The sequence below is a fragment of the Cupressus sempervirens genome, chromosome 5 (genome assembly GCF_028749045.1).
Source record: "Cupressus sempervirens isolate cs-2001-9-10 chromosome 5, ASM2874904v1, whole genome shotgun sequence".
NCBI classification, from domain to species: Eukaryota; Viridiplantae; Streptophyta; class Pinopsida; order Cupressales; family Cupressaceae; genus Cupressus; species Cupressus sempervirens.
Genome location: NC_143122.1, coordinates 509,183,126 through 509,255,214, shown reverse-complemented (window position 1 = coordinate 509,255,214; position 72,089 = coordinate 509,183,126). Strand labels below are relative to the sequence as shown.

Below are 72,089 nucleotides of genomic sequence, written 5' to 3'. Positions count from 1 at the left end.
TATCTTTTCATCATCAATATTTCCATTAGAATCATTTTCATCACTCTCATCATCTTTACCTATGTAACATGTCTTCTTTCTTTTGTCATTGTAGTTCTTGAATTTGTCTTTATTTTCATTCTCATTACTCTTCTTGTCTTTGTTAGGGAATTTGTGAGAAAAGTGACCAATCTGTCTAAAGTTCCAACAAGCAATAGGATTCTTTCCTTTGTATCTCCCTTTTCCTTTAAAAAACCTCTTTTCTATTAAAGACTCAAGTTCTCTCTCTCTCTCTCTCTCTCTCTCTCTCTCTCTCTCTCTCTCTCTCTCTCTCTCTCTCTCTCTCTCTCTCTCTCTCTCTCTCTCTCTCTCTCTCAAATAAACAATCATTATCATCTGAACTATGAGCAAAAAAATTTCCTTTTCTATTTGAACTATGGAAGCTTGAAAAGCAATTTCAATTGCAGGTAAACTATTATCAAAATTACTCAATTCAAATGCAGTCAACTTTACAACTAATGAATCCAATGTAACTTTATCTAAACTAACAGACCTTAACTCTAGAATAGCGTAAACTAACTGTATATCTAGGTGTTAGATTTTTTAGGATTTTACTTACAAGCTCATCATCTTCAAGTTTTCCTCTAGCTTCTCTGATAGTAGGATCGATCTCTTTCAACCTTGTATTGTACTGAGCAATATTTTCACCGTCTTGCATCCTCATCTACTTATATTTACCTTTAAATCAACCTTAACTTTTGATGCATGTTCATCGACTCCATGTACCTTAGCAGTGTGTCCCTTGTGTCCTTAGCATTGTCCATGCCCTTAATATCAACATACTATGTATCTTGTAAAGCACTAGCAATCTCTATCATCACTGAGTTATGAACCAATGCTTCTCTTCATGCATTTGCAAGAGAGGTTCCAATAGGTGGTGTATACTTTTAAGTAAGATACCCAACAACACTACCTAGAAGTCTTGATAAGTGTAACTTCAACCTACTTTCCCATGTGTCAAAGTTGCCCTTGTCCATTATGAATTTGGGTGCATCACTTCTATACATCTTATGATCTTTGCCCTTAGTTGTTTAGCCTCTTGAAGCATAGAACTAAAGCTTTGATGCCAATTGTAAGTATAGGATTGATTACCGAGAGGTTGGAGCGGGGGGGGAGGGGGCGGGGGGGGGGGGGGGGGGGAAGGGGGGGGGGGGGGTAATCATTTTTCACCAAATCAAACTTATCAATCTAATTAACCTTTTAGTCTCTTCTACTCCCTATCAACATAGTAGGTAAAATGAAGTTTTAAGTAAAAAATAACGTATGAAAATGGAACTCATTGGTGATACTAGGCATATAATCAATGACTGAGATTAGGCATATAATCAATGACTAGGACTAAGCATATGATCAATGACTAAGTGTCACAGCTAGTGTGTTAAGGAAAAGTAACAATTAAGAGGGATTTGTTGGCAACGATGATAAGTATGAATCAATTGAAGTGATCATAGTAAGAGACTCAAATTATGATAGCAATTTGTAAAGATGAGAGGTGAACAGTAACCTATGTGTTAGAAGATTATTGGTTAATATGTTCTTAAGTTTCTTGTGACAAAAGGATGATTAGATGATCGATGTGATCGAAGACAAAGGAATGATGGTCTATTTTATTGGTTGGAGTAATAATGATTTGGTAGTTAAAAGATAGAAACAAGAAAGGTGAGAAGATTTGAGATGAAGCTTGTGTAAATCAAACACATTTTCACTATCCTAGGGAATTGTACGAGAAACCCTAGTGTCAATCAAGGTATTGATCAAAAATTTGTTAAGAAATTAGGGATATATGAATTGAATATGGTATGAGTGTGGGAAGCTTGTAATTTGAATGAATTGTAATGATTAAGCGGCAAAAGAATGAGTACCTATATATTATAGTTTGAAAAGAAAGAAGTGTACGAGTGAAAGAAAATTAAAGTGTGTGTAATTAAAAAAGTGTGATCAAGTTGTGAAGTAGAGAGAATCTATTGAGAGAGTAGAGCATAAAGGATTTGATAGGCAAATAGTGCTACAAAAAAATCATTCAACTTGTTGTTTCCCAATAGTTGTAGCAAGAGCAATCTCTTAAATGGGTGGACCTTAACTAATATCTTTGTGTAAATCCTTTAACAGGGTGGACTCTCAAGAGTTCTAAATTATCTAGTGAAGTAGATCCTAATAGATATTCTTGTACTTCTAACAGTGTATAAATTACTCCTAGCATGGTGAACCCCAACAAAGGTTGTTTGTAAGCTCCTATTATGGAAAACCTTTTTATTGCAATAAAAGGCTTGTGGGTACCATCTCCAATGTTCACCCTCTAACAAGAGTTTCCATAATACTCAAATGATTGAGTTATGTGTGTTGCTTTTGTGATTGATCGATGAATTGAATTTGTTTCATTTCAGTAGTATTCAATAAGTGCTTGTAATAGTAAAAGTTTGAGATACCTTGATTGGTAGTTTGAATTAGTTGCATGTTTGTTATATACTTTCACCCCCCGGTATCATTTCATACATACAGTTGTTGTCTTATTACATTTGAAAAAAGGGCATAATGTTGATCATAAATCAACTTGGATAGAGTTTGAGTATGATAATAGCACTTGGTTTGGTACACTTCACATTATGAAGGAGGAAGTAGAGTATAGTGATGTTAGTTTGCCTCTTCATCACAAATAATGGTTTGGGATACTTGTTAGAGGGGGAGTTTTCTGGAAATTTGAAATTTTGTATAGCTCAAAGGGTGGATGGACTTTTTATTTGTGGGACCCAGGGGGATCTATTATGTGGTCATAATTATTTCAAAGAGTTAGCATAATGTTGAGCTCCAACCTTCATTTAACTAGCAGTGCTTTTGATCTTGGTTGGGGGGAGGTTCTCAATTGGATTAAGGATTTTCCCACATATGAGAGTGGCATATGGCATGTTAATTCAATAGATTATACACATTTAGTGATCCATAATCCTAGTATTAGTATGATTGATGCATTTTCATTTTGGGGGATTGATGAACATCGTCACAATTCTAGACATGTTATTTATATCCAAGTAGTGTAGTGGCTTTGTGTAGTAGCTTCCTTGAGATTGATATGGGATCCAGGAATTTCGATTACAACATGTAAATTCTAGTTGCTTGCGGGAAAGCAATCTTTGGAAATGGAGGACTATGATGTCCCCTTTTCTAACCATTAGCCTTTGATATGTCATCAACCTTTTTTCATCATTGCCTTGTGGGCTACCAAGTCTTTGCCAAGAGATAGGGTGAGTTTCAACATAGGCATCTTTGCTTTCAAACATATCAAAGTCAAGATAGAAGGAGTTCCTAATACGTACTCTTTATAGTAAATAAATTGGGATTCACATTTCCAATTTCACAATATTTGACATCAATAAGCTATTATACATGCTTTTGTGATATTTATTTTAATATCTAAAGATTAATTTGTTTTAACAAAGTGACTACAAAATTAAAATGGAGAATTAATAAGTCACTTTATCGTATAAAGTCATATTGTTCTCTTATGTGGGATAAAAGACAATTGAAAGGGAAAAGAGAATCAAAAAGATGAAGACGTGCAAGGGAATACAAAGAGGAGCTCACTTTCAACATGGTTGGATTTGTACTCGGGAGGTCAAATGGCAAGCATTGGAAAGAAAGGAAGGGTGATTTTCAAAATTTAAATTCTAAGAAGGGTGGGATTCCTTTGGACTGTTAGAATCAAATCCCTAGCTTAGAGCACGAGTCACAAAAGGAGGTCGGTTAGGGATCTTTTGATATAGGAGATCAGTTGGAGAAAGATGATGGGGACCCAATGTTATCCCCAATGTGGTGGTCAAGATTCCATCAGTTCAAAAAGTGGGTCTACTTGGCTGTGCTAAATGGTCGTCCCTTTTTTGGGTCAAGCCTACAAGTAAGTCCTCTTTCCCACCTGTTAAGATTCTTCCCGACGTGGAGAAAGGATCTTGTGCCATTGCCATTCTAGACGAGCTTGTGGATCATAGTATTAAATCCATGGCTTCCACCCTGGTCGAAAAATTCATTGGGCCAAGGCCAAATATTGATGTTGTGAGATCTTTTGTAAAGAATAAATGGGCCCTCAAAGGTCAAATTTCTATCACGGCCATGGCTAAGGGCTTTCTGTCTTATGATTTCTCATGTTTGGAAGACCTCTCTAACATTCTTTGTGAGGGGTCGTGGGCTTTTGGTCATTCCACTCTGGTTCTCCAGAAGTGGTCATCAAAAATGAATCTAAACGACTCATTCTTTGTGCAAGCCCAGTTTGGGTAAGGCTATCCAAGCTTCCCCTAGAGTTTTGGAATGAAGATGTCTTTGTGGGACTAGCTAGCTCCTTTAGGGAGCTTCTATCCATAGACCCAATTACTGCCTCTAAAAGACACCTCACTTATGCTTGTATTTGCATAGGAGTAAGGGAAGGTGTTGACATGCTAGAAACTACGGTTTTTCATTCCAAACTGGGTGTGCATGTTCAAAAACTTATTTATAAAACTATGTCATTTGCATGTTTCCTTTGTCTCAAATCAGGGCACAAGGAAAATCAATGTCCTAGCACAGAAAAGAGAAAAAGTAAGTCCATAGATACTTCTGTCAAGGGGAAGAAAATCATTTGGAAATAGAAAACTTCCAAGCTATCCAAGAACCAAGATGGTATTGTGGAAAAGAAAAAAACCTTTCGATAGGAAGGTGATCAAGGTATTGAAGGTGGTAATGGACCAATTGTCTCAGTTATGGATAAGAAGAACAACCTTGACTAGGAAGGAGACTAGAGAAAGGAAAGTGATAGAGGACCAAAAGTGTCTGAAATTGAGGGCCAAGCCACTGAAGCTACTACTATGACAGGAAATAATTTGTTGATCAAGAAAGAGTAGGATGTTGGTAGACCAGGGATTCCTCGGATAAAGAATTCACTGAAAATAGCTTCAAGAACCCTTAATAGCGGTGTTGGTGGTCTCCCCAGGGAGGAAACCCTCAACTTAAGTGATGGAATCATTGATGATGGGATTAATTAGGTTAGAAATGAACCAGATCTGTCTATTGTTCACCTGGCAATTCCATCTACATCCAAAGATCTGGGGATAAAGATTTTAGATCTTATTAACAATTCTTCTCTAGAACAGCTATCAAAATGGGAGGAATAGATTAACAGTTGCTCTCAAGACAATAAAGGTAATTGGAGTATGGTTAAAAAGAAGAAGAATCAAAATTGCGACCATCCTCCAATGTCCCCAATGATGACCAGAAGTAGAGTCAAGGCTGATGTTAGGGTAAAGTTTAAGTCTCCAAGTAGGAGAAGCCTGAATTAGACATTGCAGGACAAGACCAGAAAGAACTTGGCAGATGGGAGCCAGAGAACCATCAAAGATTACTCTGGAAAAAAGAGATAAAGATTATATCTTGGAACATAAGGGGCCTCAATGGTGCCCACAAGCAAGAGATAGTTAGGAATATGCTCAGAGACCAAATACCTGATCTTTTACTAATCCAAGAAACTAAAATGAGGAAAGATGTGGTAGGTAAGTTGTCCTTCAACAGAAATATGAGTAGTGAGGCTACAAACTCAAAGGGAGCTGCAAGGGGGGTGTTGATGATCTACAACAAAAAGGCTTTTCAAATTTCTACAGTTCATAATGAAGGTAATGCTCTCCTCTGTAAGGTTTTCCATGTACACAGTGGTGACTCTTGGTTTATTTTAAACTTGTATGCTCCCAACATTAAAAGGGAGAGAAGGGTCTTTTGGGCTAAGATCCTTGATGTTATTTGTAGATGTAACATAGATAAAGGAGTTATTATAGGGAATTTTAATTTCCCCCTTACTGATGATGAAAAAGCTGGTGGGCTAGCCCCGGATCAGGATAGTAAATTAGACCTCTCAAATTTTGTTAACAATCTGGCTTTCATGGATGTTGATCTCTCGAGGGGTAGTTTCACTTGGTCTAATAGGAGAATTGGTGCAGACTACATCCAGGTCCATCTTGACAGAACCCTTATTTCCCCTAATTAGATGCAAACCCACTCTTGCAGACTTTCCCTTCTCCCTAGAGTTGGTTCGGATCACTCTCCCATCTTGCTCTCTTTTAGTCCTCTGATGATCAAACGGAACTTCCCTTTTCATTTTGAGAAGATGTGGACTTCCCATCCGAACCTAGAAGCGAAGATTTCTTCTTGGTGGAATATTGACGTGGAAGGTACTGCAATGTTCAGGATAGCACAAAAATTGAAGAATGTAAAAAGAAACATTAAAGTTTGGAATAATTTGGACTTTGGGCATCTATTTCAGGAGGAGGATGAGAAGTTAGATCAGCTTTGTATTGTCTAGGAGAAGATTCAGCAGGAAGGTTATAACGACCTCAATAGGATTGAAGAAAGGTCAATTCTTTCTAATCTCCATAATATCATAAGTAAGGAAGAAGATTTTTGGAAGCAAAGATCAAGAGTTAATCAGCTCAAAGAGAGGGACCACAATACCAAGTTTTTCTATTTATCCACCTTAAAGCATTGGGCAAATAATAGGATTTCAAGCATTAGAAGGGGGCATACCTTGTTTACTAAGGATAATGAGATTGCAGATGAAGCTGTGCAGTTCTTCTCTTCTCTTCTTTCTAAGGATCCTTCTCTCTCCTTGACAGATCAAGAGGATTTTTTTAATACTATTCCTTCTCTGTTGCGGGATCACCACAATGCTATGCTAAAGGCTATTCCATCTCCACAAGAAATTTATCAAGCCCTTTTTTCTCTTCCTAGTGATAAAGCTCCTGGCCTGGATGAATTTCCAACTTTCTATTTCTAGATATATTGGGAGGTGGTCAAAAGGGATGTTGTGAAGGTTGTTCAAGAATTCTTTGGAACCAAGAACCTTTTGAAAGAACTCAATTCTACTTTTCTGGTGCTTATTCTGAAAATCCCGGGGGTTGACTCAATGGATAAGTTCAGATCCATTAGTCTTTGCAACTCTTTCTATAAAATCATCTCGAAAGTTTTGACCACTAGGCTTCTTAGTGTCCCTCACCTAATTATTTCCCCACATCAAATTGGTTTTGTCCCAGGGAGACAGATTTTAGACTCTATTATTACGGTTCATAAGGTGATTCATTCCTTGGAGGCTGGGAAGAGGGAAGGATTTCTGCTTAAGCTAGATCTGTCTAAAGCTTATGACAGGGTGGACTAGAATTTATTGATGGCTGTCCTCAAGGCCTTTCGTTTTGATGCCTAGGTTTGTAGACTCATCCTTCAACTTGTCTCAACCCCCTCCTTGTCCATTTTGGTCAATGGTTCTCCCTCGAATTCCTTCTTCCCCTCGAGAGGGTTGAGACAGGGCAACCCCTTATCCCTTTTTCTTTTCATTATTATGGTTTAGTGTTTGGGGAGTTTAAAACTGAGGAAAAGATAGGATCAGAGCCTGCATCGTCTCAAGCCTTCATCTGGGCAAACTTCTTTCACCCATCAGCAATTTGTGGATGATACTATCCTAGGTGGAGATGCATCGGTCTAGGAGGCCAAAGTGCTTAAAAGTATGTTGAATACATATACGAGTGGTTCTGGCCAGGCTATAAACTGGGATAAAAGTTTGATCTACTTTATTAACACACCTTTAAAGAGAAGAGGAAAATTGCTCGTATCTTAGGATGTGGTGTTGGGTCTTTTCCTGCAAGCTATCTTGGAATGCCATTAGGGTCTAAACCTCTGGATTCCTTCTAGAATAGTATCATAGATAGATTCAACAAGAAAATGGTTGGTTGAAAAGGTGCCACCCTCAGTTAGGCAGGCAAATGTACTTTGGTGAAATCTACCCTTCAAAATCTCCCTACTTATGCCCTCAGCCTCTTTGGGACCTCGGTTAAGCATGCTAACAGAATGGAGAAGATTCAGAGAGATTTCTTATGGACAGGTGTTGAAGATAATAAGAGATATCATCTTGTTGCATGGGATCATTTATGTCTCCCAAAATGCTATGGTGGTCTTGGTATTAGAAAAATTAGACATCTCAACAATTCCCTGTTAGCCAAGCAGATATGGCACATTGTTCAAAATTTAGAAGAATGGAGGGACATCATCGTGGAGAAATATCTAAGAAAGCAGTCTCTCAATTTTTTGTTTAGTGAGACTAAGATACCTCAAAGATCTTACATATGGAACGGCATTCTAAAGGCAAAATTTGTGGCCAAGTCTAAGGCAAAGTGGAAAGTAGGCAATGGTGAAAATATATTATTCTAGCAAGATAATTAGCTTTTCCAGGGACCTCTTATTGACCACCCTAATTTTGGGAGATGGGCAGAATTATGTATTAGAAGATTTGGTCTGAAAGTTAGTGACTACAGAGCTGGTCAAGGATGGCAAGATCTATCCCTAGTTTCTCAAGACCTCAAACCTTTGATGATTATCCTGAATGCTATGATCCTCAATAACAAGAAGGATGAAGTCATTTGCGGAGACAACTCAAATGGGCAATACTCTATTGCATCAAGTTACTTCTCACTGTGGGATAGATTAGAGAAACCCATCTAGGCAAAAGCCTAGATTCTTGGTCTTACCCCAAAAATTAACATATTCTTTTGGCTTCTCCTCCAAGAAAAAGTCCTTACCCTAAATAACTTGGTAAAGAAAGGTCAGATCATCCCTAACAGGTGCAGCCTTTGCAAGCAGAATTTGGAGATGGTTAACCACCTTTTTTTTCATTGTCCCTACTCCTCTGACATTTGGAATCTTTGACCAGGGACTATGGGGTTAGTTGGTGTATTCTGGCTAACATTCAAGTGTTCTTCGGACAATGGAATAGTGTGCACTTAGGAATGAAGACTCAGATGTTATTTTCTTGGTCTCTTCCGCACTTATGTTGGGGAATATGGAAAGAGCAAAATAACCATATCTTCAGAGACAAGGAATCCCCTATTTTTGTTATTGCTAAGAAAATTGAAGTTTCAATGAAGGAGGATTTTGCCATCAGAAAGGGAGGAGACATAGCTGAAGGAGGAAACAGCATAGAAAAGAAAAAGAACATGGATAGGAAAAGACAAGAGGCTAGGTGGCCTTTTCCCCCTGAAGAATGGCATAAAGCCAGCTTTGATGGGGCAGCCAAAGGGAATCCTAGTCCTACTGGCTATGGAGGAATTATTAGAAACAGTCAATGGGGTGGCATTGTGGCTTTTTTAACCCTCTTGGGTATCAGTCGAACCACTTTGCTGAGGCCAGTGCAGCTTGTCATATTGTTAAATTGGCCCTGGCTTCTGGGATAGAGAACCTTTGGTTGGAGGGGGGTTCTTTAAATATTATTAATATTTTAAACAGCCAATCCTTACTCTCTTAGACCATTGTGAATGTGGTGGAGATTAAATCTGACCTGGGCAAATTTAATAAGGTCCACATCAGCCATGTGTACAGGGAGGCCAACTTAGCCACGGACTGGTTTGCAAATGAAGCGGTAGTCAAAAACACAACGATGATGTGGCATAACAACAGCTTTCTGGGGGTTGTGAAAGATTTAATATTACTGGATCGTATCCAGGGAAGTACGAAGACAATCCAATATTAATTATGGAAAGATTTGTTAGTATGCACGTCAGACAAGGCATAAATGAAAATCATGTGAAGCCTTTAACTATCCATCATATCGAGTACATGTGGCACGCTTTATAGGTCGTTTTGCCTTCTACCATTACAATTTCCATATGTAAAAAAAATCAAGTTTCGAAATTTGAAGGAAGCTGAAGTTTGTGAGAGAACAGTGAGCAGGTGCAGGATTTTCGAACCAAAGGACATAATGGTAAGGGAGAGAAGTAGGAAGGAGCCGATGGAGGAGGCGGATAACTAGAGGAAAAACTCGAAGGTCTAGCATAAGCTAGAGAAGGGTGGTATTATGAGATTCATAGAAAAACTCCATGGATTCGATAAGGAGATCACTAAGATTATGGTGAAATCATGGAAGAATGGGCGTGTAAAAATCGATGGGATTACTCATCAGGTCACTATGGAACTGATTTCCTAGGTCACGAAGATCCTCTTGAAAAGGATATACTTCTTCAGAGACAAGAAAATGTCGACCAACGCAATCAAAGACTTTGTGAAGGATGAGGATGAAAGGAAGAAACTCATGAAGATTGAGACATGCTACGAAACAGAGTCGATTAAAAAGCTCTAAAGGTATGTCTTAAGGGTTATTATCGAATATATATCACTGGATACTAGGTTCAATAGAGTTAGAACTCATCACTTCGTTCTGCTAAACCATTTTAGGCATGGTTTAAAGATTTCCTTTCCTTTTTATCTTTTCACTTCAATGAGCAAGGGCATTGAGGGTTTTAAAAAGAAACCTACTGCAAACCCAGCCCTCCATGAGGGTTTGCTCCTAGTTTATGAGTATCTTAAGACTCAAACCAGGGGAAATCCCTTGAAGAAATTGGGGATGTATCTGAGGAAACTAAGAGCTCGAATTCTGAGGAAGTCTAAAGCATAAATTCAGAAGATGAAGACAACACCCCCTCAATAGACAAGAAGTCAAAGGAAGGGGAGAAAATCTCTTCCTCTACCAGCATCGCTCCTAGTAGAAAGAGCCCTCAGGGCTTAACCCCCAATCCCCCCAAGTTTGAGGAACACGTGGAGGAGCATAACGTTAAAGATGAGGATACGAAGTCGAAGAAAGAGATGAAGGGGGAGGACAGTGAAAAGGTTGAGGATATGACAATTATGTCGGGGAACCCCAAGAAAAGGAAGGTTGGCGAGGCTTCACTGCTGGAAGAACCAAATGACCAGTCGCCTGTGATTTCGGGCCCTGTCCCTCCTATTCCTTCACCATAGGGGAAAATTGAATCATAGGTGGAAGACAGTGGGGAGATGGTTTTGAAAGTCAAGAGGGAGTCATGGAGAAATTTCAACACAAAAACAGCAAAAATGGGGATTGTCAGGGAGATGATGAACCCCTAAGTGATGGAGGATAAAGATAGAAAAGTTCATTTCGATGAACTACTCGACCCAGCTTTGGTTGCAATTTTTGACAATGCGAGAGAATATGGGCTTAATTTGCTCAATAATGGTAAAAACAGCATGATAGATAACTTTTGATCTATCAAGTGGTTGTTTCATGAGATAGAAAAGCTCAAGGAGAAAAGGAGCCAGGAGGACAGCCATATGAGACAGGGACACCATGCTGACCAGGAGGATCGAATCACAAAGGTTGAAAATAGAGTTCTAAGGATGGAAGTTGCTAATCAGAACCTGGCTAATCAGGTGATTGCAACTTTGAACAACCTGAATGAGAATATCAATAGTCTAGGTGAATCTCTGAAGGACACCGGATTTGGCGAGGAAAAAGAAAATAAGACCAGTATGGACTTTAGGCAAGCCGAGGGAGAAAAGAAAGAGACCAAGGGATCGGTGGCTGATCTAAACCAAAATTAGGTGGGTACGGATAACCGGAGGGCCAATGAAGCTACAGAGACTCTACAGGTTCTAGATAGGGAGAACTAATAGTTACAGTTTTCATTTTTTGTTTTGTCCATATCTAGTGTTACAGGCTTTAGTTTCCTGGCCACGGGCCTGTATTTTCTAGCTTTCACTTATTGAAACTTAAAGATGAAAACTTTCAAGATTTACTGTAGATTGGACAGAAACCTTGTTCATCTTTAGAGTGGATTTGTGACAGAGTTCACCTTACATCTTATCCAATCTGGGTGTCACCTTCTGTATCTAAGATTAGAATACTTATATAGTTATTATATTGTTAGTTTATAATCCAAGAACTATTTCTAAGTGATTTGTATGAGCATTTGCTAGTGTATTTGTTGGTTTTATTTGCATGAGATCTCTGATAGATTTTTGAAATTTATTTGTAGTGAAATTTGGGGAAAGTGTCTATTCGGATAATTATAGTTTTGAACATTTAATTTGTTCCCATCTAGTTTTAGTCATTTCCTCGTCTTTGATAATACTCTTTCTAAACTTAAGTTGCTTATATTTCTAGATTGGATACTCTCTTAACTAAGAACTTTATTCTAAAATATGACATAATATTCTTTTTAATTTTCCTATGTTTTGGTCAATTGTCACTCTTGGAAAAGATGCTCTTATTAGAAATTTTGAAATATCCTCCATTTTTTCTTATGCTAGGGGTAATTTCAAAAGAGAACTTAGAATGAAGATTTCATAAGGAATTTTTCTTGAATTTCTCTTCAAGATAAGCTAGAATCTTCACAATTTTTACTAACTTGGTGCCCAATGGCTTTTTCCCCAATGTAACAATTATATTTCTTGATAGCAAAGGAGTATTTCTTATATAATTCTTTTCAATTTTCTAAAAACAATTTTAACAAAAACAAGATCATAATTTTATTCATTAAATTCATTATCTTTTTCTTCAAGAGAAATAAGTTTTTTCATGAACACTGTGATTATGAATCATTTCTTTACTGTCATATTGAATTTTGTTCTTTCCATCCTTGAATATTTGTCATTCATTCCTCTAAATGACATTTAATATACCTTTGCTAAAGAAAATTGTTTTTTTTTCTAATTTCAAGGATCGTGTTTCTTAATCACACTATCAAGAACTCATTTTCTCATATTTAATTGACCAATAGACTTATTGAGTACTCTGGCCAAATTTTTAGTTCCTGCCAAGGCAGGAATACTTATGCATTCATGTCAGTGCAAATATGACATTAACACTAACAAATCAAATCAAAGAATTTAAAAGATTATATGAGATTTCAAATGTTTGTATCTTTTTCTAATTTTTCATTATTTTATAAATCACATTTTTCATCCATTCTATTAATAGGTCCATACTATTTTTGGTGGGGGAGAAAATTAATTTTCTTTAACAAAAAATACAAATATTTTCTAACAACTTCCTCTTGCATTAATGAATGTATTAATTACAACTTTATCTTTTCCACATCTGTGAAAGTTGATAAGATTTTATTTTTCCAATCATTTTATCTTCCACCTCACACATGTCTAATCAATATTAATTATCACAATGTATTAAATATTTTTATTTTTTATTTTAAATATATTTATTATTAATTTTACATTGATGTTTATTTTTTACTATTTAATATAATTCGTTTTAGTAATTTCTTATTTTAAATATATTTATTATTAATTTTACATTGATGTTTATTTTTTACTATTTAATATAACTTGTTTAGGTTCCGTGTGTGTGTGTGTGTGTGATTTTTCAATATGTTATATCTTTGTAATTTTTATTACTATTATTTTACTTTTATAAAAATAAATTAAACAATATTGTTTTTTAATAAATTATATTTTACAATAGTGTTTGTAATATTTATATTTGATAAGTGTTACAATTTATAAATTATATCATTTGTTATTATTACTATTTTTTATTTAAACAATTTATCATTTAGTTTAAATACATTTAAAACTTAAATACATATTTTAATATTAAATTAATAATTATATGTTATATCAAAAAAACATACTAAAAAAAAAACCACAAAAAAGAAATAATTCAATTCTAAAATATATATAAATTATTATTAAGTTTTTATAAACTATGTATTAAAATTAAGTAGTTATATTTTATTTCTAATTTATTACATCATATTCATTCATCAACATCAAATTTATATTTATATGTATTAAATCTATTTATTATTTGCAAATGTATATATTAAATTATATAGATATTATTTCATAATTAAAAATTACTTAATTTTATGAAAATTTTGAAAATACAAAACATTAAATAGTAAACCTTCTCTAATTGTGTAAAACTAAATAATTAGTTTTACTTATAAAATACTTTTATATTTCAATACATCTCATTTTTCTTTATAGAAATGTGAGTTTTAATATAAAAATTAAATTCTTAATTTCATTAATTAAAATATAAAATATTTTAATTTTTTATTATAACCATGATTTTATTTTGACTATTTTTTTATTAAGAAAAATTATTATATTTAATTATCTTTCTCTCTCACACACACAACTTATGTTGATATTATTCGATCTTACTATTTTATCTCTCTTCCTCTTCCTCCTCTATATTATCTATCTTTTTTTTAACTCTGCATATATGTTTATGTTGTTATTGTTATATACTATTATTTATCTCTATCTATATCTCTATCCTAGTTTTTGTTCAACGCTAATGATTAAAAATATGAGTCATCCTATCAAATCACAAGCACATTTCTAAGACGAGAACTTACCAACAAAATATGAGCCATCCTATCAAATCACAAGTGCATTTCTAAGATTAGAATTTAACAACAAAATATGAGCAATCTTATCAGATCACAAGTGCATTTCTAAAAAAAAATTAATGCATTCACAATGTTAATTTAGATTCTCACTCATCTACATCTCTACAACCATTATGCATTATTAGGCAAGACCTATGACGCATTGCGTCTCTTGTCATTAATTGGTTCTGAATTCTTTCTAAAAGAAGTTTCTTCAATCTTTTCTTTTATCGTGTTGAATTTTTCCATGGGAAATCACTCTCTCATCGTTCTCTTGATTATTATTTTGCTCCTGATATTCTGCTGTTCTTTTCCTTCATCAATGTATTTTGAAAGATGGTAAACTTATTTAGCGTCATACTCGTTATCTAAAGTATTTCTTCTTTCTAGCATTATGTAAGTAGTTCTCCGAACATACTTTAAAAAATTCACTTATCCTTTCCATGATGAAGAGATTTGTGTTCACCCTTAAGCTTAGAAGATGAACTCTCACCGCAAGAGATTGTCTGCCATGTTTGCTTTACATATTAGAATTTTCCTCGACTTCAAAATGAACTATCATAATGTGCAATTCAGGAAGCACTAAAAAGCAACTATAGACGGAGAGTTATCACAGGAGTGAATACTAAGATAAACCTCAAATAATTCTATCGCTTTTCTCAAATGCAGTAGTAGGAAGTCATTAAAAAAGCCATAATTTTGCACAGATTAACAGTGAGTTCTCTTTCTAGGAATGAAAGTGGCTCATAATAGAGATTTCATCAGATAATAGAATACTTTTATTAAAGGCATTTCATTTTTTGCGATTATGAAATACATATAGGCTAGCCAAGATTAGTGTTTATTTATGTAAATTCTGTAAGTTCTGGGAGGTCTGCCCATAAAAGGGAAACCAGGAGACAAAAATAAATATTGATGCGTACAGATAATGATTTTAATCCATTTAATCCAACTTGCCCTCTCTTCATAGCATTTTCATGAAAAGCCAATTTTGTGTTTTCTAACAAGACCAAAAAACGAATCATTTCAAATGTTTAAGACTGTTCAGCACTTTTAGCATTACTTACAAATAAGCCTTTACTGAACATGAAAGCACAATAAAATTCTTTCAAGATTCCCATTGTACGAGTGCAAATGTCAAATTTTAAAATACAACATATCTCTGCTAGCCATTTGATCCCCTATCCCCAGACTATACTTTTGCGAATAAACTGCAATCTGTTTCCATATATATTAATGCCACAACAACATCAGTATCCCATGAGGAGTGAGAATAAGAAGGGAAAGTATCAGCAACCAACAGATCAAGAAATCAGGCCATCAAGATTCTTTCTGTAGTCTCCAATGAAACATGGAATTCGAAAGTCATCAACCCTATTTTGGAAGATGACAAAACCCTCGAAAATAGAAAGGTAGCAAGAATAAGCATCTTCCACATTATACCCACCTGAATTGTCCCTTAATTCTGACAGACTACCAGTAGCTGATTGAAATACAACATAATTAAATTGCCTTGAGCTTTTATCAGAATGCTAAAGATTGGAGACTTTGAACATCTGCAACTCACAATTTGCATATATCTTGCTATCACTGCAAAGCAGTCAACTAAAAAATCCACTGTAACCCCCATACCATCAATGTGCCTCATAAGGTAGAAATAGGGGTCTCAGTTTTTCAATGGAAAGAGAAAATGCCACTTGATGCACATGCACGAGGGTTTTGTCACCATTGTAGCAGTTTGAGTCCTTGTTAATTTCTTAGAACAACCACTGATTTTCTGAATACTTTAGCCATCAATTTGAGCTGAAAGGTGGCTCTTACACTTATACATAGTTCCCCAGGGAACTGACTACAATTTATTAAATCCTTGAACTGTTCAGGAATTTAACCCTCTCCTGCCCTCTATATTCAGAATGAATTCTCAACATAGTTTTTGCTATGTTTTGAAATGAGCCGTAAAAACTACAAATCCAAACACATAGAACTTAGTGTCATGGAATGAAAATTAAAATATAACCATACAAAATGTTAAAAGCCAGTGAAATTTCATTTCATGCACAAGAACTAATAGTTCACAAAAAAACTAATTCAAAAGTAATATGGTAATCAATCAAAATTCAGATTTCAGTGCTGTACATATTACCAGGTAAACATACTACAAAGCTTTCCCAAAAACTTGGGATAAAAGCTGATGTAACATGTCAGAAAATAATTTAATGGGCTATGACATCCTCTTGAGTTCAGAATAAATTCTCAGTATGGTTTCTACTATGCTTCAAAGTAAGCAATTAAAACTACAAATCCAACATACCAAAAGTTTAGTGACGGTGGAGTTAAAATTCATTAAAAGAATCTATTAGTGTATCTAAAGGTTGCTTAAATTCTTTACATGTGAAACTCAAAATAGCCTTTTACAACTTAGTCAGAGGCGCATAAATGCAAGCACCCAAAGAGCCAAATACAATAACTTTGAAAGAAATAAATCACTGTAAAGGGTACAAGAGTTTTAAAACAGGACTAACTCACATCACTTAAGGATATATTAGCCTTCATTCTTTTACAAAATTAAACACCCAACCTTCATGCTTAATTGTTTTCAATCTTAAATTTATCTTTCAATGTTCATTGTCTGCAGGGAAAGAGAGCAGGAATCCAAGGACATTAAGACTCAAGCAGCTTGTCAAAAATCTGTTCTCTTGCTACTAAAGAAATGTAACTGAAATTAAATTCAGAAGTACTGTCACAAAGCCTACCAATGAAACCCGGGAATCTTTTAGCAAGCTTCAAACAAATGTGTTTCAAGGTTACATTAGAAGATTTTCCCTCAAAGACCTATATATGATTGTATTCTTGTTGCATTACTACTGAATTTGTAGCATTATTCGAGTAAATATTCCTTCTGGGATTTAGATGTTTATAGCTCTTGAAACAAATTCATATTCTGTCATAATTGCACTTTATAATTCTCTTTTGTAATTAAACACAATTTTTTCCCAAAAACATATCAAACTAATGAACTATAATATTTCAAGGCGAAATTACAAGTTTTATATTTTTTAAAGTGTATCATTATAGTTACTATCACTGCAGCATTACTACTGAAATTTGGCATTATATTGACAAGCATTCCTTCTGGGATTCTATGTTTATAGCTCTTAAAGTAAATCCATACTGTCACTAATTGCACTTTCTTTGGCATTAACGATTTACAGCATGAAAATGTATAACACTTCAGATTGCTCATATAATAGTAGCATTACTTTCCAAAATTTTGTAAATAATCAACCACATTTGTCATGTTATTTCTCAATTTCTTCCAAAGGAAGTGGTTCTGAATCTTTATATTTGCCAGAATTGCATACCTGAACCTTGTTCAAACATATCCATATTCATACCTGTATTTAGGCCATATCTGACATATGAGATACAATACCAAATAGTCCAGTGCCATATTCAATTTGAGGATAAGTAAAAACATGCAGAAACTGCCCACATATCTATAGTGCTGTATCAAATGCAAAGAGCTCCGATATGCAATGGATAACATGTCCCAACACATCCAGACAATGGCCTGTATTTGGGCCATTTTGACCTAGAAGCATCCAGGTCAGCACACAATCCTGCCTCATGAAAAAAGAATGAGCATTCAATTTTGGTTTGTTTTGAATAGTGTGTACTTGTGGTTGCTTATACTATTTTGTTTGCAGCTGACTGATTTGAAAGACCTTGTTGGGCCCAAACAAGGCCTATATGGTTGATATATTTCTATATTAAACTATTTCCTCTGGCCACTCCTCCCTTAAATTTGACAAAATCCAGAATCAATTTGCCACAGGATACCACGATTTGCCAAAAAAAAATTGCATATTTAGCACTACGACTCAAAACAGACTGCAAGAAGCCATAGTTTTTGACAGAACATTGGTTTCTTTAGGCAAAAAAGGGTAGAATCACTCTGACAACTGAAATCACCTGAGTATGCACAGGCACAATCCCAAACAAAGCCTGCTGAATTCCCTTATTCAAATCCACAAGTCAATTGGTTTCAATTGTGTTTCTGAAACATATTTTGTAACTGAAAATCCAGTAAACATTTAAAAACCCATTTCAATTAAAACCACCGTTCAAATAGGTTGTGTACAGCCATACAGTTTTTAAGTGTGTTCAATGGCCATTTAGTCAGAATAATTTTAAGAGAACATATGTTAGTCATTGCCAACACAGCACTGCAGGGAAGTTTTGACCCTTCCATAGCTGATGCAGTCCTTTCAAGACTGACTTCAGTTCTACCAGCCTGTTTTTTTTTTTTTTTTTTTAAATTTACTTATTAGTTTCAAACTTTTAGTTTTACCTTTTAGGTTTTGAAATAATTTATGAACAATTATTAGCATTTAATGAATTTAACTTTAGATTTTATTTCCTTTAATTTATTCAGCTTCTAACATTTTTTGATCAATTAAAATTCATTTAATTTTAGCATTTTACAAATTATTTAAACTGTTTTTCTAAATTATCAAGTTTTTCAATATTTGTGAATTTTAAATTTCATATAAACATTTATAGATAAATAGGAGTGCAGATTCATGATTCATATTATCCAATTCTAGTCACGAGTTTTTCCTGAATCCATTGATTGTCACATATAATCCTCAAGTTTTTCTTCACCAAATTTTAATATGAAACAGTGTTACAAGACTCGCCTGAACGTGACCGTGCACGAATTACACATATATCTGTAAGTGTATATAGACATATATGTATACAAAGACATGCAATATCCACTCACATACACACTGAAAACACAAATATATTATATCAGAATTGATTTTTTTAAATGTCATTTCACTGCCTTAAGATGTATAAACAATTTGAGAGTGGCCCCCCAACACGACAGTAGTCACAAATCCTGATAGTGAACTCTGCTAATAGGGTGATCTCGAGTTTGAATCCTGCCAGTATACCCTGCCTTAGACATTGACTGCCCCTGTATCAGTATCCGCTACCGTTGATGGGAGGCTTGTGCGTACTAAGTGTTGTTCAATGATCAAATAGGTCATTGCTGTTGCATAACACACTACCACCATGTAGATTATCATTTCCTCGCATGCACGCTTTGAACAATGTGTCTTGGTCAAGTAAGGAGAGGATTGCTTGTGTTGGAATGATAAGGATGTTTGGTGCACTAGGGCGATAGGGTGATTTGGAGGGATAAGATGGTGCCCATAATCATCGAGAGATAAGTAGATTAGTTAGGGAGTTATAAACAGAATAGGTAGGGAGTTAATACCTTGGCTGTGGCAAAAACATCACTACAAGAATGGGGGGTGCCCCAATGTGACCTAATTGATTCAAAGCTCTAGTCAAAAGCAATTATCAATCCACAAAAAAGGATGAATAAACAATTGAATTTATGTATCATTTCATGAATGTAATATCTCAATATTTGTATTTATTGACTATGATCATTCATGTTTATTTATATCCAAGGTTGCATGGGTACTCGTACCCACACCCCTAGTACTCATACCCAAGTACCAAGTACTTAGTTGAAATATCCCAAACAATGATATTTACTCGATTTCCTTTTTAACATTATATTCAGGACTGAAACATTTCAGATGGATTACGAACACAATCAAAACCAGTACAAATCCCCACAGATATTTGACTAGCTTCTTGAATATAACATTCAAACTCAAATAAAGGCAATTGTAATACGTTACAACAATAAAATCAGAAGATTCTCTACAAGATAATAACCCGTTTTTCCAAAATAACATTCAAGATTCGAGCATATAACAATGTGTTACAAACCAATAAGATAAAAATCAGTAAACTCTTATAACTCCTTAAAATATGTTATTGCATTGTACAACAGCAATACAATAACCAGCACTAACAAATCCAATCTTAAATACATATTAACAGTCAGATTGGAATACTAGAATAAGAACCTATAAGCACATATGAAACACCTGAATTGATGTCTCCCTAAACAATGGGTTTGCATCCACTATCTACTTGCACGAGGGGCTACGCCCTCATACTAGCTGAAAGTTGAAGCTTTCCAAATACTCTCAAAAGAGAGAACTGAAATCTGAAATAATAAAACAAGCATATCAAATAGAACTGAACTGAGTGAGTCTCTTCTCCTTTTACCCCCGTAGCTGTAACTCTTCGACTTCCTTCCTGGCTTTTCGTCTTATCTCCACATGCCCCTTTTAGCCCACTTTATAACATTAAATTGACCTTTTATATTTTGAGTCCACGCTCTCCAAGTCATTTTTAATATCATATATAATATGCCCTTAACCTTTCTAATGTCCCAGAAAAGGGAACATTACAAATCTCCACAACTTGAAATTGCTTGTCCTCAAACAATCGGTACCAAGATCCCATACGAATCTGCAAGCAGCCCTAAAGCCCAACTGAAAACAATTCCGACCACACTGCAAAGCAAGTTGTCACTCTGCAATCCATCCGTCAACCGAATCCCTGGATCCCAATAACTCTATGAAATAATGCTACACCTATAAACTGTACAACTCTGATCATCACTATATCCATCCTCAAACTGAATAGAACTACAACAAGCTCCTCAACAAGCCATAGATACATCTGATCAACACCAGGATCCCAAACCTTGTTGTCATAACCAGCCGATATGATAACATAGAAATGTATCAATGAACTATGCATAACCCAATAGATGGTGACAACCCAACCTAAATAGATGATGTAATAAACAAGCCACTCAAAAACTGAATGTAAAAACCCTAGGCGCAACAAATACCATACATAGGTACTATATGATTAAGAATGAAGCTAAAAGAGCATTCCCTATGATCAACACATAACTCTCCTCAATACTACACCAAAAACTATCCAAAGGCTGATGTATATAATCCAACCAACTCCTGTATGGTGCAAAATCAAGAACCATATTTGGACTAATCTAATGATGCACAACCGTAGTCAAATCACCACTTCCATCCTGTGACCAAGTTTTGTTATTAAGAATTGTAGCTAGATTTGAATCTCTGAAGTCAAGATCATCCTCTTCCTGGAATTCAAGAGGAATTCTCTTTACCTTAAAAAGTAGGTTATCGGAAATTCAAACAGCATCTACCTCAAACAAAGGGTTGTCTATAAGTTGTATGTGATCTAAAGTTTTGGAACTTGATCGCTTGGGGCAACTATCCAAAGCATGCGTCTGCTGAATTCTATCAAGTTCATCAATTACCTCTAGGAAAAATTCCTGCCTCTCTTTATCCTTTTGTTCCTGAGAGTGATTCGTGATCCTAATCTGATTTTCTACTTCCTGAAGGGAAATCCAAGCATCATTTAATGTTTTCTGAGTTTCCTTAAGCTCTCTATTGAGCTCCTTAATCTCATTCATTTCTTTATTCAGCTGATCAACATGTGTTTCAGCAACCTTAAGAATGTTATCCCTGTCGGAAAACAAATACAACTATTATGATTTCATAGTTTCAAGAGCTGTTTTGATCACTTGCAAATCAAAAACAAGCCATTCTTCCTCGACCCCCTTTTGAACCTTCCTGTAGAGATCCTCAACCATCTTGTGAGAGTTGTCATAACAAAGATGCCACAATCATGTCTTCACTAACCTTCAGCTGGTTCTTTAATGTATGCACTTTATTATCGGCATATTGGAACAATTCATCATCTTGCAACGTCTTCTTAGATTGTTCCACCAAATTCATGTCATGGACATCAAAAATGTATGGTCGTCACACCCCTCAAAATTATAGACCTTCTTTCTCGTGTTCTCTTGATTTGTATGCAAAAACCCGAATGTTAGCATGTTATCATTTGTAAATGAAGGCTCGTCAAACCAAGGCCCCAATCTACTCATACTTCATGTGTAATTGTTCTCTTCAACCTACTTATCAAAGCTAACCTCCAAATTCCCAACGTAGAAACTTGTACCCTGTGTAACTATTCCTATGTGATCACGAGAAGGCTGTAAATCACTGGTAGTTGGCTGCTCTTCTAATTTAAACCCTTTTAAAAGCTGATTTTGATCTGTTGGAAACTCTTCATACAAATTTTTGCATTAGTCTTTTCCAAGGAGATCCTGTACTAATTCAAATTACTTTCCTTTTGTCTTATCCATCTTATTTTGCTGCTCTAGATGAAGCTCCAACTAATCAGTGAATAGTAAATCATTTTGAATTTGGGTAGGAAGTTCTTTATACTCTCCATAAATGTCAAGTAGTTCTTCTCTTATATCGGATTCGGAATTCTGGGCTAACTGCTCTTATGGCTGCATAGTACTCTTCATGATTTCATCCAAGTCTTCTCCTAATGCTGAATGTTGTTATCCTGTTACTATAAGTCTAACGCAGCTAAATTCTGCCCCAGAATTGCTTTTTCAAATAGTCAAACTATCTTGATTGCCATATTTGTATTGAAATCTCTTTCGATATTATGGTCACTTTGTTAGTGTCCAGATGTTTAAAAATACTGATTATTTAGTCAACCACGATCCTCTAATCTTCATTATGCTCAATATACCTCTAGACTTTATTTGGCTTTCGTTTGTAAGGGTTTCTATTCACAACCCTCCAACATTGGGTGTTATTGGCTGATTTAATTTTTTTGGATGCTAAATACCCTACTTTTGGTCTTCTTTGTCTAACCCTTAAACTATTGTCTACTTGGTATTGGGTTACTTTCGTTTTGGATATGAACAAAAAAGTTAGTTTTGGTGTAGTGACGGTCCCTTCTTACTCAATTATGAAGTATATAATCTCACTGCTTGCGTTCACGCACAACCTTGGTATGTGATGACCTGTTGTGAGTGGCCCGATTTTCCAAATACGTCCAAACTGTATTCTTTTGAACACACGTTATCTCTCCTTACTTGGCAATGGAAAGTTCGCCTATCTTGCCTGTCATTAACCTCTTGCGATTCCAACTTGTCTGCCTTAGAAGCTAATGTGGACAACTAACTGTCCCTATTTACATGCGTTATTAAAATCACTATTTTTAATCCTTTCGTGCTGGAGGGAGAATTTTTTTTTTGGTTATATACCATCAACACCAATCACTACTATCAGTTACATCCCCGCTCAGACAAGTTACAAAACTTATGCCAAAGAGGTTCACATACTTATTACCACCTCTTGTTGCAACAAATCATCAAGCGCTTCCACTGGTGACAATTACCACTTTAAATTTTGTTGATTATAAAGAGATGAGACGTGCGATACCAAAAACGAGACCCGACTTCACCTTCCACTTATAGTTTGGGTTCTTCTTGTCTTGACACCCAGCTAACTGCCATCAGACCAACACTCAATTCAAAAATCTAAATGTGGTTGTAGGAACTGATAAGACGCCCATAATCTTCATTACCCAGTACAAGTTACAACAGCCAAGCAATGCTTCCCACTAGGATCTACACAAGCTCTATGTACAATTTAATCCATCGTTTGGTCAACAAAGAGATTACTGAAGTATTCCCAAAATGATTGATCCCTTTCGGCTATGATTATGGCGCTCTTAAAAAAATTTGTGGCAGGGTAATACTTCTCTTTCCATACAAGAAATTAGCCCATTCGCCACCAAAAATAATTGGAATAATTTGTTTAGGGATTTGATGTTTCATGCTTCCCAACTTTGGTTAATGCATATAGAACCCATTCATAGACTTGAATCTCGACAAGCATTAATTGATGTTACTTTCACAATATTATTCCTTGTTGTAACTGTCAAACAATACTCCTGACAAAATATATCGAAATGAATGCATAAAGCCCTTCATGCGCTCAATAATTTGACTTCAACGATGCTCAAGATAAATAATTGTGTGCTAATTGCAACGGCAATGACCCGCGGATTTCCAAAGTATAGCAATATGAGTGGTCCTCAACTGTACCCAATACAACACTGCAATTTTTATTCACAAAACACAAATTTGTCTATAGTCGCAAGCTCTGGTTGCAATAATTTGTAACACTTCAATAAACAACCCATATAATATAATTTTCCACGACAAAATTTGAGAGTTCAAATAAATTATTAAAGCTCCGAATGTAGTCCAACATTGAAATGTTTAGTTCTTATTTCCCACAAACCATAGAGATATGCAGAGTGCGACATAAAATATTAATAGTCTTTAAAATATCGGCCCAATGCATCTTTGTGGCAAATAGTATCAAACATTTGACTACAAGAAATTGAACAAGCCCACAATATCTTCAATCATCTGAATAAATTGAAATGTACCTCCCGACAAATGGAATTCTTGTTTTGTAATGAATCAGCATGCAACTACAATCTTGATGATTAAATTAATTTCCTTCCAAATAATGTCCCCCAACTATAATCTTGGCTCTTAAAATTCATTGTCCAGATTGAATATTTCATTAATTCCAAGTCACCGCGGCAACAATAGTACTCAAGCAAATTAAATAAAATCTCTACACCTGTTATTGATTCTTCCCTCCGCACAACAAATACGAATTAACTTCCCAACCTTTAAAAAAAACCCTTTTTTTACTAATTATAAACTCCCAAGACAACTCCAACAAAATCTTCCTTGACCATGGCTTCTACTCACAAATTGTGCCCCAAAATGTACTCAAGGCTTAAACATTGCTCCATTTTGCTAGAATATTAAGAGTTTCTAACAGACTTTCAGACTATACAAAATTTCTCCAATCGGAATAATGCTTGCAAGGGCAAAGACTTCAAAGCTGAAAAACAAGTTTTGCTCATGAAAACCAAATAAGGCTAAGAGAACTATAAAACCTTTGTGTTGTTACTTTGAAACTCACTGGCAACCAAACTTGTTCTGATAAGCCTTTCTGAAAATCTAACTCTGTTAAAACTTTGGTATGCAAATCTGACCCTTTAGGATGGCAGCATACACGGCTCTGTTATAGTTTCATATGCTGGCAAGAAGACCAACTCTGATACCATTGAAATATCCCAAACTGTGATATTTACTCGATTTCTTTTTTAACAGTATATTCAATAGTGAACATTTCAGATGGATTACGAACACGATCGAAACCAGTAGAAATCCCCACATATTTTTTACTAGCTTCTTCTTGAATATAACATTTGAACTCAAATATAGGCAATTGTAATACGAATACAACAATAAAACCAGAAAATTCTCTACAAGATAATAACCCGTTATTTCCAAAATAACATTCAAGATTCGAGCATATAACGATGTGTTACAAACCAGTAAGATATAAACCAACAAACTCTTATAACTCCTTAAAATATGTTATTGCATTATACGACAGCACTAACAAATTCAATTTTAAATACAAATTAACAATCAAATTGGAATACTAGAATAAGAACCTGTAAGCACATATGAAACACCTGAACTGATGTCTCCCCGACCATGGGTTTGCGTCCACTATCTGCCGACACGAGGGGCTACGTCCTCATACTAGCTGAAAGCTGAAGCTTTCCAAATACTCTTGCAAGAGAACCAAAATTTGAAATAATAAAACGAGCATATCAAATGAAAGAATCTCTTCTTTTTTTATCCCCACAGTTGTGACTCTTTGACTTCCTTCCTGGCTTTTCGTCTCGTCTCCACATGCCCCTTTTAGCCCACTTTATAACATTAAATTGACCTTTCATATTTTGAGTCCACACTCTCCAATTCAATTTTAATATCATATATAATACGCCCTTAAACATTTCTAATGTCCTAGATAAGGGGACATTACATCAGTGGGGAGCATCATAGCTAAGGACCTTGATTAAGATTTCTGAAAAAGAAAATCGTTACTTTTGTTTGCATATCAGCTTGTTGTTTATCAAGCTTAATTCAATACCTAATCAATTTGAAATTTTGATACAATATTTCTTAACGATAAACTTTATCACTATTCTTGTTTTGAAAAAACATCGTCATGACTCATAATTTCAGATTTTTTATAAATATAAAAGTATAATTAAAATAAAGTTTGACATAACCAAGTACCCCCGTCCCCTGTTATGAAAAATAGTTGTACCCATATCTGTACCGATGCCCTAAGCACCCCAAGCGCCCCCATCCCCATGTAACCTTGTTTATAGCTGATATCTTATACATTTCCAAGCAACATTGATATATACATATCATTTTTACACTAGAAAAAAGAAGTGTAACACAAGGACGCGTCCCGGCACCTACAATCTCGCATTACTGAGATGTGGACGTCCCTAGGAAGCGAACGAGGACCAAGCATCCCCACACCACCACCATAGCAATACAGGGATGCCCAAATATCCTATCCATTTCCAAGCAACATTATATACATATCATTTTTACACTAGAAAAAAGAAATGTAGGACAAGGAAGCATCCCGACCCCTGAACCACTGGATTCTCAAGACAGGGATGTCCTCAAGACAAGAGGATAACAAGGTGTCACCGAACCACCACCTTTTTGTGGCAAAAATGACTGATGGCAAGACATTTTGCGAAATGATGTGGGGACACCCAAGCATCCCTCAATTAGTATGGAGCCATTTGTGTGGATTTGCAACAGAAAAATTAAAATGTTGCATTTCAAGGGAGTTCACACACGTTAATTTCAAGCGAAAAATGCTTCATAAATGAAGAATCCAAAGGCCGCGCAAGAAGAAATATGTGTTTGGTGGCATGGGCTCCCCCTGACATTAATAAAATGAAGAATCCAAAGGCCACACAAGAGGAAATATGTACTTGGTAGCATGGGGTCCTACCCCCAAAGAAGCCCCACTCTCAAATTTAATAACAATGGAAGAAATTGATGGGGAAATCGCATCAAATCAAGTTGATACTGAGTTCTGGTGATGAGGAGTTTGTCTTGAGGAATGATTAATGGCATTCCTTAACGCTATATTTTGACATTTTAAACTTGTTTTGATATCATTTTACCATTGTAATCATCATTAAGATATTTCTAATATAATAGAAATTGTCATTTGATAATTTCACGTGTTGAATTGAGAATTTATTTATTATTCTAATATTCTATTGATTATCAATGTTTGTTGTTCAATTTTCAAGTATTTAGTAGTTGCAAGTTTGTTATTTTACTTCTTATTTATGCATAGACAGCACCTCCCAGCGTTTACTATTTAGTATGTAGCTTGCTTTCATGTCTTTTGCTGCACCAGTCCAAACGGTGCAAGAGCAAGTGCAAGTTATTGGAAGGAAACCGGGGATTAGCCATGATCCCACTTCGAAAAATGGCATATTAGGACTGGTATTAGGGACTGCTCTTTCAACATATGTTACACAGGGACACATCACCTATTTATGGCCCTCTAAGAAATGTCCTAGGAATGTGTTCCCTGATATCCCTTCATCCCTATCCCCGAAAAGTTGTGGAGGATATTAAGAACCAACACAAGTCAATGTTTTTCTTAAGATAGAAAAGTTACAAATCTAAGTTGAATCTAGGTTTCATGCATGCATCGAAATGTTGGGGTTGCACGCTTGTTTTTGTCAAAGATTGTAGCTGCTATAGAAATCTTTATCTCTGAGCGTTAATATGAGCATTAGTACTGTTATAGTCACCTTCAGCTGAAAAGGACATTTATGATAAATTGTAATATTAAATACTAAGACATGTGTCATACAACATGCATTGGGGCATGGAAATATGAAGAGCTGAATTTAAAATAAAGAGACATTTTGGGAAATGGAAGGGACCTTTGGTTGTAATGTGAAGAGTCCTATTTGTTATATATATTGCATCGAGCGATAAGCATTGTACACTTACATTTTATGATCAATAGAGTGATATTTATTGATTGTGGTTGGGTGTTTTCTCTTCATCTTGAAAGGTTTTCTTAGAATAATTTTAAGTGTCTCTTGCATCTATTTTGCTCTCCCTTATTGCTGTTTATCTTTATTTTCTGGGCTCAAAATCTAACATGGTATCAAAGCCTATAGTTGATAACAGCACATGAAAGTATGTTGAGTTTTCAGCTTTACAAGAATTTATATTTGTGATTATGATTTGGGTGAATTTTCTTCTTTGGATTTGATTGGGAGTTGTTTCTTCTATTTAGCGTATTTAATCTCTGGTTTGATTTGACGAGAGTTAATTGATCTCTTCTAGACAGTCTTCTCTTTCGGTATATTGCACATGAGCTTTAGTCATTTGTAATTAATTGATCTCTTTAAGATTCTCTAAAACTGTGCTTAGATACTGTGCTTAGATATCGATCTATTCTCATCCTAGTTACCGGGTTCGTCCAAACAGCCTCGGATCCAAATTCGGGTCCGATTCGGATCCGAATCCGCATATGGATCCATGAGGATCCGAGTAGGATCCATAATCCTACATGTGGATCCGTCAAGATCCGCGACGATTCGAATCTGTGAAGATCCGTAATCCTACCTGTGGAACCGTCAAGATCTGCGACCCGCAGATCCTAACAAATCCACAAGCAAGATTACAGATCCTACCAGGATCCTCGAGAATCCACGCGCGAATCCGAAACAAAAATTAAAAAATGAAGTTGGGCCCACTTTTTTGCTTCTTTATTTGAGCCCTGCCACGGATTCGCGCGGATGGATCCTGCGTGAATCCGCGGCAAGGCCAAAATAAAGAACCAAAAAAAACAAATACACCAACACCATCATCCGATCAAACAAACACAAGAACACATCATTTTTTGCCTATGCCAACTACAAATGATGAAGATGAAGACCCATATCCACTCACCCACAAAAGAGGCCCACTAGATAGAGCATTCCAAAATGAAAAGAGAGATTGCTGATCACAAAATTGGACGTCGTTTAATTGCAAATGGTGTTTCATTTAATTTTGTGAGATCACCTTATTTTAGGGAGATGGTGGAAGCAATAAATTATGCACCCCATGGTTACAAACCGCCTAGTTATGAGAAGTTGTGCACTACCATATTACATGATGAGAGGAAATATGTAGAGGCTCAACTTCAACCAATAAGAGATTTTTGGGTTCAATCGGGTGTGTCTATTATTTCGGATGGGTGAAAAGATTGTAGAAACCATCCACTGATCAATGTTATTGCTTTATGCCCTAACGGGGCAATGTTCTTGAAGGCAATTGATTGTGAAGGGCAAGTGAAAGATGCAGAATTTATTTCACACATTCTCATTGATGCCATAGAATCAGTGGGTCCTGATAATGTTGTCCAAGTGGTCACAGACAATGCAAAAGTTTGCAGGGCTGCAAGGATAATTGTAGTCTAGATATGATCATATCTTTTGGACACCATGCACCGTCCACTCTCTCAATTTAGTGATGAAAGCAATTGGCAGCGAAATAGATTGGGTGAAAAGGATATATGAGGAAGTTGAAGAGATTCAAATGTTTGTGACAAATCACCACATGTCACATGCAATTTTTAGGAGTTTCTCGGACTTGAGAGTTATTGAAGGTAAATTTGTATATTTAATATATCATTGAATATTATTGGATTCCATAATTACTAATTTTTGTTGTTATTTACATTAACATGTTTTAATTTTTAAATGTACTACTAATTTGAGTTTAACATGTTCTTAGGTTGCTGAAACCCGCTTTGCCTCTGACACAATCGTCTTGAGACGACTTGTGAAGGTAAAAGAAGCATTGAAACATATGATCATTAGCCCCCAATGGGGCATTTGGAAGAATTCCAATACAACAAGGGCCATAAATATGAGAAGAATGATACTAGATGAGGATTGGTGGGGTCTTGTGAGTTATGTGTTGGAAATCACCGATCCAATTATGGCAATGCTTCGCTTCGCAGACAGTGATGAGCCATGCCTTCGGGATATTTATGATTCCATGGATAGTATGCTGGAAAAAATTAAAATGGTAAGTTTTACGCCCGTTACAACAATTTTTTATTTGAGAGATATCTAGATTCTAAAGTTTAAATTGAAATATTCACTAATTATAATTATTATTCATATTTCATATCCTAAGTCATACAGAGGAGGGAGAATGATCCTAAGGACACCCTTTACAAGAAGGTAGAAAAAATTGTTCATCATCGATGGAACAAGATGACCACACCTTTGCACCTCCTTGCATATGCTCTATCCCCGAGCTACTGTAGTTCTTATCAAATGCTTGTGCTTATTTTATCCAATGTTTGTGCTATTGATATTTGATAGTGTTCAATTGTCTTTTGTTATCCCCAGGTACTATAGTGCAGAGGTACTTCGCCTTCCAAGGAGAGTGCCACCATTTAGAGATGCAAAGGTTGCAGATGGGTATAAGAGGGCACTAGCTAAGATATTCCAAGATCCAAAGATTGGGGCAATTGTGAGGAGTGAATTTGTTGCCTTCAACTCAAGTGAGGATTTCCACCCTATTGCAATAACAGACCGAAGCAAGATGGGTGTCATCAAATTGTGGTACCTTCATTGGCAAGCCTTCACGTACCTCCAACCTCTTGCTATTAAGGTCCTATCCCAAGTAAGTTTGTAAAATTAAGCTTAAGGTTAACACTCTCAATTCCTTGAATTTATTATTTTATTTATTTATCTTGATTGTTGTATTGATAATTTTTAATTTCTCTTTAGGTGGCCAGCTCTTCTGCAGCTGAGCGGAATTGGAGTACTTACTCCTTTATCCACTGAGTCAAATGCAATCGGTTGGCTCCAAAAAAATTAGAAGACCTTGTGTTCATTCACAACAATTTGCGATTGTTGTCACGAGAGAATCCTAAGTACAAGAAGGGGCCCGAAAAGTTTTGGAATGTAGCACCCGAGACTCCTGATTTAGATATGACCATCCAGGATCTTGCTAGATCCAATTTGATTGATGTGGATGAGGAGGAGGAGGATTATGAGTTAACAATCCCCTCTACTAGTACTACTGGTGGTTTGGGTTCCTCTACTAATACAGATGCATCACTTGCAGCTCATCAATACCCCTCTGATGCAGATTTTCTTGAAAATCCATTTGATGATTAAATCAAAAACTTTAGTCTTGAATCTTGACTATTTTATGAGTAAATCATGTTTCAAACTTTAAGTTTAATGATCTATATTTTGAATGTTACAAACTTTCACTTTCAGTAATTCAATGTGAATGTGTTGATTTTCTTTATAATCATGAAAATAGATTAATTATCAATGTCATTGATCAAGTATACTAGATTCATAGATGCATACTATGAAATGATTTAGTTTTAGAATTACGTATATTTCTCTTATTTTTTAGTATATATATATGCACGAATCCTCCACGAATCATAATTGGGAAAAAAAAAATCCCAAATCCACGAATCCGATTCACGTGCCTGAATCAGATTCGTGTCACAAATCGGCAACTAAGATTCTCATTTTTATCTCTTCTATTAATGACTCTTCATTTCTTGTTCCTCCATTATGTATATTCAAGAGTTGCTTTTATCCTTGTCCTAATCTCTTTGCGTCTATGCATCTATATGTGCTTTGTTTTTATAACTTAGTGGGCTGATTTGAAGCTTTTTTTGTTGGAAGGTTATTTGTCTTATTTTGTGGCTTCATTGCCTTCTATGACTCCCCCCGCAAAATTGTGTTAGTAAGTTTAACCGTTGTTTTGAAATCTGTCTCATTTGATTGGCTTTGTGTCTTCCCATTCATGTTTTTTTGAGCTCATCGGGTTTCTTCTTTTTTTATCTTTGTTTTGTGCATTAGTAGTCAAGGCATACATAGGTTTACTGTTTGTTCTCTTTCTATGCCTTTGGCTATCAATTTCTTTGCTATCAAATCAACATTTTTAGCATTCCATGTAACGAAAAAAGAAATTATGCAATGAAAGGTCCTTCGTGTCTTCTTGCTTTAGAAAAAATTCAAATATGTCTGCAAAATTTAACCTAGCATTTCAAATGCACGTCATGTTCTCTTGACTCAGGCAAGGAGTCAGGTGTAACAAGATGTTGATATCTTTTCCCGCAAGACATTTCTTTTCTAGGCATTTATATCGAGCATCAGGAGTTGCTTTCTTTCACAAGTGTGGCTTAAAATCATGGGGCGTCTAGATTCCATGACTTGTTGAGTTGTGCATACGTGGATCCCTATGATGGTGTTGTGAGACCAACAACTCAGTTATGGCGTATGAGAATCAAAATTTAACCTAGCATTTCAAATGCAAAATATGTCTTGACTCAGGCAAGGAATCAAGTGTAATGAGACATTGATATCTTTTACCCGAAGACATTTCTTTACTGGGCATTTATGTCAAGCATCAGAAGCATGAGTTGCTTTCTTTCACAAGCGCGGTAGAAAATTATGGGCCATCTGGATTCCATGATTTGTCAAGCTGTGCATATGTGGATCACTGTGATGGTGTTGTGAGACCGACAACTCAATTATGGTGCATGAGGATCAAGCCTTCAAACATTGCTTCGAGCAGGCCTGCTATTTACTTAGAAAAGAACATGGTTCATATTATGCAAACAAAGAAATCATGATCATGTTTTGTCTACGATTTCATTTGTATTTTCTGTGAAGTCTGTTAACTCCATCATGGTTGAAAAGAGAGCATTATTGAAACCATCGATATACTGATTTCATTTCTATTTACTATTTATGCTCAGGGAGCGTTATTGAAACCATCGACTGTATATTTCCTTATTGAACAGCGCTATTATTTTATTGTTCTTTACTCGACGTTAGTTAAAGAGTGATGCTTCATCATTGATGAATGGTATTATCAGTCAAGGAAGCGTCTTCATTATTTATTTATTTTATTCATGATTAAATGGCACAGCTATTGTCATTTCTCTTCTGATTTAATTCATTATCAGTCTGTGCAATGTCAAGAACATCAATTATTAATTTGTGAGAAGATTTTTGTCTTGAATCCATGATGAATTACAGTTTGCAGCTCAGTTGAAAGTCTGCAATTTTACATAAGGAAGATCTGTTCTTTTCCTTCATCCTGAGCAGTGTGCTTGAACTAATGAATTGTGGATTCAAAGAGTATCCATCATAGTTTAAAATACCTGCGAAATATTGCAGAACTCGCAATATATCGCACATGAAAGTGGAAGACGATATTAATGCAACATATATCGCCAACATTTTTTTCAAAGAGGGGAAAACGCTTTTGACCTGGAACTATGAACCAATGAAGCCACAAACGCAATTAGATTTGAACCTTGATGGCAAGAATAACAACTTAACCATCACAACATGCCATTATTGGCTATATCACCAACGTTAAATTGCAAAAATTGCGTCATGTTTTTGGCTTTTTATCGCAGGTATATTGTGAGTTGAACAGGACAAAATCGTGACCTGTGATTTTGGGCTGACCTGTCAGCACTGTCAGCTCAAACGGCAAACATATTTCCAAACGCGATTATGTTATCAGTATAAGGTTGTCGTTATTAGGAATTTCAAACACAAACACAATTATGTTGTCGGTATTAGGTTGTCGTTATTAGGAATTCCAAACGCAAATGCAAAAGATTCTCATAACCAAACGCAAATAATGCCGCACAAGGAAAAACACAGCAGAAGGAAAAACTGTAATCCACTCTAGTTTAGTCGTTTCTATCAAATTTGTTTGTATTTCACTCTAGTTTAGCAGGTCTACAGAATCAACTTTGCAGCCGCAGGTGCCAGATATTTTTATGTATTTTTTGTATTTATTTAATTTTAATATGTATCAATAATATTTTTTGTAAATATATATATATGTGTGTGTGTGTGTGTGTGTGTGTGTGTGTGTGTGTGTGTGTGTGTGTATATCGAATGTTAATAGATATACTTTATAAATGTGTTTTTATATATATAAAAAAATTTAGAAATATGTAGCAAAATAGTAAAATTGTAAGAATTTGTATATTTTCAAATATATATATATATATATACTAAATGCTAAATTATAATCACATACAATATAAAATATAAATTTCAAATTAATATTTAGAAATATGTAGAAAAATGGTAAAATTGTAAGAATTTGTATATTTTCGAATGTTCAACAAAAGTGCTGAATGTTTAAACTATGGTATCCATAACAAGAGGATTGCTGACAACAATGAAGAAAATCACATGAACTACAAGGAGACAAGTTTTATGATAATATCTCTTGAATATTGAGTATAAATATTGTTTGTCTTGGCATTGATATTTGTAACTTTCATGATTGCAAGACATTATATGCAAGTGACAGGGAGGTTGCATGTCATGAGTGAAAAATAATTGGAATAAGTTTTGATCAGAGGGAGTTGTTCTTGACTGAGAGGGAATTCTCATAAAAACCCTCCTTTTCCTTTATACATCCTTTGAAATACTTTAATATTGTAGAATTTTGAGACCCTTGATGGAAACGAGTCCTAGCTGTGATTAGATTTTATCATGCTTCTAATATTTGTGGTTTTGAGACTTGTGTTGGAAAAGAGTTTCAGCTAAAGTTATAAGGTTAATCTCACAACTCTTTCACTTATGAGAGATTCATAGTGAACATCATGTAGAGAGAGTCCATAATGTCATCGCATTGAGAGATTCAACGAAAGAAGTCGGAAACCATGTTGAGAGAGTCCGTCACTATTTCACGTTGAGAAAATCAGTGATAAAGTTCTAGTTGTAAACCTTATTAACTTGTCATGTTGGGAGATTCCATGATAGCATCATGTTGAGTGAGTCCATGATGAATGCTGAATTTGATTTTTGCTGGTTTGTCATGTTAAGAGATTCCATGATTATTACTTATGAATTAAATATTTCCATCTATCATGTTGAGTGATTCCATGATTATGCATAATTGTTATAGTTATATCATGTTGAGTAAATTATTCTTGTAGTGTCATGTTGAGAGATTCCATGACAACATCACATTGAAAGAGTTTCTGATGAAAGTTGGTTGTCTTTCTTGCAAGGTTTTCATGTTGAGTGATTCCATGAATCTTATAGGATCTATGTGATTGCAGCCTTGCATGACTGTTCAGCTAAATATCTCTCGCTAAGAGGGAGTGTTGGAGATTGTAGCTGCAATAAATATCTTTATCTCTGGGCATTAATAACATTATAGTCACCTTCAGCTGAAAATGACATTTATGATAAATTGTAATATTAAATATTAAGACGTGTCATACAACATGCGTTCAGGAATGGAAATATGAAGAGTTCTATTTAAAATAAAGTCATATTTTGAAAAACGGAAGAGACCTTCGGTTGTAACATGAAGAGTCATGTTTGTATATATATTGCATCAAGCCATAAGCATTGTACACTTGAAAATTTTATTATCAATAAAGTGATAGTTTTTGGTTGTGTAGCTGGGTTTTTTACCCTTCATCTTGAAGGGTTTTCATAGGATAATTCCGAGTGTCTCTTGCATCTATTTTTCTCTCCCTTATTGTTGTTTATCTTTATTTGCTGGGCTCAAAATCTAACAGTTTTGTGTCTCAGATGAGATTTTCTGATTTCAGTTAAATTAAAACATTACAAAACATTGAATATATTAAGTATTCTGAAAAATTCACACACTATTCTGCTGTCCCCTATTAAATATTCTGAAAAATTCACACACAGAGAGGGGGTACAGAGATTTTTGGACAGATCTTTGAGTCTAGAGCAGTGATTGGCTCAAATGAGAAGGATGTAATTAGATGGTGTGGGTCAAAAAGTGGGAACTATTCGGTTTAGATTGGTTACTTATCGCTGGATGGAGGTCACAGAAATGTGGAATGGGAAGGGCGGTTGTGTTGGAATAGTGTGTGCCCTTCCTAAAGCAGGCGCATTTACGTGGCTTGCAGGAAATAGGAGGATTTTAACAGGAGAACGAATACTGAAACAAGATTTCATGGTCCTTTTCAGTGTGTCCTGTGTGAAAAGGAGGAAGAAACGACAGATCATTTACTTATTAAATACGAATTTGCAAGAATGGCATGGAATTTTGTGATGCAAAAGTTTAACTGGCAGACCCCCATTACTGGAGAACATGGTAAATTGGTTGGAAGCATGCCCAGTAAGTTCTTGTACGACATTTGCAGCAGTTTGAAGGATTACTCCATCTACGACGATGTGGGAGTTGTGGAAGGAGAGGAACCGCAAGATCATCCAAGAGAAGGCAGAAAGGGAACAAAGATTTTTACAAAGGTTGGAGAAGGCAATCTCAGAAGTTGCGTCGAATGCAGCCTCAAAGATGGATCCATAGAGGACCCCCCTTTCTCCCTACAAGAGGTGTTGGTGCAAAGAAGTTTTCCCTTCATTAAATTCAGACCCATTAATGGGCCTTTGATTAATCCAGACCGATTAATGGGTATTTGATTAATCCTTCCGTCAATCAAAGAGATTGTGTTTGGTGTCCACCTTAAAAAGGGGTAGTGAAGATTAACTTTGATGGTGCCTCAAGGGGCAATCTTGGAACTTTGGGGTGTGGTTTTGTGGCAAGGGATGAGAAAGGGAACGTGTTCGCACTTGGTGCATAAAGAAATTGATTGATGGAACTAATAATGCTGCAGAATGCCAGGCAGTGGTAGAGGCAGTTCTTATGGGGATCAAATTGGGATGCAAAAGGATTCATTTAAAAGGAGATTCTCAGATTGTGGTCAATGTTATAATTAAAGGTCATCTGGAGATGTGGCAATTAGACAAATCTATCAAACAAGTTGGGTCACTGCTTTCAAAGATAGAGGATTTTCGAATGACCCACACTTTCAGAGAAGCTAGTGGTATAGCACATTAGTTGGCAAATGTTGGTGCCTCAGGGTCTTTGGAAGGAAAGTTTGAAATTTTTGAAGATTTTTGCTCAATTAGCTTCGAGAACGATGAAAGGTGAGTAGTGTTAAATGTTTTAAACCCATCATACCCCTTCTAAAGTTAGTTGAGCATTCCAAATGATGATGGCAGAGTACGAGTCAGAGTTTATGGCCTTGTTTTGAGACTGAAGAGGCAGCTGGGCATGTGTATGAATCAATACGCCATCAATTTTCCATAAGCCTTTTGTGTTAAGGTTCTAGAATGTTCGGAGTAATTTGGGCAACTTTTGATAGGTTGTAGCAAGGATGGAGGCAAATTTCAGCCTCAAATACCATCTTGCAGGTATTTCTGAACAGGTTTGCTAAACCATGTAAAAATTCCCCTAAAGAAGTCAAATGAGAGATGATAGCCCTCCATCCAGCACTAGATAAAAAGAAATGAAAGCGGCAAGGTAACAAGAAGCCATTTTTCCTAATTTGTCAACAAGAGCTGAGGTGAATGTGCAATACATTGTTAGCTCTAGTTGTCGTCCATGTGCATGTGGCCCATCTTCCTCCACTTCAAGAAAACTCAATTTTTTTGTGCTTGGGGAATAGGAGATCTCATTACAAGACTAAATTGCACGAGGTCAGCACTTTGCAGTGATAAACAATGGATTCTGCTGCTCCACAGGCTATCCTTGGCGTCATGGAGGTTAGAACTTGGAAGTCTTATATTCCATTCTATTAGATATATATTCAACTTTGCACTTGCATGCAAACAAGGAGCTAACCACCAATACAGTAATCATCACCAGAGATATTCATCAACACGGCATAGGTACTCTATTGTCAAAAATACCAGGTTGCCTTCCTTGCTTCATTGTGTCTCTCTTTATGCACATCAAACGTCATCCCAGGGGCCTCCTAATAAAAGGTTGACAATTCATAGTTTCTGATTTTTATACATTAATAAGATTTCATTAAACACCAGAAATATCCAATCACTCTAAATAAAAAAGATCGAATGATGAATATGCTATGCTTGTGTACACCATTTGAACCTAGGAGCCTATTGTTAGAATTAATAATCTTTCCTTGGTTGTATTTATTTATTTATTGGGATAAACCAAAGTATCCCTTATGTATTATTTATTTGTCCTCTAGTCCACATGTAAAGGACATGTCATTCTTGTCCTATTGTCCACTTGTGAGGACAACTCATTTTTGTATTTCCTTTAATAAGGAAAATAGATATTCCTCCTTAAAGAGGAACTTGACACTTTGCACACACCTTTTATGAATGTGACATTCATAGAAATGGGAGTTACACATGCAAAGACATGCAACTCTTTTCTCATCTCTTTAAAAGAGGTGCTTCTCTCTCTCATTTTTATCTAGTCTCCATTATTCACATCAAGTTTTTGATGCTATTGTAAATGAGCTATTTTGCTCCATTTCTTCTCTCTCTCTCATTCTTAGGCTTTTGCCTCATTCATAATACTCACAAGGGGTTTTCTTTGCTTTCCCCTTATCAAATCCTTGTCGTCTCTTGTGTTGCTTCCTCTTTGGTATTGCTCCATTGATCTTGTATCATTTATATGGTAAAACTCTTCTTGCTCTCTTGGATTAAATCTATTATTTCATGCTATTTCATTTTATTATATTTTATCATTTCAATCACTTTTTCTTACACCTATGCTATTTTTTTTACTTATTTCAGACGATATGACCTTTGAATCATTTTTTAATTATTTCCGAGCGGCCCTTCTGTATTCATTTGATTTTCTTATCCTTTTCAAACAAATAGTGTTTTCTTATAATTCATCTGTATCAATGTTACTGCTTAACCATATAGAGATATATGGAATATTGCATGAATCGTATCATTTAAATGAGGATACATAAGCCTAGAATTGGTATTAAAAAAAATCATCAGACAGCTCACTAATTCTAGGAAAATGACAAAGAACAACTTAAAGCTCCATGGAGTTGTCCTCGAAATGTCTCCAAAATGACATTTGCTTAATGCTTTCACTTGTATAAAGATACACAGGGTTGGCAACAGTGAAGTTGCACCATAACCTTACTTTTTTCTACTACTTGTATTTAATTTTCTTTTCCTTTTTATCATTTGTTCTATCATAATTCATTTAAACCAGTTTTATAGCTTTGACCGTATAGACATAGATGGGATATTGTAAGAATCCCATCATTCGCATGTGGATGCATAAGCCTAAAAGTGGTAGGAAATGGTCGGAGAGCTCACTGATTCCAGGCAAATTACAAAGGGCAACCTGAAGCTACTTTGGGTTGTCTTCAGAATGGTTCTGAATGACATTCTCTTTTACTTGCATAAAGATATACAAGGATGGTAATGGTGAATTTGGAGCACAGCCTTACTATAATATTGATTTTAGTTGGTGGTTTCTTTGTAATTGATAACTTAAGTAATCAGCTATATGAAATATAATAACATGATAAGGCTAAGTTCAAAATCAACTCTGATCCAAAAAAGATGTCTATGTAGATAGCTGGCTCATTATCTTAAAAATCAGGTATAGAAATGGTACTGGAAAAAAAGTGTTGCTTTTACATAATCTATGTTTAATAAATAATAAAAATATTTTAAAATTTTAAATATACAAAGTCATTAATCGATAAATTGTATTCCAAACAGAATGGACCTTTTTGTTGTAACAGAACAATAAAAAGGAAATTTAAGAATAATATACCACCGCAAACTCTTATTAAAATCATTCTAACAATGAAATCAGAACATGAGTAGAGCAATAAATTGCGATCAGGCAAATGAAGTTATGTGGCAGTACACAAAAATCATCCTAGTTGCTTTATATTGCAGGCTACACAGAAAGTTAGTTGAAAATTATGCAAATCATCTTTCCCAAATAAATCTATAGAAAGAAAAAAATTCAAAAACATGATAGAAAATCAAGTTTAAGAAATACTTACATTTTAAAAGAATCAATTTCCATGTGTATATAAGCCAAAAATGTTTTCCCAGTATCTGAAACATGAACACAATAATATTAGAATTTTAATACGTTTAATAAAGCTATGTAAAGCCCATGATTCAGCAACTATTCAGAAAACAATTAAAAATGGAATAAATAGATAGTAATGTCTTGTTATTATTACACAGCTCTGTACACCTAAATAAATGGATGCTTACAAGTGTTGTGAGCAAATGCACTCTCTCAAGGAGTTGGCAATGTGCCGTCCACCTTCTGCTTGCATTAAAACCTTTACAAAGGTAGCTATTGTAAAGGCTTTCTAATGCTTGATAATTTTTTAATAAGATAACATAAACACAAGTGTTGTGTTTGACAATGAAAATCAAGGTCCCGAGCCTGATCCGGTGATTTCAAACTGAAATTACACATATGGTCAGCAACAAAAAATTCTAGGTTTCCTTCCACCCAATAACTCTCTGAATCATGTTTCCACCTTACATTTTTTTTTCTTCCATGGCATTTACATTGTCTTCTGAAAACTTCTCCTGTGCTGTCATGTCTCTTCCCTATAAATGGCATACAATCAATTTGATTTTCAGTCATCTCCTGACAAGAGCAAGACAGCTGATCAAAAACTTCTGCTATTTTGTTTCTATCGTCTGGCCCGTCACTGCTCCCCAATATACAAAACGGAGCAACAACTGCAAGTATGCTTACTGTACATGAAGTGACTAGATCATGGGCACTCTCTATGGTGGAGCAATTTCCTTCTGCATTCCAGCAATTCTTCAAAATCTGTTTCACCAATAAAAGAACTGAATGAATGCACTCAAAGCAACAATGATATACACATTGCACTTGAGAGTAGGAAAGGATATCACTCATATCTGTTTTGTTTATAGAATCTACATTAACACCATGTATATCTCCCAATCCAGTATGGGACTGTGACCCAGCATTTTCAGAGTTGGGAAAACAATGCTTCGTTGATGTTGGCTTTGTCAAACTCTCAGTTGTTCCAGATTCAGAATGATCATAGAAGGCTTTTTTGTGAGTCATCCCATTAACTGCAACACTCAAACTTAATGAATTCTCCAGTATTTTGTCTTCCGCGTCATGCTTTAAAACAGCTTCCTTTGGAAAGAAAGGCAGACTATCCTTCGGTAAAGGAAAACCCTTTGTGAAAGAACCTTGACTTGATAACCCTTCCATGCAAATGTTTCTCCGGGAAGGAATAGAACTACCTGTTAATGGAGGTATTGGAAGTGATGGAACATTTGGGCTTGAAGAGTCGCCTGGAAGAACATTTTTGTTTGTGTCAGACACTAGACAAGCATCAGCAGATGTCTGTAAATTTGTTTTTCTAGCATCAACTGTGATAACGCCACTTGATGTGTGCAAAGTTAGATCATGGTTTTCCTCTTTAGAATGTGACATACCTCCTACAGAAGTACATGAATTGACTTCCAGGCTATACACAGACAGAAGCAACCAAGCACAGTGAAAAAACGTCATAAGAAACATGCCGCAACATAATTATATATCAAAATTATTCATTTATATACAAAAGTAAAAGACAGAGATACCTCTGTATGCTATATGCCCAGCTATTCATCATGTCCTCCAGTGAAGCTGCTTGTGATAATAGAGGGGAAAATTTGTATTTGTCTTTACCGTTTTGGATTTTTGTTTTGATATTTCTTGAAAGAACTTCCAAAACATTTCTTACATCATTTGCAACTTCCTTTCCTGTCTTGTACAAACCTTTATATGCAAGCAAACCCACTGCAATCAGACCTCTCACTAGAGAAGCATATTCTCTATCCTTAAGTTCACTGCAGTTGTGTCCAGTTGGAGTCCCTCCTAGTGCGCTATTTGTATCAAGAATACAGGAGTTAAATGGCCAACCCTTCCAAGGCCCGTCTATTGTTGTACAGGGACCACCTTTCAACATTGAGGTAACCCAGCAAAGTTCAGCAAACTGTGGATGGCATAGTAGTTGGTAACCACATGTTGTGATCGCTAGCTGAAGAGCTGTTCTTCCTTTTCCATGTCCATGTGAAGATGCCTTGTGTAAAAAATGATTTGGCCACTGTTGCTGCCAATCGTGTGTATCATTCATATTAAAACAGTGTGTATCAACATTCATTAGCAAACTACAATGCTTAGCAATAATACTCAAATGATCCTGACTTTCTTTATTAGAACAACCAACACTGTCAACATTATGAGGATTCTTTGGTTCATCTACTGAAGCATTATCCTTTTTAGTGCCTTCCTTCGACAAGTTTTTTATTACATCTTCCTCAGGTCTTTTATCCAGATTTCCATTGAACAATCCAGGAGCAGCTTTGCACGTTACTTTGGAGTGACAATGAGAAATATCATGAATAAACTGAATATATCTTCTGATGGCAAGACGGGTTATGTTCTTGGCAGATTGATCAATAAACAACTTACAATCAAAGGTAGCAGGTAGCTGCACATAAAAGCGTGGTGCATTTTTATTCAACACAGATGATACATTTCCAGGTTTATTCATGAAGAAGCTCCTGATCTTGAGAGGAAGTGTAAGTGCTGGTAGGTCACAAGTGGCCTGGAATGAACAATAAAAAACTTTAAAAACCGCAGAACCATGGAAATGCAATATCAACCAATTAATCCTTTACATTCTAGCATATAAATGTTCACTAGCCATACAACTATTGATCCCTCGCGAGCCATAATATGTGATCATAGGCACAATGTGTTCAAAGAAGCAGGTAACCATAAGTGCATTTAGTTATTAACCCATTATGAATTGTATCTTAGATAGAAGCACAGTCCACAACAACGACAACCTTTCTTAGAATATACAACATAAATGTAGGATTTGAAGTGAGGTTATTTTAAATAACTAAATAAGCACGGAATTGACAAATTAATCGAGACAGTAAAAGAACACTCATCATGCAACAAACAGCCCCACCATGAAGTATGCATCAAAAAATGATAACAGTTCCTTGAGAAATTTTAAGAAAATCATTTTCTGTGTATCATCAAAACAAGTTAATGCCCTATCCATAGGAAGCTTATTGGATTGATTATGCATCAGCCTGAAATACATAAAAGGCCTAAGTTTGAGGGCTTGTTAAAAGACAAAAAGGATACAGCCATAAAAGTTGATGACATTTCCTCTTCATTAGCATTAGTTGAATTGATTTACAGAGTTGTAGCATTGGATGAAATAAGCCCATGTTAACCACCTCAGAACTGGGAATGCATCGATAGTCTATCACTCTTATATGCTGTGGATAAGGATCCTCATTCAGTATATCGCTGTATCTTACTTGTAGTCATTAAGGAACAAGTGAAGCAAGAGTATATTTGGATAATTATAATGTTAGTGTTGTTTAAAATGTAGAGATCATAACAGTGATTTCACTTACAAAAATTCAAAAATACTATGTTAAACTGTTTGGCTTGAATACAGTTAGCATGGTTGTAAAAATTATGGCTATCAAAAAATTAAAATTATAGTAGTCGGATTCGCATGTCATATCTTACTCCTGTTGTACATCAGTTTATCACTGCATCCTTATGTTTTGATTCAAGATAGTAAATCAAGTGACATCTGTGAAGTATTAGCCATTTATGATGATTGATAGGTGTGTTCAGTATGGTCTAGGATATGATCATTATCTTTAGAAGGCACAAAAAAAAAAGAATATATTTGATTACAGACGCAAAGATATGCATCATCATCCAAAATCCCTACTTTCTACTTTCATTGACATATAGCCTCACAGACTATATTCAAAATATTCCATCCACCAATTCTCCTGTTGATAGAAATATTTAAACTTGAAATTAAGTGTTGTCAACTACAACGAAGTGTAATTTTCTGTACTTTTTTATTATCAAAAGAAAATGAATCGTTCACTTTGCAGTATGCTTTAGTTTTATGCCCCTTGAACCAAACACCAGACAAGACTAATAAATTACACCTACCATTGATTTGTAAACCAAATTGTCCATATGACAACATGAAAATGGAGGGAGCTTCCTTAGTAAGACAAATGAATGGCAAATGGCTTATAATATTTTTCTTCAATTTATATGGTAGAAGACAGTTATGAACCATGATTGATATATCCACAATATAAACATATTATCAGTACATATATGATAGTTCAAAATATATTACTCAAAACCTAAGCATATAGAATTAATTCCTTATTTAGTTACAAGTATAATATTAATCAATGTAAACTAGTATAGAAATAAGCAACTAAAGGAATGCAAATACTGCTGTAGATATTCAAGATTAAATATTCATTACTAAATAGCTATCAATCAAGAAATCTTTAATTTATATTCATTATATTAATAAATTAAAATAATATAATCATCACTAAACATATTTACAAATATATATAGAGATAAACAAAGAAATCAAAGCATAACCATTGACTAACAAACAACGCATTAGATGACCATCAGCAAGGAAAGAATGTGAATGTAGAAATCAAAAGGGAGTAAGTACAAGCACCATCAGCACTAAGTTGGCAGCACAACATAGTGAAGAATAGATTCTGGCAAGTAACACCAATATGAAGCAGCGTGGGGGGAAAAGCTGGGATAAACACTGATAAAGTGGAGATTAATATAATAATAAAAAGACAGAGGTGGAGATTTGGTTTCGTATGCAGGTTCAAGATTCAAATTCAAAATTAGTTTGAGATTTTTTTGGGGGTGGGTTCAAATTCCTATTGTGTCCATCCATACAAAAACGTATGTATGTATGTTATGCATGCATGCATGCATAAATCAGAAAATAAGTTCATAAACCACTACGCTAATAGTAAAGAAAAATAGCATAATAAATATTTATGTTGTAGTCCAAATGGCACAGGTTTTCTCTTTTTGGCCTTTTTGGTGATCTATTTTAGGGTTGGAGGATTGGATTGACTAAGATAGACAAAAAACACTTTAACAAAGTTTTTAAAAAGTCCATTTTTTGGCAAAATTCAGCCTGGGTCCTGCTGCAGATTTGTAAATTTGCCATAAAAACAGCAAAATCTGTGCCGGGTTCATCTAATAGAATTTTGGCAGACTTTTGCAAGATTGGGACCAGACTTCAGACTTTCGAGGGAAGAATTTGGTAACATAGATAAAAATAAGAGAAATATATATTTAACAAATTTGTATTGATTGAACCAACAGGTTAATTGATCTCTGGGATCATACTAGTTGGTATAGAATCTTTATTTGTTGGTTATTAATTAAGATAGAAGTAATACAAGCTTGAAAAATATTTCTGAACTTATTTCTAAAATTCATAGATAGACAAATATGTATATATATGTGTTAATATAGTTAACTGAAAGTACAAAACAATAATGTATTGGTTATATTATAGATAAGGATGTATCAAGATATATACACAATTATACTCCTCATAATAAAAAGAATTATATGAATATATATTTGTAATACAAAGGACTTTGTAGTATATTCTCTAATCACTTACTATAAGCCTCTTAAGAGGGGAGGTTTCTGTCAATTTGGGAGAGGCGGAGTAAATCCTCAAAAGATAGGTGAATTCCAAGAAGGATATGCATTTCCACTGCTTTTGAGGGAAAGTCCCAAGATGGGTAGGAACATGCAGTCCCTTTGCCTTGAGGATACCTACTTGTAGATTGGTGTCAAACATCCTATGATATTGAAATTCCCATACTCCTCAAGGTTGGCATGGTTAAGAGATAATAAAGAAATCAAGCTTAAAGGAGTTTATTATTATGAATTATTCATTGTTTATTAAAATAAATTCAGTTTAGATGCATAATAATGTACATTAATATTTGAAAATTGACAGCCTTAGAGTTGGGAACATTATTACAATTTTTTTTTTAAACAGTTAAATGAGCAAAAATAATGTCACAGAACCACTAGTTCCGTCCACCAAAGGTTTCTAGAAAATTTGAGAAGTGCCTGCCAAACAAAAAAGCTGCTCAGAAACATAAGAAAAAAGCTGCTCAGAAACATAAGATCTTGCTCTAAGATTTATTTGTTCCAGTGTATCTCTTCAATGTTGAGTATGAAGCCATGGTTCCCTGATTTATCCCCCACATATGTTTCATTTGCCCTTCCTCCTGTTTAAGTATGTATGCCTAAACTCTCACTTCACTTTTCGAATCCTAATAGTGTCAAGGTTGGAAATGCCCTCAATAGGCTTGTTCACATTGCCCTTAAAACTAAAATTTAAACCTTGATTGCTTGTGCTTGTTTATTGGTAGAATTAAACTGTCTACTAGGGGATGTTGTGCTTCAAGAGAAAGATTGATTCCACCCTCTGGACTGTGAAAAAATGGCTTTTCATTGTCCATCTTGCTCCACCTATGGTCATTTAGCTAAAGATCATCTAAATGAAAGGGCAAAAAAGGGCTCTTCTTCTACTTGATGGAAGGAAGACTACAGATCACCAACTGATTGATGATAACCTGAATGGTGATTCTTCAAATAAGGTTGTGGTTGCTCCAATTCAAAATTCTCCAAATTCTTCTTCAAAAAGCCCTCCTTAAGCGAACCCTTCATCCACTTCTGTGCAGGATCCTCCAGTATCATCCCTGGCTCTTTCTCCAAAGTGGTGAAATTGAACCCAATTTCTAGCATGACTTCTTTCTTCTTGTTTGACCCCCTTTCCCACAGAAGCTATACCTGATGAGGTCCTGGAGGCCTTACATTACCTTCAGGATTTTGCTGATATGGAGCATCAACAATTCTATGAGACCCTAGAGGTGGTACCCTCTCCTCAAAAATCAACACTATCTTTCGATTACTTGTCAGGTTTTGTACAGGATAATATCTTTGGTGATTGGATGCCTGTTTTGAAAAGAAGGCTTCTCAGAATAGCTCAAGAAAGCAAATGATTCTAAAATCCCACAAGAAAAAATGACTATTTTCTTTTTCTGCCTGGGAATCTTTTATTTGGAGGATGAGTTTCATTAGTTTCTCCTTGTTTTTTATTGCAAGTGGATTGTTCTTGGGTGCTTTTCCTCTCTTCCTGCTGCTCTTTGTTGGAATGGGAGCCCACCAGAACCCTCATAACTTATCAAAATAAATAAATTTAATAAATTATTAAATACATACAAAAAATAAAATATTTATAATACATATTAAAATGTACATTACAAAAAATTAAAAAAATACACAATACCTTGCACACACATATTCTCTTTATTTGAGAGTATCAAGATAATTCAATGGTAATCATCCTCTACGGCTAAGTTGTCAATTCAGTTGTGGATGCGGGTGTGGGTATGTGAATCAATTGCATAGGTGTGCAATTTTTTTTAGGGGGGCTTTGGATGTGTTTGGGTGCGTGTGTATGTATGAATGTAAACACACACATATATGCATACATTTGGGTCAAGTAAACATATGGCATGGCAACGATGAGTGAGTAAATTAATTTTACTATCAGTATAGTATAGCGTGTGTTTACTTGGGAAACAACCACTGAGAAACTCAACAAAAGAAGGAGAAGAATGGATGCAAAAGGTCAAAACAGTTGCAGAAGAAATACATCCAATAAAATGCAATATATGATTAGACATGTCAAAGATAGTGTGCTTTACAAATTCAAATAAATAATTGTGTGCCAGATTTCATCCGAGTAAAAGTCACCATCTTAAATACAGATATTTTTACTCCTCAATGTAATTTATTAGCTGCCTATATTCAGGTGCATTAAAAAGTAATCATTGACAGAATAATATAGATGTAAGGAAAACTAGCAGCATGCATAATATTTAACCCATTAGTGGTTTCTGTAAATAGATATGTTAGAATGTAATATCCACAGAATAATAGAAATGTTCTTTGTTAAGGAAACCAGTAGATACATGATAAATTAATTAAGAAACATTAAATAAGAATAGATAAGTATTAGAAGCAAATATAACAGGCATTTGTAGTCAAAGCAAGCACATGACCTCATCACAAAGTATTTGTAACAAGTAGAGAAGTTGCTTATGATGCAAAGGATTTGCTGAATCAAATGCCCAACTACTACTAAAATATAGGACTGACCAAGCTCAGGCTACTTCAAAAATTCATTCAACTTTAATAATTTGATTAAAATTCTGCCATGGCCAGCAAAAATCTAAACTGTTCATTTACAGTTCTAGGCATACATACTAATATGCCAGAAATGGAACTCCCTGTGGCAGACTTCAATGTCCCTGTGGTTCCAGCAACACCTGATCATCAGAGGGTGGATGATTCATCTAGGTATTTTGAAGTTGAGTAGACAGCAGCTTGTAAAGGATAAACATATGTTTAAACATTTTAATGAAAAATGGAAGTAAAAAAAATTATTTTGGGGCATTTTTTGGAATCCTGGGCCCCAGATGTATGCTTGAGGCCGGCTGAGGATGCCCACAGGAAGCGCACCAGTGCATCCTGTGCGGACCAAGAGAGCATCTGCCTCCGCATCAACACCAGAACACATCCACATCCACATCCAGGGGATCCAGGAGAGCATACTAACAGAGCTCGAAGGTGACGAAATAGCGGTTTAATTTCCCTTTGGGCAAATTGTGTCCAGCGCCTCCGTCAAGTTGGATGACAAGTAGGAGCAGCAGCTATTAGATTTGCTTGAGTGGAGCACTTTGTGTTAAGTTGGATTGGTATATCCCTGTTGTTTGGCTCTAGGTTGCTAGGTGTGTGTTTTGGATGCTAGTTAAGTGCTTGCTTAAATTCAGGATGACATGTTGTAGGCAATCTCATAAGGACCCTTACCTGCACAGCAGTGTACCTGAAAATCATCTGGGGTGTAATTACTAACTGTGAAATGATGTCCACTTTAAGGTTCCTTAAAGCAGTACCTAGTGAGAATGGACTAGGAGTTGCAGGTTCTCACCTACCCCTTTCCCTCACTTGAAAGCTAACCATTCAGGAGGATTTTATTGCTAAATTGGCCAACATGATACCAAATGCTGTGCTGACTAGCTCATATGCCTCCCGCTGTCAGGACAGTTTGAGAATATTCTCGGTGCTCAGTTTTGCACCAGAAATGCCTATAAAAGATTTAAATGTGGGTTCCCCTATAGGTGACACTTTAACAAATGCAAAGGATCCTCCAAAAAAGAAACCCAATATAGAAAAAAGAAAATCTAGTTCTGTAAGTGCCTTAGAGGAAACTTATAAAAATTAGGCCCTAACTACTGTTTCCAAAGTTAATTCTAAGCAGAATTTTTAAGGAATTAATTGGTCCCAGTCTCCTTCAAGACCAACGGGGACAAATTTGGATAGGCCAGCTGGAAGTAACCCTGGCGAACCAGGTGCACATTATTTAGTTTGGCATACCTTAGGAAAGCTTATCAAATGATGCCAAAGAAACTAAATGTCAGCTCCAATACACTCTAAACCAAATTTGCAGTAAGGAATTAGTTGATACCCACCTCCTTCAAGATGGATGAAGACAAATTTCAATGGACCAGCTATTCATAAACCTGGTAAGTCGACTGCTGACTATTTAGTTCAAATTGCCTTGGGAGAGCTTATCAAAGCAACGCTGAGAAAATTAAAAATCAGTTGGAAGTAGCATGTAAACGAATATACATATAGGAGATTCTACTGTAATTATTGATGAAATCTGCAAACAATATACACCTCATTGGAAAATAGATAATATATATTATACTGTAAAAAGCATGGCCAATGTTGGATTCATTAGTACTCACTACACAGCACATCTTCAAGAAATTAATAGTGAGCAATTTTCTAGCAAACTATGCCATTGACCAGAAAGAAACCCATTTTATCCATCAAGCAGTTGAAGCATAGGAGTAATTCAACTCCATGTTTGACTTGTAAATGAATAATTTGTTGGAGTATATAAAGGATTACAAATTGGTGAAGGGCAACTCACATTTATAACTACAGCTGCTGTAGGCTTGCAAAATGACTACAATTACAGCTTGACAAGTACCACACAATCATCAACTATATTCGAGAATGAGGTGAGAAACTGAGAATATTACAACCTACCACCATCTTAGTTTTTTGTTTTAATGCCTACAGCTTCGAAGATTTTTACTGTTCATATGAAGAACCAGCTACCTCTATGTCACTAATCTCAAAAAGGGGATAGGGCATTTTTGGTAGGAGCAACAAATTTATGTTCAAAGAATGTCTTCAAGCCCCAGTCGTGGTGACCTTGAAAGAAATTAAAAACGCTGCTTCTGCTCACACATCTGAAAGCACCAAAGAAAACTGAGGAAATTTAAACAAAAGTTAAACAAGAGAAAATTTCTGTTGAAACTTAGAAATCCGAAATCTCTTCAACTGATTTAAAATTCTTCCACACTGGCACTTGTAACTTAAAACATGAATTATAGAATACTGTTAAGGGTTTTTACTTGTTAGGATTTATTTTTTATTTTTAATAAAAAATTGTTTGAAATGGCTCAGATGATAAGGGTGTCATATCAATACCTATCTTACATGCCAAAATTTTGCAGTTGTCATATCAATATCTATCTGGGCCATAATGACCCATTCCTGTATCTGTTATGGTGGTACACATATGCACATGGTGGGGTAGGCATATCATGTAACAATGTTGTTTATTTTGTATTCAGATTTTCTGTTGGTAATGTAGGTTTACCACACAAAATGAGTCACTTGTTTCACATCAAAATATTCTGTGAAAGATCTCCAGATAAAGTTGAAAATTTTGACCAAAGAAAGGTAGATTCGCCGAATTGAACATCGGTCGAGATTTTCTGAATAGTTATACACTTAGTTACCGGATTCATGTATCAGATCCCGGATCCGGATTCAAGTCCAATCTAGATCCGGATCCATACGTGGATCTGTGAGGATCCAGGCAGGTTCTGTAATCCTTCCTATGGATCTATCGCAGATCCCAACAGATCTACAGGCAGGAGTACGGATCTTGCTCAGATCCTCGAAGATCCACCACGGAACCACACGAATCCGCACTAAAGGAGGCAAAAAAAGTTGTAAAAAGTGGGCCCAATCAGTTTTTTTAATGATTTTTTTTTGCCTAAACCCTGAAAACGACCCTCTAAGTCATAATGCAAGTTCATTTACTCTCTATTTTGCTCTCTCATACTTGCTAGTTTGAAGTAAAGTGCTTGGATTCAAAGGAGATCAGTTGTGGAGCTCCAAATACCTTACAAGAAGTGTTTAAGGTATGCATTTCAATCATATTCTTGAGTTCTTTCATAGAATATTGATTTATTTTTAATTTTCCATATTTTCAAGTTGAATGTGAGTGTGAAGCATGGTTTTCTTTCATTTTTTTTCTAGATTGCAAGAATAGAACAATGACTAGTCAAGGCTCAGTGGGTGGGGGTGGTGCTGCATCACCAAGCTTCAAAATTGATAAGGGGTCTCCTTTATGGAGACACACAACAAGAGTCACACAATGTCCTAGGGGTGGGGCATACATATGAAAATGTAATTTTTGCAATATACAACATAGAAGCTCCTATTCTCGAGTGAAACTACATTTTTTGGGCCCTGTGGGTGAAGGAATTAACATGTGTCAAGATAGTGATAAGAAGGGATTACCAGCTGCACAAATAGCAGCATTAGCAAAAGAGCAAGATGATGCTGATAGAGCAGTTGCAAAAGCAAAACATGGTGCTTCCAAAAGAACAAATACACCAATACCATCATCCAATCAAACAAGCACAAGAACACATCCTTTTTTGCCTGTGCCAACTACAAATGATGAAGATGAAGACCCATCTCCACTCACCCGCAAGAGAGGCCCACTAGATAGGACATTCCAAAATGAAAAGAGAGACACTGCTGATCACAAAATTGTACGTTGTTTAATTGCAAATGGTGTTTCATTTAATTTTGTAAGATCACCTTATTTTAGGGAGATGTTAGAAGCAATAAATGAAGCACCCCCATGGTTACAAACCACCTAGTTATGAGAAATTGCGCACTTCCATATTACATGATGAGAGGAAATCAATAGAGGCTGAACTTCAACCAATAAGAGATTTTTGGGTTCAATCAGGTGTGTCTATTATTTCGGATGAGTGGAAAGACTATAAAAACCATCCATTGATTGTGAAGGCAATGTTTTTGAAGGCAGTTGATTGTGAAGGGCAAGTGAAAAATTCAAAATTTATTTCACGCATTCTCATTGATGCCATAGAGTCTGTGGGTCTTGATAATGTTGTGCAAAAGTTTGCAGGGCTGCAAGGATAATTGTAGAATCTAGATATGATCATATCTTTCAGACACCATGCCCCGTCCACACTCTCAATTTGGTGATGAAAACAATTGGCACCGAAATAGATTGGGTGAAAAAGATATGAGGAAGATGAAGAGATTCAAATGTTTGTGACAAATCACCACGTCACAAGCAATTTTTAGGAGTTTCTCAGACTTGGAATTATTGAAGGTAAATTTGTATATTTAATATATAATTGAATATTATTGGATTCCATAATTTTTTTTGTTGTTTACATTAACATGTTTTAATTTTTAAATGTATTACTAACTTGAGTTTAACATGTTCTTAGGTTGCTGAAACCCGCTTTGCCTCTCACACAATTGTCTTGAGACGACTTGTGAAGGTAAAGAAAGCATTGAAACATATGGTCATAGGCCCCCAATGGGGCGTTTGGAAGAATTCCAATATAGCAAGGGCCTTGCATGTGCGAAGAATGATACTAGATGAGGATTGGTGGGGTCTTGTGACTTATATGTTGGAAGTCACCGATCCAATAATGGCAATGCTTCGCTTTGCAAACAGTGATAAGCCATGCCTTGGGGATATTTATGATTCCATGGACACTATGCTGGAAAAAATTAAAATGGTAAGTTTTGCGCTCGTTTACAACAATTTTTTATTTGAGAGATATTTAGATTCTAAAGTTTAAATTGACATATTCACTAATTATAATTATTATTCATATCTCATATCCTAGGTCATACAAAGGAGGGAGAATGATCATGAGGACACCCTTTACAAGAAGGTGGAAACAATTGTTCATCGTCGATGGAACAAGATGACCACACCTTTGCACCTCCTTGCATATGCTCTATCAACGAGGTACTGTAATTCTTATCAAATGCTTGTGCTTATTTTATCCAATGTTTGTGCTATTGATATTTGATAGTGTTCAATTGTCTTTTGTTATCCCCAAGTACTCTAGTGCAGATGAACTTCACCTTCTAGGTAGAGTGCCACCATTTAGAGATGCAAAGGTTGCAAATGGGTATAAGAGGGCACTAGCTAAAATATTCCAAGATCTAGAGATTGGGGCAATTGTGAGGAGTGAATTTGTTGCCTTCATCTTAGGTGAGAATTTCCACCCTATTGCCATAGCAGACCAAAGCAGGATGGATGCCATCAAATGGTGGTACCTTCATGTACCTCCAACCTCTTGCCATAAAAGTCTTATCCCAAGTAAGTTTGCAAAATTAAGCTTAAGGTTAACACTCTCAATCCCTTGAATTTATTATTTAATTTATTTTTCTTGATTATTGTATTGATAATTTTTAATTTCTCTTTAGGTTGCCAGCGCTTCTGCAGCTAAGCGGAATTGGAGTACTTACTCCTTTATCCACTCAGTCAAACGCAACCGATTGGCTCCAAAAAAAGCAAAAGACCTTGTGTTCATTCACAACAACTTGCGATTGTTATCACGAAAGGATCCAATGTACAAGAAGGGGGCCCAAAAAAGCTTTGGGATGTAGCACATAAACCTCCTAATTTAAATATGACCATCCAGGATCTTGCTAGATCCACTTTGATTGATGTGGATGATGAGGAGGATTATGAGTTCACAATCCCCTCTACTACTAGTGATTTGGGTTCCTCTACTGATATAGATGCAGCACTTGCAGCTCATCAGTATCCCTCTGATGCGGATTTTCTTGAAAATCCATTTGATGATTAAATCAAAAACTTCCGTCTCGACTCTTGACTCCTTTATGAGTAAATCATGTTACAAACTTTAAGTTTAATGATCTATATTTTGAATGTTACAAACTTTCACTTTCAGTAATTCAATGGGAATGTGTTGATTTTCTTTATAATCGTGAAAATAGATTAATTATCATTGATCAAGTATACTAGATTCATAGATGCATAGTAGAATCATACATTCATACTATGAAATGATTTAGTTTTAGAATTATGTATATTTCTCTTATTTTTTGGTATATATATATGCACAAATCCTCCACGAATCATAATTGAAGCAAAAAAAATCCCGAATCCACGGATCCAATTCACGTGCCCGAATCGGATTTGTGTCACGAATCGGCAACTAAGGTTATACATGACTTCCCATGAACAGGGCTACAGTAATTTAGATCCTTCCATAGCTGTAGATGTAAGAAGCGAGGATTCTCCAAACAAGTAACAACCCCTCCATATCATATCTCATAGCCACCAGTACTACATTTTTTCGAAATTCCTTATTGACAGAAATTAAAGCAATTAAATTCATTGTTTCATATACAAAGGGGTACTACCCAAAAGAATTACCAAGGATGGACCTCTAAACTTTTTCAAGAACTTTTTATCTCACTAAAGAATTCCTAACACAATAAACAAAATTTCTGTGCAGTCAATATAAACTCTCACAACAGATTAGAATAGATTAAATGTTCCCTTAATTAGCTTCCAGTAGCCAAAGAACTGGAACACTCATTCCAGCAGTAAACTGAAATTCCAGGCGCTCTTAGTAAACAAAACATACTGCGTATTAATTTTAAATAACTGAATCAAAGCCACACATCACAATAGTCATTTGTAGTTTATACATATATCTTCCTTGATCCTTGCCATTTACAAAAATCATACTCATATTTGTGCTTCCACCTTAATTGAAATTAGTTAACCTGCAAAGCTCTAACATTGGTGAACTAAATCACATGAAGAGTCACAGTAGTTCAAATTGTTAGAATCATTATCAATATGAGAAAAATGCATTAACTTATATACGACCTTATATTGAGTTTGTGTGTGTCAGCAGTTAGCTTCTACATATATTAAGACATATACAACATAATATAGGCATTAGTTACTTTTTAAACAACATATGATTCAACACAAAAAGGAGAAACTTGTTGAAATATTGACCAATATCCAACTTTCTCCAAGAAAAAATTGACCTTTTTGATATAATTTTTAGAACTTACCATAAATATCAATGTTGCATCAGCAGACAATGCATCCACTTGCTGAACCAGAATATCCCATGCCTGAGATGCCAAATCTACACCTGAGTCATCTGCTGCCTTTTCCACTGCCCAAGCCTCAATTTTAGGCATATAAAATACACATGAACCAATGTTTCTACAGGCTCCTGTTACACAAAGACAATCATCTAATGATTAATACATAAAAGAAATAACTTTGTCGTACTGGAGAGTAGATTTAAAGGAGCTACATCTAGAGCTATGTGTCTACTATGCTTCTTTCCATTCTTTAATAGTATGATTAAACATCATCAAAATTCATAAGCATAAACCATACCATATAACCATTGAGATAAGGGTATGTATTCAAAATCACAAATCAGATTAGTGGATAGAACAAGCAAAAAAAGGCTAGAAGAATCTGTAACTTAGCAGGAAACCTGCTTAGCCTGAGGATCATTATCAAGTGTAAGTTGTAGAAAAGCAAAAGCAATAACCTATTCAACTACATATAAGGCCAAAACAGTACCATGCAAATTACATAAGTCAGAATCTTCATTGCAAAGCAATTTCTTTGCAAATTTTGGCATACTTGCCACTCCGGGACCTAAATATTACCTTTATCTTTACTTATACCATTATATGCGGCCATTTAAATTCATTTTTTTATACACTTCAGAAGTAAATGAAAATGCCTAGTACTTGGCTGAAAAGTTAATACACCATGTAATTCATCAAATCCTTGTGGATAGTAGCTTTCTATGAAACAATAAATGTGTATCACTGTAATATGCAAATGAAATCACAATCTCAGACACAATAAAACATTCATTTATGGTTATGAGAACATTTCAACCAGAAATATTTCCCAACCATCAACAAACAGCATTGAACTAATGACATACCAATTTATGGTTTACTATAGCTTCTCCAATATTTCGAACAATCTATGAGGAACTGACAATAAACAATAAGATAAATAATCACCTAGAATGTGTATTAGCCCCTGGATTAAATCTCCATGCCCTTCCTGGAACATTGTTGCTAAACTCAGTTTACGAATTTCTACATATCCTTCAAAACCATAGAGAATACAGGAAGCTAAATAGTTTTGTCCAGATTTGGGATCCCCACAAATCAAAACACGAAACCCAATTCCTCGCCGCTTGTTACCCCACATATTCAATTTCTGAATGTCTTTCAACTCATTTTCTGCAGTTTTCGAACAGGAATCTTCAATACTGGATGTGATTTCTTCATCAGGTGAGATTGATACGAAATCAATAGGCGGAGATTGACACCCATCACATATAAGTCCAACTGAAGACAAGTTTTTTTCAATCTCCTTGGCAACTTTAGATCCCACTGCCAAAGACTTTAAAGAAGACCACCAAGGGATGCTGATGTGATTCTTCTTTTGCAAATTCATTGTTAAAGTACCTTCTATTAACCTTGAGGCTTTCCAAAGTATAGGAGGCAAGTCAATACTCACATCAAGATAAAGGGAAACCAGCAAATCTACTAGTGGCTGGAGAAGAGTTGAAACCATGTGTTTCTGAAGAGGAAGAGCACTAACATCGTTGACTGCCATGCTTGACACCCTTCGAGAACAAGGTGGAGAAGCCTGAGTAAGAGCAGAAGCCCAATCACCTTCCTTCACCGTTATGCAGGGAAGCATAGGCAAGTCCATCTTTTTTTCAGCAAAACTGAAGAGATCTTTCAAGGATAAGTTCCGCTTCAAAGAAATAATTGCTGCCTGCGTACATAAAGCCTGCAAATCTGCTCCAGCATACCCAGGTGTTTGTTGTGCAATTCTAGAAAGAACTTCCCTGGCTGGAGGTTTTGGCCACTTCCTGGTATGAAGGTCCAAAATGGCTGCTCTTTCCTCAACAGAAGGCAAAGGAAAATAGATTTCTCTATCAAATCTCCCAGGACGTCTCAACGCTGGATCAAGTTGATCAGGGCAATTTGTAGCACCAATTACAATCACTGATCCCCGGGACCTCAAACCATCCATAAGAGCAAGCAATGTAGATACTACTGAGCTGTGTGTCTGATCTTGCTGACACGAACGTTTTGGTGCAAGACCATCAATTTCATCAAAGAAAATGACAGAGGGCTGGCATTGTTCTGCCACCTGGAATAATAGTCTCAACTGACGTTCTGCATCCCCAACATACTTTCCCAAACAATCTGCTCCCTTGCGGAAAAAGTAGGCTATCCGCCTATCACCACGGGAACATGCACCAACTAAAGCTCGCACAGCAAGTGTCTTACCAGTACCAGGGTAGCCATGTAGAAGTACACCCCTAGGTGGTGTAATACCAAGATTGTTAAAATACTGTGGGTACAAGAGAGGTAAAATCACTACTTCTTTCATACACTTTACAACATTTTGTAAGCCAGCCACACTTTCCCAACCCTCTTTGGAACTAGCATTGCCAGATGATGATCCCCCGATATAGACAGGGGCTATTCTTTCCAAATCTCGATGGAGCCGCTTTCGTTCACGTCGTGAAAATTCCTCATCCTCGCCATTATTGTCTAGCCATTTCTCTTCTGCCTCCAAGTCTTTACGAAGGGCAGCTGCATTCTCTTTCCTTGTTTCAGTTACCATCTTCTGCACCTGCATCTTTTGCATCTCACGGCGAGATCGAACTCTTGGGTGGAAAAGATCCAGATGATCAGTGCAAGCCATCAGATATTTCTTATGGTCAAACACACAACCTTCAGCTCTACCACAAGCCTGCAACGAAAATATGACCAAGAAAATAAGATTGAATATGCATTCGATATGCCAGATATTAGACTGTCAGAAATACTATCCAAAATGTCATTCTCAAAACAAAGTAAATCATAATTAAGAAGTATTCACATTGATGGAAAAAAAACTGAATACGAGGGTAGATAGTCAAACAAACAAGGTGATAAGTCCGTGGACATCGGTCAACTCGACATCCAATCGTTGCTCCCGGTCGATCACAACGACTGCACTTGAGTGCACGGCCCCTGGCAAGTGCTGCACGAACATTTTTGAGACAGCCCAAACCTGAGAAATAGACCTGCATGCCCATGAGTTATGCACCAAATTACATCTATGGAGAATTTAGCTACTTACAGTAACACTTTTCTGGATTTCAAAATTAGAATGTTCATTCATGAAATTGTCAAATTAACTTACATTAATGCTAATAAGTATTGCAATGTAACAATAGCATCTGAAAGAAATAAGTAGGAAACAAGAATGCAATAGAAAAAACAGCATCTAAGAGGCCAGCTTCTTTAACTGGACTTCATTTTGAGGTACAGATACTGTTGATGATTGGACAGGATAGCCAAGATCCATAAGCATGTGCATGTTTACATTATCAAAGAATAAAGACTTTGAGTGAAACTCAATAAGCTAGTTCTCTCCAAAATATAGGTTGATGTTTAATCTGTAAAGGTAACATGAGAATAAACTAGGATATAATATTAATCCCAAAACATGACAACCAGAACTCCAGGATATAAAGTTAAAGATAATTTTAAATGGTGTATGAATATAATGAAGTAAAAGTAAAAGGCACACTGAGCAGTCATGACCTTTAAGTACCATTTTACAGAAAAAGAAATGCAAGGCAAATTCCCAAAAGAACATTTCATTTAATGTACACCAGGGAAAAATTATGGTAGAGTACCTCGGGGCTCCATACAGCACATTGTTTGTGAACCCATACTCCAGTAATGCCATGGCGATCATTGAGGGGACCCAGAAGGCGTCCAAGCCAACCTGGATCATCTCCAAACCCATCTCCCTCCTGATATTTAGACTCTTCAGTAGCTGCCTGCAACTCACCAAAAATTTCATTATCACTGTCTGTAATTTCTTGAGACAGCTTCTTTGGAGGTTTCCCATCATTGCCCACGCCACATAGACCACATTTGCGCCCTTCAATAATTGCAGGCCTCTGAAGTTTGTAATTCAGAATACTAGTGCCCTTTCGCATTGACTCGTCATTAGGTTTTAAACTCTCCTCTACATCAACATCCTTTCTGTTTGTTGCTTCCCTGTCTGCTTCATGTTGAACGGTGGCGTGTTTACAATGCTTGCTATTGGATACTATTTTATCGTTCACATCTTCAGATTGGTTGCCTTTGCAGTGTCTTGAACCAGGCTCTACAATAGCATTCACGCCAATCCCTTGATGCTCAATACTGGGATGCATCACTGAATGTTCTAATGTTGCTTCATCAACATCCATCTCTTCTACATGTATATTTGCACCTGAATAGACACTACTTGGCTCATTCTCGCCTGTATCAATAGTTTCGGCACCTAATCCATTCGCATTACTTGACTTGCAAACCGGGTGAGAACCAGCAGTTAGACTCTGACGTTTTACTGCCACGCCAAGATCTTCGTTAGCAGTTTCAGAATCTGCAAGGTTCGATTTGCAATCAAGACCCCTGCGAAAACCTACGGTATTCTGAGGTCTGGCTCCCTCACCAAGTTGCGCGCTACAATCAGAATCTTGATATTTTGCTTCACTACCGAGATCTCTACTAGAACATTCGAAATCACAGTTGGTGTTGTCGAAAGCGATGCCCTCATCAACGATCATGCAAGCTTGAGAGGTTTCGATTCTAATTAAGTCAGCATTTAGGTTTTCCGGTCCCTGCACTAGAGAATGGTTTTGCTCCTGAACTAAATTTCCAGCCAATGCGACTTGTAGGTGAACTTTTGCATTGCAGGAAGCGGTGATATCAATTTGCAGAGCGTCAGACCCTGCACCCTCTAGTATTGATTGCTTCTTGGCATGATTTTTTTCATCTAACCGAAAGGATTGCCCATTAATATCTTTGCAGCGTTCATTTTCATCCTTCGCTGCTAAAGGGATATGTTCCTGAGTACAATTTGCATTTCCATCCTTCTCTGCTAAAGGGATTTGTTCCTGCCGGCCATTTGCATTTCCATTCTCCGCTGCTAAAAGGGTTGGCTCCTGCCTGTCATTTGTATTCAAATCCCATGAATATGACTTCTTCCGTTGTTGGGAATGCAAATCGCGGAGTTGCGGGGAAGCAACTGCATCTTTCCCTACACCTAATGCTGCCTGCGATCGGGACTTCCTTCTTGATTTTGTTGCCCAACGGGGCAATGCGAACGCTTCAGTTTCAGAATCATCAGGTTTCTCTATACAATGACCCGGGTCATTGCAATCACTCAAGTCCCGCTCTCGTTTTCTCTTTCTCGTATGCTGATTTGGCTCAACATCCTTATCTGTCTGGGGTTTGGAATCTCTAACCCTATGTCTGAGCCTGGTGTCCCAGCTTTCAATCCCAATCTGCTGCTGAACCGGTTTTTTGTGTTCCGCTTTGCTTTCAGGTTTGACCTTTTTTTCCTCCTCAATTTTGACAGAGGGAGACTCGTCATTGACATCTGAAAGCCCACGGTATTTAGAACTCTCCTTGATTCTGAGGCTCCGACGTTGTCCGGGACTGGAGTGATTTTGATTGTCTTCCAGCGTGGTGATTGTCCGTTGCTTCTTACCCGCGTTGGCGATGTGTTCTTCGCAGCCGCATGCTCGAGGGTGCGACCTCCTCCTCTTCCGAAATACTGCCAGCGAATCACGAGAGGCCCGCCGCTGCCGCTCCTGCTGCTGCAATATGCGCATGACCAGACACCAAATTACACCCCCTTCCACCCCCACTCCCTACCTTGAGCCTGCACACACTAGGGTTTCAAATTTGTAGGGTTTCAACCCTCCTGTAGGGTTCCAGACTTCCAATCTTGTTCTACGAGAGAAGACTGTAACGCGAACCTCCTGTAGCCTGTGGATGTTGCTAAATACATTGAAATATGTAGCGCTTCTTCTCTATAGCAGTCAGTAGACAAAGGAAAAGGAATATAGGAAGCCACTTAGCTATATATGATGTCGTCAAAATCCTCGTCCCGCCCAAGACCACCTTCACTTCTCACTTCTTCCCCTCTTAAAAGGGATGGATAAATTTGGAGAGAGAGTAGATGACTCGAATAGGTATTTGTGCCTTCAAATTTTCCACCGCCTCTTCCGCTTACGAAGGATATTTATAACCTCCTTGTATTTCAAATTATGCTACAGCCTTTTGGATTTTCTTTGGGTATGTCCCAGCCTACTACAAAATTGTTTTAAATACGCTTGCGCGCCAAATTTTGGGTGTCTATGTTTTATTCTGCCGCACAAATTTCCTTTGCTTGCTTAACAAAAAAGATGAATTACACGTGGAACAATTCTCTTAACAATATAGGGGAAAAGTTTTATTACTTATAATTTTATTTTTAATTATTTGATTTATAATCTAATTTAATAAATAGTATAATATTGTATTTGATCTAATTTTAATCATTGCAAATATCATCTAACATTTTTTCTATATTTATTTATTTTAAATTTAGATATATTCTTATTTAAATAAAAATTTGATTGAAGTTAATGGGTCCTTGGTCTTTTAGTGAAGTTGGAAGCTTCTTAAAGAGCCCACCAGGAATCAAGTCTTGCTCAGTGTAAAGCTTCATTATTGAAAAGGGATGAGCTCAGGATCGTGTCCGCATGAATTTGGTAATTGGAGAATTGCTCATGTCGTATTGATTGCACCATGGAGGATTTGATGATTATGAAGAGTTTGATCATTTATTGGTTGATTTTGTAGGGTGTTATGGCATTTCTCAACAATATCACATTCCTTTTACATGGAAGTTGTCTTCCTCTTCTTAGTGATTGGATTTGAGCACCGAAAATGGTCTTAGAAGTGGTTTTCATTTTGCAAGTTTGGCTCAACATCATTCATTATTCATTATTTGCAATCTCTAACAAAGCTTGTTCTTCTTCTTTAGTAGTTGTCAAACTAGCAGAGAAGAAGACTTGGATAGGATGTTCAAGGTTTAGAAGTGATCAAAGGATGGGATTCAGTGGATTATCTAAGAGTAATCTGATCCATTATTAACTCGTTATGTTAAACTATAAGAGTTACTTCAATATTTAATATTTATATTTGCTAGAGAAATTGTAGATAAGGAGAAAATTGGGCTTAGATTCAAAACATGATTAGCCAACCATGTAAGCCATTACAATTATGTTAGTCAAATCTCAATCTCAACAATACGACTATTGAAACAAAATGTACAAATAATAAAAGATATTCCTTCAATGGCATCTCATTATTTTTTTGTCTCCTCCAATGTGATATTGATGTTCTTAAGATGATAATTACACAAATAATAGCTAGAAAATAATCATACAATTTGACAACATATAGGTGAAGATACTACAAATTGTGGTTGCCAAAATTGAGGGAAAAGGGCTCAATTTATAAACTCGTAGCTAAAGGAATACAGAAGAACAATTTGGAAAAGAAGGATCAAATGTTAATAATAAAAGTCAAATAATAAAAACACAAAAATGTTGTAGTATGATTTGAAACATTGATGTTGTAAAAATTACACACATTCGTTCTCATAATCATAATACCGATAAAGGTCCACTTACCTATTCCCTCCAAAAAGCCCACAATACAATTAGATATTACATGTATGATTATGAGACAAAACAATAAAGACATAAATGCATAATATGTATTTATGCCTAAAAGGGACATACTAGGACATAAAAATTAATTAAATAATTAATCTAGTAGGGACAAACTAAGGACTGTGATTAAATAATTGTCACAATTATTTAATCAAATAATAACAAAGAGACAAAATGTGATGAAATTGCCAAAAATAGTTGATAGCAAGACAACAATAAAGGGTAAATCAAAATAGTCAACATGACTAAAAATTGATCAAAATATACTAATGGCACAAATGACTAACAAAGACTAGGCAAATGACACATTAACAATTAGAGTCATAAGTTTTTACCATTTTTAAGTGTCTACATTTTGCCCATCCTTGAGACAATGTTATTTTGAGCTATGTTTCAAGGGAAAATTTTTTAAAATAAATAAAAGGGTGGCTTGGACAAAATAGGGTGCAAAGGTTCCCCCTCATAATCAAGGCAAAAAAAATAGAAGAAGAAACTAATTTGTGAAAATGATCTCACAAATTCAAAGATGCTAACGAAATCACAATCTGAGGTCAAACATAGAAGACTTGAAACACAAGATTGGGTAAAAGGAACACAAAATTGACAAAAGAAACAAGAAGACAAACCAAAGACTCGACTCAAAAAGGGATGCAAGATGAATAAGATGGAAAAATAAACCAACTCAAAAAAGGACACAATTCAAACTATGGGAAAATAAAACTAATCCTTGCTTTCCTTTATTAGTGCACTTTTGTCTTTTTGTAGATCTTGTTGCAACCAAAAATCTGATGCATTACATCATGACATACATGAAATTAGGGTTATCATCTGGTCCTTTTGCATGGAAATGGACATGGTGTAGGCAAGAAGTGCCTTGAACCATCCTAAGTCATGTGTACATTTAAGGTTGAGGTATGTGTGCTAACCACCAAGCAAATGTGCCAACATAGGCACCCAAGACATACATGCCCCAGAATTTCATTTAATTATCCCACAACTAGAGGACAAAACCAAAAGAGTCATGAACCATCATGGGTACTCTCACGAGTGGTATCCTTGAATAGCACATGAACAAGGTGACAAATAAAATCAATAAAAGATAAGACTCACCAAGCCAAGCAAGTCAACAATCTATTAGACCTTGTTGACAAAGGTGATTGTTTGATTGATTTATGATAATGATGATGATGATGTCTAGTTTCAAGAATGCAATATTGCATCTAAGATAGATATTGGATCTAGTTGTGGTTGTACCACCAGTGTAGGGGGAATATGCATATGCTCTAGGAGAAAAGATTAGTAGCGTTGAATTATTGAAATAGTCAAGATACTAATCAATATTAAACCCTACAAATCATAGAACCTAAGCATATAGATCAATAAATTGAAATGAATAACCTAAATCAAGAAATACAATTCATATCTATGCTTATCTACTTCTATTGTTTCTATGCACTCTATTGGTTATTTGAATTGATGGCATTGACTATTAATTTTTGTAGCATCCAAACTCAGAATTTTGATAAAGGTATAAAAAGATTAGTCGATTGTATAAAGGAAGAAACTAGACCTATATAAATCACATTCTTTCAAAATTATAATCCTTAGGTAGACACCTAAAAATGATCAATCGCTCTAATGCAACTACTTTACTAGCATTCCTCTTGTAGGCTATGAAAATGTGTTTAGGGGAATACTAACAATAATAGAAAGCATTGAAAACACAAGAGTTACATATATGATTAGACAAAAAGGATATAAAATTCCAAAAAACGTGTGTGTATGCAAAAACTGTAAGGAAACTCAGGTGCGGAAACAGTTTCCTACACTAATCTCATAAGGAAAGTATGATGCAAATCCTATTAAAATCTTCTACACTTACAAATTCAATATCATGTAGACAACAATATTGTAGCCAACCATGCATACAGAAAATAGATAGAGAAAGAAACACATAACACAAAGATTTGTCAGTGGGGAAAAACCTTTCGGTAAAACAACCCCACCCCTTCAGAACCTACACAATGTATTATCTTCAACACAAGGTTACAATACACTTGCAATGCAAGTTCAACATCGACAACAGAAGACTCCAGTAGCTACTCACAGTACCAACAATACACCCTTTTCGCATCTCATCTCTTCGTAACCCTAAAAAAAAAATGCTTATAACATGCACTTCACTTTAGGGCTGCTCCCAAAGGTAAACCGTATTAGGGTTTTACCATTCTCCGAGAAAATAGGAACCCCAAAAAAATTACCCCACTATTGGGGTAAAGTGTACAGTACTCAAATATCTTAGTTGCCACATGTCTTCACCTGTCATTGAATCTTCCTAACATAGCTCTTATGTGTCATAGGAATCCGTCATAACCGTTTTAGTCATGATCTCCTTACACACAATTCAGATGTCGACACATCAACATTATTTGCAAGAAATACAATTTACAAAACAAATAATAAGAATAGGAATTATACAAGGTTGAGACACCTTATTCCTAAGAAAAACCTCTTCTTACACTAAGCAATATTTCCTTTGATGTTGAGATGTGTCCAAGTAATGGAATGTATGCTCAATTGACGATTAAGCTTCAAAATGTGTAGTTCACTTCAAAACACAGAGGATGAATGATTGCAAGCTATGGAGAAGTGGAGGAAATTTGGCATTACAGTGATGCTTTGGCTATTGTATAAGGGCAAAATGGAATGTAATGGATTGTGGATGATTTGTAAAGGTGAGGGTTGGATTTATAGGCAAGGACAGGATGGAATGAATGGTCAACATGAAAACTTTGGAGGTGCTCAAGATGCAAGGAAAGGGAGGCACATGGATTGTGCTTTCTCAAATGCATAGCCAACGTCACAAGGAGAATTTATGTCAGGGGATTAGGGTTTTGAAGGGGAATGTGACCATTATGGGGGATGTAAAATGAACAAAGGTGCAAGAGATGGATGGAGTGTGTAAGAGCATTTAAGGAAGACTTTAATTCATTTTGGTTGGGGAGTGGGAGGATGTGACAAGAGTTGACTTGAGTCAGAGATATGATTTCTTAATCCTCATACTTAAAGTTCTATAAATGATTAAAGTTTGATTAGGCTTAGATTAGAGGGCAATTAGGAGGCAAGTGAAAATCTTAGGAGAATCCAAGTGGGTCACATAATTAACCTAGGTTAATTAATTAAATAAGTGGACTTAGTATAGGTGAATGGGTTGGCTTAAGTCTAAACCTGGTGGTTAGGATTGGCTAAGGGTTAAGCTAGGGTTAGAATTGATTAAAGGGGGTTATGTGATCAAAATAAAATTTTGGAAGTTAAATTTAACAGGTTTTGTGCAATTATTTAATTCAATTGAGGAAGGGGAATTTAATTAATAAGTAGACTATTGGTTGTCATATTGATTTATAATTAGACTATAGTCAATTAATTAACTAGGATAATATTAATTAATTAAATATTTAATTAACAATAATTTTACTTAATTGTGCAAACAGATTTAGGTGTCCAATTTTGCTCCTCTTCAATGTAGTGTTGGGACAACAAATTATTTCAAAGACATTTTAAATAATAAATGACGCGAAGAATTTTTAAAGTAACTAAGTTGTCATAGTCCTGAGAGGAGGATGAGATATTGAACTAGGTGATACACCCTTGAGAAGACAACATGGGGAGAAAATGAAGCCCAACAACATCTTGAAAAGAAAGTATACTCTGATAGAAAAGAAGACAAAAAATGGTAAAAAAGATGTTAAAATTGTAATTAGGATTCAATAATAACTAGGGGGGGTGACAAGGGGTCACCCAAGAGGGAGAAAGGGGAAAAAGGTCTCAGAAGGGGTCCTATATAAGGGTCTAAGGGGCTAGAAAGAAGCTCATTTACATTCATATTTGCTAATGAATCCTTTCTATTTTGAGCTTTAAAATTGTGTTGTGAGATAGCAAGAGGTGGGCATCTGAGGAACCAAATAGATGTGGTGAGGGTCATGTGGAGGTATCACAGAGTGAACAAGATGGTATGATCAAGAAACTCTCCTTGTACTTTCTCTTTTTGTTGTTATTTCTAATTTTAGCTCTAGAATTAGCATTCTAGCCAACTTACGTTGGGCGAGATCATTATCCCACAATGAATTTTTTGTAGGATCTTGTGAGAGTTATGTGTGAGGGTATGTGTTTCAATGAGTTTACCCATGTAAGGGGAAAATGAAAGAAATCCACCCTATACACAATGAAAAGGGAGAACCAAGATCCACCCCCCCTTAATTAGTTTGGATATTCACAAAAGAGAATATCAATATGTAACCTAATGCAAAAGAATAAATTGCTTGATTTATATCCCTCTCACCTTCACCTTACGAGTGTTTAAGTGGATATGCAGCTAAAATATAAAGATATGATAAGATTATGATGTAGTGCAAGGTAGGAGAATCCCCTAAGGAGATGTCCTATCCCCCAACAAAGAACCACACAATAGAAACACAACAACAATGCAAGATCTGATACCATATACAACTCTTTAATTATAAAATAATTGATTACATGCAATGTGTCAGGCTGTAAGGCCTTCCTAGTTATGACCAAATGCAAAACAAGTAATAGTTCTGTAAGATCCCTCAAGATCCAATCCAAACCCTAGTTAGTTCAGATCCACACTCTGGTATAAACCTCCAAGGAAGGTCTAAACTTGTGCTTGCAAGCCCAACAAGCAATCTTCTAGTTTCCCAAGCCTCAACTACCAGCCCTTCTCAAAGTATGCTTCTCTACTTCATCCTCTTCTCCAAGCTTGATGATTATGACTAAAGACTCCACAAGACCCCTTACTTACACCCAACCAAGCCACAGGTCAGCCTAGTATGTTAAAAATTAAATAAACCTTTGCACTAAATGCACATTTAAGCCACAATTTGGCTCACAACAAAAATTAAATACAACCAAATTAAATGCCAAGGTTAGCTCACACTAGAAACCAAACTCAAATAACTCGAGAAAAGTTGGAACCAAGACATGACCGAGCATCAAAAAACCACTTATGAGTATCCACAACTATCACGTTCACTCAACACATTAAGGAACACTTAGTTAATACTAAACTTGGTTAACATGACAGGTTAAATACTCAGTTAACATGACAGGTTAATAGTTGGTTAACACTGCAACTCGCTTAACATGACAGGTTAAATACTCAATTAACATGACAGGTTAATAGTTGGTTAACACTGCAACTCGCTTAACATGACAAGTCAATACTTGGTTAACACTGCAACTTCGTTAACATGACATGTTACTACTCGATTAACACTACATCCAAACTACTCAGTAATGACCGAGCTACACACCTTTATTTGACCAAGTTACCTACCTCCAAGGTCAAAACACTCCAACATGCAGGATTGCCAACTACCCCAGGATGCTCTTGCATCAGATTATACGCCTTGCAAGATACAAACATGTAAATGGGCTATTAAATGAGGTCCAAATTTGTATAAGTAGTCCAAAAACCACAAGATCTACCAAACCCAATAATCTTTTGTCAATCTAGTAGGGGTGACTTTCTTATGATGATGACCTCTATGACCTTATTTTGCACAAGGGTGACCTGTGTGACTTTTCTCAATTGTGTCTGACTCTGAATCTAATTTTTTAGCTTGGCATAATGATGAAAAGGGTATCTAATTTTGTAACCTATTTTTCAATCCAAGATTTGAAACATGTAATAAAAAGGGTTGTTGTTTGTTGTTTGCATAGGAGGGTGCCTTGGTCAAACCCCAATTTAGGAATTAACCTTGAATTAAAATAGAAATGGAATTCTAGAAAGTAGTATTGATAGATCTAATATGAAGCAATACAAATATATGAATATGCTCTTGAATTTAGAATGTAATCAAGTATATAGATGCAATAGCCTTGACTCAACTTCAAAAACCCTAGGAAAGGAAATCAAAGTGAAACCAAAACCTTCATAAATGAATGTGCTTGAAATCTACCTTAGGAGTAAATGTAGATGGATGGAGCTATTGAGAGGATGAATGTAGAAGATGAAGCAAAGGATCTTGAAATGTGCGAAGGGAGATTTTGAATGTTTAAAGTGTTAGATCTTTCATAAACTCCTTCAATGGCTTTAATGCATGAATCCTTGATTTTAATGGATAGAGTGCTTGAATGCCTTGAGGAATGCTTCAGAACTTAAAGGCTTGGATGGATTGCTTGTGCATATGATTGATGGATGAGAAATGGAGCAAATGGATGGGTTTATAAAGGGCTCATATTAACTTTTTCCTATAGGTTGATCCATTTAAAAGTTAACACCTTAGAACAACTCAGACTTGGACCCTAGGAAGCAAACCCAAAACAAGGCCCAAGAAAGGATACAATATATCCCTAATTGGCCTAGTAGGGTAGCAAATTACATCCCTGCCAACAAAGACCTAGAACCCTTGGGATTTTCTTTCTAGGTCCCAAAATAGGTCCTGAATCCTAGAAATATAGTCATTATAATGTGAAAAATAGATTTTGAATGATTGGACGAAAGAAAGAGATAAGCTAGGGGGTTAGATCCTTCCTTGAGCTTTACATCATGAAAATAGGAGCTTTAATGAGGATCAATCAGGCCTTACCTTCAATTCCACCTAGGAGAAAGGGAAAAAAGAGGAGTACAAATGAATGATGAGATCACATTAAATGGGTGCTAAACTTATTAATCCCAACTGATAATATAATTAGTAATGTTATTAATATATTTAAAAGAGTCATATCAGTTGTTATGTTGTCATGATGTCAAGTCTTAGCTGACTAGACATTATGCTAATTCAAGAGAGTGCCATAACATTTGATTGATGAAGAGGATTTGAAGAAAGTATGTTGAAGATAGAGTTGATAAGTATGGTATTCAATGGACACTTGAATAAGTTGGACAATGTAATGCAATGTTGGTTTGATTATTTTACGATCATGTAATATTTTAATGTATTGAGCTACACAAGATAAACCAAGTAACAAGCTTAAAGAAGGATGACATTATTCATCGAGTGACTACAATATTCACCAAGCTATTGAGAAAGTTAAGTTAGATTCAGTATTGCTCGAGCAAGTCTAGTATTGATCGAGTGTTATATTACCTGAGTGAAATGTTATGTTCATTGAGTAACAACTAGAAGAACGAGATTGTAAAGATGGAGTCTAAGGTCAACTTTTGGTAGAAATATAGAATGCTCAAGATGTTCAAAGGCACGAGTCAAAGTTTGTTACAAGATCAATGACTAGGGAAATTCAATGAAGATTTGATGATGGAGATTAAAGAAAGATAATGATGAGCACAATTTTCTATGAAAGTTCTATTTTCTATGTGGCCAAATGCAATGTATTCAAGATCGACAATTGTGATTAAGTGACATTAAATGGAAGAATTTGGAAGCACATAGACTACTATTTAAGGAAATGTTCAAGAAATTTTTTGGTTACTAATTGGATGCTCATGAAGTTGTTGTGAATGTGAATTAGTGAAGGAGTTTGAGAAGAATAGAGCAAGGTGAAAGAGAAGAGAAAAGGAAAGAGATCGAGTAGAAAGGAGATTTGGACAAGCAAGGTAGTGTTATACCTAAATAGATAATTTATATTGTTACTTTATAATAATTGCAACATAAAATCTCATGAATTGACTGGATCTAACAAGTCTATGAAATCCTATATGGTAACATTGATTAGTGGTGTTTGCAATTCCTTTAGAGCAAGCCACTCTTTAGATGGGATCAAGGAGTGAAGGTCTAGATGATCTTTTGGTGTAAATCCTCTAACAAGGTCATATTAACAATGTGTATATAAACCTTTAAAAAGGTTGGCTCCTACCAGGGCTCACTTTGGAAGAGTGAAATTTGCATTGTTGGTCCTTGGTGGTTTTTCCCTTTACAAGGTTTCCACATAAAAAAACTTGGTGTCAAATGAGTGAATATTTTTATATTGCAAGTTAATTTTCATATTATTTTCATTTTACTACAACTCAGTAACAACTAATTTAATGGTCGATAACAACTAAGTTTTATTACTATCCATTGTTAATGACAGGACAATGAATGAATAGATCGGAGTAAAGTGATTTGAGTGAGTTAAAATAAAAGTTGAATGAGTGCATCGAGTGATTTCTTATGATGTTGTTGAATATTGCTTGATACTAAAATTATTCAAAGGGATTGCAGGATAACTAATTCACCCATACACCCCCCTCCCCCCCCCTCTTAGTTATCTAATAATTGGTATCAAAACACTATGCTTGGAGGAAGAATTTTAAAGGATCTCGAGATAAAGATCAAAGATGTATAAGAGAGAGGTACCAGAACTAAACAAAGAGAATTTCTCATAATGAAAAGATAAAATGAAGTTGAATCTATATGGATTTGGAGATAATGTCACACACTGGTTGGAAAATGAATACACAACCCATGTTGATCCTCTGACTATTGAGAAAATGAATGAGAAGAGGAATCACAATAGTCTGATGGCTGAGATTGCATCTACACTCAATGATGTCAAGTTTAATGATATCAAGAATCATATTACTGCTAAACAGATGTGGGACAAAATGACACTTGTATACAGAGGAGATGATAATGTAAGGAGAGTTAAAGCTAAAAGTCTTAGAAGTAAGTATGATGACATGAGAATGAAAGAATGTGAGAATGCTTCACAGTGTGTAAACTGAATCAAAGAAGTTGTGGGCACAATCAAAGCTGTTGAAGGAGTTATCAGTGACAGTAAAATTTTAAGTAAAGTTCTTAGCACTCTTTTGCCTATTTATACCATTAAAGTTTCTAAAATTTAATAAGTGAGAGCTATGTCTAGTAATGTATTGACACTTGATAGTTTAGTTGGTTGGTTGAATACATTTGAATTGAGTAATTATGACAATAGTATGGTAATAATTGGAAATGCTTTAAAATCTTCACTAAACATTGGACATTCCAAAAAGGAAAAGAAAAGTAAGGAAGAAAGTGAATTAGAATTTGAAGATGATTTGGATGAACTTGAAGCATTGCTTGTAAGAAGGTTGTCAAGAGGTAAAGGTAAATACAAAGGTGAAGTGCCTCTAATTTGTTTCAAATGTAATGAAGTTGTTCATTTTGTTGCTAAATTTCTTGACCAAAAAAACAAGAGTGACAGAAATGACAAGATATATTTCAAGTACAAAAAGAACATGGATTACAAAGAGAAAGGGAAGAAATCATGCTACATTGCTAAAGAAGAGCACACTAAGTCTAGTACTAATGAAGAGAAGGAAGTAGTTGAAATGGTATATGTTGCAATCAAAGAAGATCCCAATTGAGAAAGGTATAGAATTGAAACTGCCCTTATTTCACATGTTAGCAAGAATGATTCGTGGATTATAGATAATGGATGCTCAAATTACATGACTAGTGACCTAAGTAGTTGTGATAAATTTGAAGAAATTGGTGATGATGGAACTATAAAGCTAGGCAGCGATGTTCCATATTTGGTGAAAGATAAGATCACTATCAC

General features: G+C 35.7%; 1 protein-coding gene across 1 annotated transcript; it reads right to left on the bottom strand.

Moving 5' to 3' along the window:
• Positions 1–15,264: 15,264 nt before the first annotated feature.
• On the bottom strand, positions 15,265–61,030 carry LOC149556943 (P-loop containing nucleoside triphosphate hydrolases superfamily protein). The gene is made up of 8 exons (XM_089831582.1): positions 58,722–61,030; positions 57,963–58,103; positions 56,029–57,787; positions 55,042–55,208; positions 41,439–42,448; positions 40,071–41,323; positions 39,851–39,905; positions 15,265–16,202 (listed from the first exon to the last, which is right to left on the bottom strand). Exons 1-6 carry the CDS (start codon positions 60,693–60,695, stop codon positions 40,156–40,158), a joined length of 6,219 nt encoding a protein of 2,072 aa, XP_089687708.1. The 5' UTR covers positions 60,696–61,030; the 3' UTR covers positions 15,265–16,202; positions 39,851–39,905; positions 40,071–40,155.
• Between the last annotated feature and the right edge of the window lie 11,059 nt (positions 61,031–72,089).

What these genes read in the sequence shown, in the direction of transcription:
- LOC149556943 (XM_089831582.1), bottom strand. Translation starts at nt 60,695, where the DNA reads ATGCGCATATTGCAGCAGCAGGAGCGGCAGCGGCGGGCCTCTCGTGAT. An exon ending in GTGCTGTATGGAGCCCCGAG is followed by an intron (nt 58,104 to 58,721) that starts GTACTCTACCAT and finishes ATGGGCATGCAG; the next exon opens with GTCTATTTCTCAGGTTTGGG. An exon ending in GGGGCTAATACACATTCTAG is followed by an intron (nt 55,209 to 56,028) that starts GTGATTATTTAT and finishes TTTGTGTAACAG; the next exon opens with GAGCCTGTAGAAACATTGGT.